This window comes from Oncorhynchus mykiss, chromosome 22, assembly GCF_057628025.1.
Source record: "Oncorhynchus mykiss isolate SJ-2025 chromosome 22, ASM5762802v1, whole genome shotgun sequence".
NCBI lineage: Eukaryota > Metazoa > Chordata > Actinopteri > Salmoniformes > Salmonidae > Oncorhynchus > Oncorhynchus mykiss.
In genome coordinates this window covers 28,432,083-28,502,446 of record NC_143043.1, presented here as the reverse complement: position 1 = coordinate 28,502,446, position 70,364 = coordinate 28,432,083, and the positions used below count along the sequence as shown (strand labels likewise).

At 43.6% G+C, this 70,364-nt stretch overlaps 2 protein-coding genes across 19 annotated transcripts in view; one reads left to right on the top strand and one right to left on the bottom strand.

The window, feature by feature from the left end:
- The first annotated feature begins 14,833 nt into the window (after positions 1 to 14,833).
- LOC110502006 (target of Nesh-SH3) lies at positions 14,834 to 53,319 on the top strand. Of its 11 annotated transcripts, XM_036959546.2 has the most exons (22): positions 15,208 to 15,749; positions 23,169 to 23,348; positions 24,018 to 24,086; positions 24,217 to 24,349; positions 25,133 to 25,314; positions 25,526 to 25,575; positions 30,989 to 31,031; positions 32,024 to 32,089; positions 32,276 to 32,353; positions 34,544 to 34,849; positions 36,186 to 36,380; positions 37,514 to 37,579; positions 44,788 to 44,862; positions 45,381 to 45,494; positions 45,757 to 45,834; positions 47,648 to 47,857; positions 48,530 to 48,635; positions 49,346 to 49,425; positions 51,653 to 51,682; positions 51,795 to 51,953; positions 52,114 to 52,236; positions 52,475 to 53,319. In XM_036959546.2, the coding sequence occupies exons 1-22, from the start codon at positions 15,656 to 15,658 to the stop codon at positions 52,588 to 52,590; spliced, it is 2,553 nt and encodes an 850-aa protein (XP_036815441.1). In that variant the 5' UTR covers positions 15,208 to 15,655; the 3' UTR covers positions 52,591 to 53,319. The 11 variants fall into 11 exon arrangements, with proteins under 11 accessions (XP_090071891.1, XP_036815445.1, XP_036815441.1 ...); XM_036959547.2 differs by lacking the exon at positions 37,514 to 37,579; XM_090215763.1 differs by lacking the exon at positions 34,544 to 34,849 and having other exon boundaries at positions 15,237 to 15,749.
- Positions 53,320 to 60,542: 7,223 nt separating this feature from the next.
- Positions 60,543 to 70,364, bottom strand: part of tfg (trafficking from ER to golgi regulator) — a 26,058-nt gene continuing 16,236 nt past the window's right edge. For 4 of the 8 annotated variants that reach the window (XM_021579913.3, XM_021579912.3, XM_021579914.3 and 1 more), the window contains 2 exons: positions 62,354 to 62,437; positions 60,543 to 62,181 (listed from right to left, as the gene is read on the bottom strand). In XM_021579913.3, the coding sequence (XP_021435588.1) occupies positions 61,769 to 62,181; positions 62,354 to 62,437 (497 nt within the window). In that variant the 3' untranslated portion in view covers positions 60,543 to 61,768. The remainder of the gene's footprint in view (positions 62,182 to 62,353; positions 62,438 to 70,364) is intronic. The other 4 variants (XM_021579915.3, XM_090215785.1, XM_090215786.1 and 1 more) reach the window with 1 other exon arrangement.

Genomic DNA, 70,364 nt, shown 5'->3' with positions numbered 1-70,364 from the left:
CCCCCAATAAAGGAGTGGTTCTGCAGGTGGTGACCACAGACCACTTCTCAGTTCCTATGCTTCCTGGCTGATGTTTTGGTCACTTTTGAATGCTGGCGGTGCTTTCACTCTAGTGGTAGCATGAGACGGAGTCTACAACCCACACAAGTGGCTCAGGTAGTGCAGCTCATCCAGGATGGCACATGAATACAAGCTGTGGCAAGAAGGTTTGCTGTGTCTGTCAGCGTAGTGTCCAGAGCATGGAGGCGCTACCAGGAGATAGGCCAGTACATCAGGAGACGTGGAGGAGGCCGTAGGAGGGCAACAACCCAGCAGCAGGACCGCTACCTCTGCCTTTGTGCAAGGAGGAGCAGGAGGAGCACTGCCAGAGCCCTGCAAAATTACCTCCAGCAGGCCACAAATGTGCATGTGTCTGCTCAAACGGTCAGAAACAGACTCCATGAGGGTGGTATGAGGGCCCGACATCCACAGGTGGGGGTTGTGCTTACAGCCCAACACCGTGCAGGACGTTTGGCATTTGCCAGAGAACACCAAGATTGGTAAATTCGCCACTGGCGCCCTGTGCTCTTCACAGATGAAAGCAGGTTCACACTGAGCACATGTGACAGACGTGACAGAGTCTGGAGACGCCATGGAGAACGTTCTGCTGCCTGCAACATCCTCCAGCATGACCGGTTTGGCGGTGGGTCACTCATGGTGTGGGGTGGCATTTCTTTGGGGGGGACGCACAGCCCTCCATGTGCTCGCCAGAGGTAGCCTGACTGCCATTAGGTACCGAGATGAGATCCTCAGACCCCTTGTGAGACCATATACTGGTGCGGTTGGCCCTGGGTTCCTCCTAATGCAAGACAATGCTAGACCTCATGTGGCTGGAGTGTGTCAGCAGTTCCTGCAAGAGGAAGGCATTGATGCTATGGACTGGCTCTCCCGTTCCCCAGACCTAAATCCAATTGAGCACATCTGGGACGTCATGTCTCGCTCCATCCACCAACGCCACGTTGTACCATAGACTGTCCAGGAGTTGGCGGATGCTTTAGTCCAGGTCTGGGAGGAGATACCTCAGGAGACCATCCACCACCTCATCAGGAGCATGCCCAGGCGTTGTAGGGAGGTCATACAGGCACGTGGAGGCCACACACACTACTGAGCCTCATTTTGACTTGTTTTAAGGACATTACATCAAAGTTGGATCAGCCTATAGTGTGGTTTTCCATTTGGAGTGTGACTCCAAATCCAGACCTCCATGGGTTGATACATTTGATTTCCATTGATAATTTTTGTGTGATTTTGTTGTCAGCACATTCAACTATGTAAAGAAAAAAGTATTTAATAAGAATATTTCATTCATTCAGATCTAGGAAGTGTTATTTTAGTGTTGCCTTTATTTTTTTGAGCAGTGTATATACACACACACACACACATATATATATATTAATAAACACTTAGTATACCAAATACCTTCCTAAAATTGACTTGCTTTTGGCCTCAGAAAAGCCTCAATTTGTCATGGCATGGACTCTACAAGCATTCCACAGGGATGCTGGCCCATGTTGACTCCAATCCTTCCCACAGTTGTGTCAAGACGGCTGGATGTCCTTGTGGGGGACCATTCTTGATACACACGGGAAACTGTTGAGCGTCAAAAACCCAGCAGCGTTGCAGTTCTTGACACACTCAAACTGGTGCACCTGGCACCTACTACCATACCCCGTTCAAAGGCACTTAAATCTTTTATCTTGTCCATTCACCCTCTGAATGGCACACTTAAACAATTCATGTCTCAATTGTCTCAAGGCTTAAAGATCCTTCTTTAATCTGTCTCCTCCTCTTCATCTTCACTGGTTAAAGTCCATCTAACAGGTGAAATCAATAAGGGATCATAACTTTCACCTGGATTCACCTAGTCAGTCTATGTCATGGAAAGAGCAGGTGTTTTATGCACTCAGTGTATATTTATGTTTGTGGGAGGGAAAGCCTTGCATCTCCACAAGGATGAAGTTAAAGACATGCCGTACGGTTGTACGTTTCAGTTGAGTGGCCCTCATCAGTGTGTGATTTGCTGACACTTCTCAGTCTAGTCTGTAGACATTGGAACCCAATTGGAACCCAGCCCTGTAATGCTCCATTGGTACTGTTGACAGACTCACCTCATCGTAGGAGCAGCTGGAATGGGTTGGAAGGAAAAGTGTCATATCACACATGTCAGTAAGTCATTGTGTATCAAAGGCTATAGGAAACAATCAGGAAAACAGGAGGCTCCGCGTTTCTAAGCCCAAACTCTCTGTGAGGTCTACTTTGTGACTTCAACGGAATACCACAACCAAGACCATCATTCAAATATGCCCCCTCAATGCTTCAGAACAGTCAATATGAGGCCCGTCTCAGCACAGAGGGGAGATCATGGTGGAGAAATCAGGATACATCTGGAGTTAGAAAATACTGTTCCATGTTACATTGTGTTGCATTTGTACACTTCAATGCGTTATGAAAACAGCAATCCTCTTGAGGACAATAATGTCTATGTGTCTTCTCTCTTTGACCATCCTTCTTATCTCTGGCTCTGTACACAAACACAAGTTTGGTTTTGCTCTCGGAAAATCCCTCTCAATCTCTTCCATCTGACAATAGAAGTGAGTAAAGAACCATGGAGATTGTGGCCAAAACGTGCCACGGATCACATGTGAAACACATCCATGATTCCCCAGTCTTGCAGGGGATGGACATCCACCTGGGATCCCTCCTGTGTAAGGAAAAAGAGAATGATGTGGAAACACACGCACGCACGCACGCACGCACACACACACACACACACACACACACTGCTGGGTATCCTACTGGGATCCCTCCTTTCAGTCTTATTCACTGCAGCTGTTGCTAAAGACAGACGGTGGGAACATTAATACATAGTTAGTTGACGGATTCCTAAATTAATAAATAAAGTATTGCGGTGTAGACTACAATAAGAAGGTCAGGGAGATAAGGTATTTAGGATATAGTCTGTGCCAGAAGTCATGGCCAGGTCTGTACTGAGCGTACGCACACGGCTGATTGCATTTCATTCATTGAAAATGATGACATATCCAGTAATTTACAGGGTGAAATGATTATTACATAACACCTGTTATTATAACTGAGATGGAGGAGGAAGAACACACCTGGCATTTCATATCATACACAACTGTCAATCTCTCATAATACTTCATATATTATTTCTTTCTCAGGAGTATAACCTCTTTCTCCTTTAATCACTCTCTTTTTTAACCTTCCACATCCCCCTCTATCTCTCTTCTCTTGTCTTTCCACCTCCCTAAGGACCACAGGCAGGGTGTATAAGGTTCCAGGGTTAGAGGACATAGTTATGTAATAAAGTATGGCTCCCTGAATGCCTGTTGAAAGGTTCCTGAAAAAAAAACCTTGTCTGCTAATAGAGCCTAGAGAATAATATATCTCTCTCTCCCTCTTTCTCTCTCTCTATATATACACTGAGTATACAACACATTAGGAACACCTGCTCTTTTCAGAGGGTTAATGGGCAGCAAGACAAAATATGTAAGTGCCGTTTGTGTCAAGCAGAACACCTGCTCTTTCCATAACATAGACTGACCAGGTGAATCCAGGTGAAAGCTAGCATCCCTTACTGATGTTACCTGTTAAGTCCACTTCAATTAGTGTAGATGAAGGGGAGGAGACGGGTTAAGGAAGGATTTTTAAGCCTTGAGACAGTTGAAACATGGATTGTGTACGTGTGCCTTTCAGAGGGTGAATGGGTGCCAGGCGAACCGGTTTGATTGTGCCAAGAACAGCAACGCTGCTTGGTTTTTCATGCTCAATAGTTTCCTGTGTGTGTCAAGACTGATTCAGGCCTTGGACACTAGATGAGAGGCCTCTCTGACCAATCACTGCCAATAATTAATCAACTAATAAGGAGAGAAAAAAAGTAGCAGCACTGCAGAGGACCTGGAGTCCTGGATCAGATCTGATTCCCCCTCCTATGGGGGTTTTATTCAATAAGGCCGGTTACTGTACATGGTGAATATCGTCCCCAGTGGCAACCACCCAAGGCTGTTCTGGGATGTGTTGTCTTTCCGTAAGGGTATCTATATGTAGCTGGAATACTGTTAGGAGAAATGTTTTGCTTAAATGGTTCTTCTTTATCTGTCATTAAGATTGACCTCAGATGCTGCAGAGACAGCATGGAGTACTTTGTGATGGTGTACTGTGTGTGAATAGCTGTTATGCTTTACTTTAGAAAACGTGCAGAAGTATTGTTAAGGTTGTATTTATGATATCTGGATTTGTGTGTGTGTATGTCTTTGTGTGTGAGAGAGAGAGATTAAAGCCCATGGAAGCTCATATCTTCCTGCTAGCAGGTTATTCTGGCACAGGCTGCACATACGGAGCCACCTGTCCCCTTCCACCCCTCTACCCCATCTCTCCTCAACCCATTCCCTCTATCCCATCTCTCCTCAACCCATTCCCTCTATCCCCTTCCACCCCTCTACCCCATCTCTCCTCAACCCATTCCCTCTACCCCATCTCTCCTCAACCCATTCCCTCTATCCCATCTCTCCTCAACCCATTCCCTCTACCCCATCTCTCCTCAACCCATTCCCTCTACCCCATCTCTCCTCAACCCATTCCCTCTACCCCATCTCTCCTCAACCCATTCCCTCTACCCCATCTCTCCTCAACCCATTCCCTCTACCCCATCTCTCCTCAACCCATTCCCTCTATCCCCTTTCACCCCTCTACCCCATCTCTCCTCAACCCATTCCCTCTACCCCATCTCTCCTCAACCCATTCCCTCTACCCCATCTCTCCTCAACCCATTCCCTCTACCCCATCTCTCCTCAACCCATTCCCTCTACCCCATCTCTCCTCAACCCATTCCCTCTATCCCCTTTCACCCCTCTACCCCATCTCTCCTCAACCCATTCCCTCTACCCCATCTCTCCTCAACCCATTCCCTTTATCCCATCTCTCCTCAACCCATTTCCTCTACCCCATCTCTCCTCAACGCATTCCCTCTACCCCATCTCTCCTCAATCCATTCCCTCTACCCCATCTCTCCTCAACCCATTCCCTCTACCCCATCTCTCCTCAACCCATTCCCTCTACCCCATCTCTCCTCAACCCATTCCCTCTATCCCCTTCCACCCCTCTACCCCATCTCTCCTCAACCCATTCCCTCTACCCCATCTCTCCTCAACCTATTCCCTCTACCCCATCTCTCCTCAACCCATTCCCTCTACCCCATCTCTCCTCAACCCATTCCCTCTATTCCCTTCCACCCCTCTACCCCATCTCTCCTCAACCCATTCCCTCTACCCCATCTCTCCTCAACCCATTCCCTCTATCCCATCTCTCCTCAACCCATTCCCTCTACCCCATCTCTCCTCAACCCATTCCCTCTACCCCATCTCTTCTCAACCCATTCCCTCTACCCCATCTCTCCTCAACCCATTCCCTCTACCCCATCTCTCCTCAACCCATTCCCTCTACCCCATCTCTCCTCAACCCATTCCCTCTACCCCATCTCTCCTCAACCCATTCCCTCTATCCCCTTCCACCCCTCTACCCCATCTCTCCTCAACCCATTCCCTCTATCCCATTGCACCCCTCGACCCTCTAACTGTTTCCCCAGAGCAGAGCTGCAGTGAGTTTCCCTCAGTGTTTTATTTGTGTTAGTCACCCATTGGAGCACAGAGGGAGCCCAGACTATAGAGAGTTTAACACCATAGCAGATCAGCCAGCTAGCAAAACAAACACATATCAATCACAATCCCTCTCCTTTTGCTCCCTCTGTCTCTCTCCGTATCTCTGTCTGTCTTTCTCTCTCTCTCTCTCTCGTTATTCAGTCTCAATCTCTGATTATTTTTATTTTTTAAAATATTTTTTTATATATATTGACTTTCAATGTTTTCATCATGTACTGTATATCTTCCTAATTTTGTCTTTATGTTGCTCTCTCTCTCACTCTCTCTCTCCTTACCTCCCTCCTCCCCTCCCTCCATCCCGCTCTCTCCTCCGCTCTCTCTTTGTCCCTCTTTTGTGGTGATGGCATTGAGGGTATTTCAAGAGGCCCTTCATCATTCTTCACATCTTTGTCTCTGTTGAGAAAATATGAGGACAATATTGTTCCGCCACATCTTACACGCAGCTTCTCCAAACGAGGAGGAGAAAAAGATGCCAGAGAGTATTTTTGTCATCATGCTTTGGGCTAAAACCACAGATTATACAGATAATTCCACACATGGAACCTCTGAGAATCAAGTGAAAATATGTATCGTTTTTTTTCGTTGCAGAGATGGCATACCCATCTCTTCTCCCTGTCAGTCAGAGTGTAGGCTTATACAGTGGCATTGTGCTTTTTAACGTTACGCTGCTGCTACTCTCTGTTTATCATATATGCATAGTCACTTTAACTATACATTCATGTACATACTACCTCAATTGGCCCGACCAACCAGTGCTCCCACACATTGGCTAACCGGGCTATCTGCATTGTGACCCACCACCCGCCAACCCCTCTTTTCACGCTACTGCTACTCTCTGTTCATCATATATGCATAGTCACTTTAACCATATCTACATGTACATACTACCTCAATAAGCCTGACTAACCGGTGTCTGTATATAGCCTTGCTACTCTCATTTTCAAATGTATTTTTACTGTTTTCTGTTTTATTTCTTTACTTACCTACACACACACACACACACACACACACACACACACACACACACACACACACACACACACACACACACACACACACACACCTTTTTTTCCCCCGCACCATTGGTTAGAGCCTGTAAGTCAACATTTCACTGTAAGTTCTACACCTGTGGTATTCGGCGCACGTGACAACTAAACTTTGATTTGATTTGATTCATAATCGTTTTTTTGGCAGATCTAGTGGATCTTTGAAGAGGCTTGCTATACATGTACTCATGTCTCCATGTAATCTCTCTTAGTCCCCTGAGCAGCACCTGTTAGTGAAAGCCAAACGATACGCAACACCTCACTGCAATTCTCAACGCAACATAAAAAACACATGAAGAGCCCAGTGATTACTTGGAATTCACGGTGACATTTTACTAGACATCCAGCATCATAACCATGTCATAATATGTCATAACAGGCGACACAACTTGTTAGAATATGGTCACTGCCAGGACACCTATTTACATCTGTTTTGACATATATTACATTATTTTATAGCTGGTTATGACACCTACATAAGAGTGTCAGAACCCACAAAAACCTACCACACAAGGCAAAACATTCCATTACACCATAGCCAAGCAGTATGTTTGTTATATGAAAAAATATATATTTACCATATTCAATTATCATTGTAATTGCGCACACATTGATGTCAAACATGCACATAGCCCAATGCTCTGTTGCTGATGACTGGGATGAATGCAGGAGAAGATTTCCGGAGCAGGACAAATCTCCCTATTTTTTTACTGATGACTGACATAATGGCATGTACGTGATAGGCCTATCTGGTTTATATGATTATGATGGTCATAATGCTTACTGACAGTGTCAAAGTGTATTTTCTTAGTGTGTTTTCATAAATTCTCTCTGGCTATCTACTCTGATTTCAGAGCACTCTCCTCTGAGTGTACCTGTGCCAAGTAAAGTGACACAGGGTGGTTATAATGCTTCATGACAGTGTCATAAAGTTTATTTTCTACAAGTTATTTAAAATATGAGGAAAAAAACATGACTATAAATTGTCACGTCTGCACCCGCTCTTCCCCGCTGACGCTCGAGGGCGCCAGGCTCCCCAGCATTGCTCACTCCTGCCACCATCATTACACACACCAGCCTTCCCCCCATCACGCGCATCATTTGATGATTGGACTCACCTGGACTCAATCACCTCTGTCAGTACCTTCCCTGCATCTGTCTGGTTCCCCGCTCTGTTCCCTGCTTCTGCATTCATTGTTGTTTTGTACCCGTGTGCTGACGCTGTCCTTGTCTTGGTCTTTGTCTGTTTCCTGATTAAATGTTGACTCACCGTACCTGCTCCTCATCTCCGGCGTCGGTCCTTACAGTAAATCATTCATTACAACAACAACAAAGTCTTTTTTGAGTTTTCGATTTGGACTTTTATGTGTCATAACCGGCCATAAAATAAAGCAATATATGTCACAACAGGTGTAAATATATAGGTCATGACAGTGTTATGACCATATTCTAACAGGTTATGTCCTCTGTTATGACATTATGACATGGGTATGACCGTGTCATAACGTGTTACGTCGTAAAGTGTTCACTGCACACCTCGCTACGTTGGGCTAGTTTTCATCTGAGTTGTGTGTTTCCTTCCTTCCAGCACAGCAACAACAACAATCCATCTGTGTCTTTGGAAAGGTTGTGTCCTTTTTGTTGGGTTTTGCCTTCATGTTGACCCATTGTGTTCGGTGATTCATGTACTGTACCACTGTCCATTCAGCGCCAGCTACACCGGGCCAACACTATGAGTGTTCCACCACACTCAGACACGGGGGAACTCAGAGAGTTAATCTCTAAACCAAATGCTGCACTGTCTTTGATATTTAGGTGAACGATTTTCCATGCCGCAGATACTGTGGATTCTGGAGATGACATGAGCATGGTGTGTGTCTGTTATTTGGTTTTACGTAAAGAATTATTGTATCTGCTTTAGCTACGGCCTTCTGTCTTTGTTTAACTAACCGGTGTCTTGTTGTCAGAAGACAAACGTAAATCTTTTGCTCTGATGTAATCATGCAGGATATTGTATTATTGTGTTTTGTGATGGTTGTCTGATTTCTGTTGCACCTTGATTAGCTTGTATTGTTCTGCCATTGTGTGGACTCACCATTCTCTCTGGCATTCATATGTGTGTGTGTGATTGTTTGTGTGCGTGTGTGCTTGTCCGTATGCTATGGCATGTCTAGTTTTTAGGGTGTGCCTAACGTGTAGGGTGTGCTGTGTGCGTGTGTTATAGCGTGTGCTGTGTGTGTGTGTTAAAGCGTGTGTAGGGTGTGCTGTGTGTGTGTGTTATAGTGTGTGTAGGGTGTGTGTTATAGGGTGTGTAGGGTGTGTAGGGTGTGCTGTGTGTGTGTTATAGCCTATGTAGGGTGTGCTGTGTTTGTGTGTGTGTGTGTGTCATAGTATGTGTGTGGGTGTGTGTGTGTTATAGTGTGTGTAGGGTGTGGGTGTGTGTGTGTGTGTCATAGTGTGTGCAGGATGTGCTGTGTGTGTGTTATAGCGTGTGTAGGGTATGCTGTGTGTGTGTGTGTGTGTGTGTTATAGCGTGTGTAGGGTGTGCTGTGTGTGTGTGTGTGTGTGTGTGTAGGGTGTGCTGTGTGTGTGTGTTATAGCGTGTGTAAGGTCTATGTGTGTGTGTGTGTGTGTAGGGTGTGCTGTGTGTGTGTGTGTGTGTGTGTGTAGGGTGTGCATGTGTGTGTTATATTCGTGTGCAGGCTGTGGTGTGTGTGTATTATAGTGTGTGTAGGGTATGCTATGTGTGTGTTATAGCGTGTGTAGGGTTTGTGTGTGTGTGTGTGTGTGTGTCATAGTGTGTGTAGGGTGTGCTGTGTGTGTGTTTGTGTGTGTGCTGTGTGTGTGTGTGTTATAGCGTTTGTAGAGTGTGCTGTGTGTGTGTGTGTGTGTGTATGTGTGTAGGGTATGCTGTGTGTGTGTGTGTTATAGCGTGTGTAGGGTGTGCTGTGTGTTTGTGTGTGTGTGTGTGTGTGTGTCATAGTGTGTGTAGGGTGTGCTGTATGTGTGTGTGTGTGTGTGTGTGTTATAGTGTGTGTAGGGTGTGCTGTGTGTTTGTGTGTGTGTGTGTGTGTCATAGTGTGTGTAGGGTGTGCTGTATGTGTGTGTGTGTGTGTGTGTGTGTGTGTGTGTGTGTGTGTGTGTTGTAGAGTGTGTAAGGTGTGCTGTGTGTGTCGGATGTGCTGTGTTTGTATGTGTGTTATAGCGTGTGTAGGGTGTGCTGTATGTGTGTGTGTGTGTGTGTGTGTGTGTGTGTGTGTGTGTGTGTGTTATAGAGTGTGTAGGGTGTGCTGTGTGTGTGTGTGTGTGTGTATGTGTTATAGCGTGTGTAGGGTGTGCTGTGTATGTGTGTGTTATAGCGTGTGTGTGTGTGTGTGTGTGTGTGTGTGTGTGTGTGTCATAGTGTGTGTAGGGTGTGCTGTATGTGTGTGTGTGTGTGTGTGTGTGTGTGTGTGTGTGTGTGTGTGTTATAGAGTGTGTAGGGTGTGCTGTGTGTGTGTGTGTGTGTGTATGTGTTATAGCGTGTGTAGGGTGTGCTGTGTATGTGTGTGTTATAGCGTGTGTGTGTGTGTGTGTGTGTGTGTGTGTGTCATAGTGTGGGTAGGGTGTGCTGTATGTGTGTGTGTGTGTGTGTGTTATAGCGTGTGTAGGGTGTGCTGTGTGTGTCGGGTGTGCTGTGTGTGTGTGTGTGTCATAGTGTGTGTAGGGTGTGCTGTATGTGTGTGTGTTATAGCGTGTGTAGGGTGTGCTATGTGTGTGTGTGTTATAGCGTGTGTAGGGTGTGTGTGTGTGTGTAGGGTGTGCTGTGTGTGTGTTATAGTGTGTGTAGGAAATGTGTGTGTTATAGCATTTGTAGGGTGTGTGTGTGCGTGATATAGTGTGTGTGTGTGTGTGTGTGTGTGTGTGTGTGTGTGTGTGTGTGTTTTACCCACACAACCCGTCAAGATGTTCTGATTGCCTCAATGGAGTCTTGACCTCCGACTTGTTTTAGTTCTTGGTCCCTATCAATGCCTTACATGCCCCTGATGACGTATGTTTTCAAAGGCTTAGGTTATAAGTATCATATGTCACTAAGGCGTCTGGACTCTGATCGCTGTGGTATGACATTCCTCCACTAAACGTAGCAACAGATGTTCCCTGAAACAACAATGTTGCTGTAAAAGGACCCACACACACGTTTACCGTAACAGAGATGCAAGATAATGACGCAAATTTGCCAAACGTCAAACATCTCAGCAGGTGTGGACACAGATGTGGATCATCTGTGTCGGGGATTGCATAGGTGTGTCTGGGAGGGGTTTTATGTGCATTAGTGAAGCTTAGGACTGAAGAATAACATGGAGGCAATGACTGACCCATTTACCTGCAACAGAAGGAGAGGAAAAAACTCTGACGAACTGCGCAAATATTTTAGGGAGCATTCCATACATCATATTTTCCACTGTGCCGTCTTGGGCCATTAGTGTTCCTCATGGACATTATTTCCCCCTTCACCCAGTTGGACATGAGATTCTACCTGCAAGTCACATGATACAGCTCAACCAATAGACTAGTGTTAAAGGTTTAGAGGTCATCTGATTTGCCCAAACATTGATGCTGAAAATGTGTATAATATATCGTTTAACTTTCACTCATGAAATTGTAACAAATTCCTTTACAGTGACAGCATGAATATGTTGTGTTTAAACGATGGTTTGACAGAGGACATAATTCATATTTTGGGGTTTAAGACCACACATTCATCAATAGTTTCTATCGATTCATCGATAATCATACTGCATATTCCCAAATTGCCATAATCCCCTTGCTGTTTGGATGTTGACCTGAAAGGGAACCGTAGGAGCTCATAATAAGCCAGTCCATTCCAGGCATCAGCAGATGAAAACGGCTTTGGAAAAGAAGACGGAAAAAAACAAAATCATTTTATTTTTCTATTCTTCAAAATCTCAACCTGGTCCAAGTGGGGAAACTTACAAAGCTGTGACTTGGGTGATCTGCAAAATACCATCCGCTTCTGGCTTCGGCAGCAATTGTTTCCACCTCATCATAGACCTACAGGCAAACAGACACCAAAATAAAACAAAGACAAAAATACATTACCCTATATTGCTAACATTTTGATTCAATATTGAGTCTTGTTTTGGCGTTGACGGTTAAGGTCGTTTGATTCGTTTGTGGAATGTTTTTCCACTCAACTCAAGGTGATTCTTCTCCACAGTCACAGAGGATGAGTTTATAAATCAGTTAATGGATGAGAGAGGCTGAACAGCCAGAAGGAGACATACACACGCACACAGGTCTAGACGCAGATCAGATCAGCACCCTGAGTGTGTGTGTGTGTGTGTGCATACGTGTGTGTTTGAGCACTTCATTTGACGTCCACCCTGCCCATGCCCTGTATGTGTGTTTTTGTGTGTGTGCGAGTGTGTGATGGTGTAAGTGTGTGTGCATGTGTGTGTGTGTTTGAGTGCTTCATTTGACCTCGCCCCTGCCCTGAATGTGTGTGTGTATGTATATGTGTGTGTGTGTGCTGTGCATGTGTGCGTGAGTGAAGTTTTCCGGCTGCGTGGCTCTGGTTGGCAGGTGGGCCTGATGAGGTGGTGAAAGGCTATAAAATGGAGGATGGGAACGACCAATCGGTGATTACTAAAGCAGAACGACTACAACGTGTCTGACCTACATGGTTCTGAACTCAGCCACTGAAATATCACATTTTCCCCTTTCAGGAAGGGAGAGGGAGAGCGGCAAATACCAGATCATCTGCAGTCACCATAGGGTTAGGGGTCAGGGTCAAGGATAGCTCCAGACAGTGTCTGACAGGTAGATGGCTATCTTGAACTAAACCAGGAAACATTCCACTACAGGATATCTGGACAGCATGGAGAAGGCCTGGAGATAGTGAACACAGGAAATGTATTAAGAATGGAAATGAGATATGTTATGGAAACAGTTATCTTGTCATACATCATTTATCTTTCCCGGAGTATGGGGATCATTGACTAGACTAAAACGGACAAAAAATGGACTAAAACTGGTTCTCAGAATCAAATCAAAGGCACCTGTCTCACTTCAGAGGTCTCGTAGCATTTTAGAGTACTTTTGCCATTTTTGTTGGTACATACAGTATTTAGTCCATCCCCTGCATTTTTGCCCTCCCTCTCTCCCTCCCTCCCTCCCTCCCCCTTTCCCCTCCCCCTTTTATCACTCTATCTTCTCTCCCTCCTCCCTCTTTCTCTGGCCACCTATTCTGTGCCCAGTACAGAGGGACAGAGGTGGTATTGTGCTGTACAGAGAGAGTTTCCTCTGACGTCCCCCTGAAGTTCTCCCGAGGCTTGGGCATAGCTTTTACAGCAAAGACATAGTTATGTAAGCCGAGCTCAGACAATGCCCCCCTGTACTCACTGTTCTGTCTCTTCCTGTGTCTTCAACACTGATTACACTCAGGCTATAGGGGCAGGGAGAATGGAGGGACGAGATGGGAGGGAGGTGGAAGAAGGTAGGCGGAGGTGGATGAGGTGGAAGGAGGTGGAAAAGGTGGAAGGAAGAGGAAAAAGGTTGAAGGTAGAAAAAGGTGGGAAAAGGTGGAAGGAGGTTGGGAAAGGAGGAAAAAGGTGAAAGGAGGAAAATGTGGAAAAATGTGAGAGAAGGTAGAAGGTGGAAAGAGGTGGAAGGAGGTGGAAGAATTTGGGAAAATGTAGAAAAAGAAGGAAAAGGTGAAAAATTATGAAAAAGGTGGAAAAGGAGGAAAAGGTGGAAGGAGGAAAAGGTAGAAAAAGTTAGGAGGTGGGAAAAGGTGTAAGGAGGCGACAGGTAGTCTAGCGATTAAGAACGGTGGGCCAGTAACCGAAAGGTTGCTGGTTTGAATCCCTGAGGTAACTATGTGAAAAATATATTGATGTGCAAGGCACTTAACCCAATTTTTTTCCTGTATGTCGCTCTGGATCTGCTAAATTACGTAAATGTAATGTAATGTAAATGGTAGGTGGAAAAGGTGGAAGTAAGAACAATAGTTAGAGAGAGAGGTTGAATAGAGAGGTTGAACAGAGGGATGATGCTCTACATTGACCTCTGGACATGGCGTATGTCCATTTCCTGGAACATTCAGCCCTCAGATGAACCCTGACACACCTGTCTATGGCTGGTATACTATACAAGACAAAGAAAGTAGGTCAGTATGATCCAAAAATATTATTACACTTGAATCTACATTTTAATAACTACAGCCATTTTGTGATCTGACTAAATGCATAGTCTTTGATGTCTAAAGGAAATGAACCAGACATTCTTTTTCTGATTTTGTTCTGAATCTAGGTGTTTTTCTTGTTTATAACCCCTGAATTATAATATTTAAAGGCAAGTAGACTGTCTAACCATAACACATATCTGTCCTAATGGATATTGGTGAATGAAGCCTGTGAATATGACGGTGTGTAGGGACTTCCTGTTTGAATAGCCCTGCCCCCTCTGGCCGAGGCCTCGTTCCTGTCTCGTGTGACGGCATGTGGGATGGAACCTCAGTGCCAGAGGGCCGGAGCTCCTAGAAACACACACATACACACATTCATGAACACACTTCGCATTCCAGCGGCCTGGTTCTGGCAGAACCGTGCAGGATGACTGACTGCTGTCTGGACCCAGACATAAACACCCAGGCACACGTTTAGTCACATGCGTACGCTCACACACACACATGTGCATGCACACACACACGCACGCACACACACTGTGCCCAATGGCTGTAAACATTGATGGATGAGTCTGCAGTTGAAAGGCGTTTTTATGATGCTGCCCTACTACTGTATACCAGCACGTGTTTGTGATGGGTTACTGTACATGTTGCCAAAATGCCATGTTTGGGTGTGTGATCATAGTAGGCGTGTTACCACACGTGTTGGATGTATTCGCCAAAGATGCACGTGTTCGTGACGGGTTTTGGGGATTGGTACAGTAGAAATTAATGGAGATTGTGTGAGAGAGGGATGAGAGCAGAAGACTCTTGAATATTGGACTTGTGGGACACCCCTCTTTTCTAATTTTCCTCATACCTCCATTTTTGCAAGAGACTCTTACATCACCTTTAAGCACCTTACAACTTTGGGCTAAATGAAGAGAGCAGTAACGAGTGGTAGAGTGAGAGAAATTAAAGGGAGGAAAAAGGAAGGAGAGAAAGAGAGAAAGAATGAAAGAAAGAATGAGAGAATAAGTACAATGAAAAATCAGCAAGGGCCTTAGGGATGGAAAAGACTGCCATTGCAGAAAAAAACGAATGGAAAAATAGGAAGAATGAAAGGGGGGGATGAGAGAGAGAGAGAGAGAGAAAACGAAAGAAAACGAAAGAGAGAAAAAGAAAGGGCCAGAGAGACCGAAGAGAGAGCGAGAGTGGGTGTGACGCCAAGTGAAAGAGAAAGGGGGTGTGTCCGCCTCCGTCTGTCCCCTCCCTCTGTAGGTATAGATGCTACAGGCTGGTCTCCCTGCATCCCAGAGCACAGCACAGAGCCCCAGAGCATCAAGCCCTTCAGCCTCAGACACAGCCTCAGCCAGAGCCTGTCCAGTGTGCTGCACTAGTCCTGAGACCCACCAGCTCAGTGAAGTAGTCCAGCCACCAGAGTCAGCATACCTCACACAGAACTAGGATAATTACTTTACTATCCTAGTTCTACTATCCTAGTTCTAATGTTCTAGTTCTACTGTTCTAGTCATGTACAAGGCTCAGTCTGTGAACTAGTCCAGAGCTGGTTGATATTTACTCTGTGAAAGTTCTCCAGTACTGTAGTCCAGTAGCTCACCTTAGTCCACCTCTTAGTCCTGGACTGAGATTATTAAGTCTTCAGTCAACTGCATCTAGTGAGAGCCACCAGCCAGTCCTGAGACCGCTGCAGATCACCTTCCACCATGCAGCTCTCACACACCTTCCTCGTCTTCCTCTTCCTCCTTTTCATCGTTGGGATTGCACTGGCCGGCTCATCCACGGCTCGGAGAAGCAGAGGTAAGTGACATCTGTATCACCATCATTGCCATGTAAAACCTTTACAGTCAACTCCAAAGAAATGCAATGTTAATGGAATTGCTTGGCTTGTATAAACTGAAAAAGACTTGAATTAGAACTGAAGAACTCCAATGCAGAGCTTGCAGTTATACAATATGCACGTATCAGGAGTCGACTTTACATCACATAGCATGAATATATGTTGTTATGGGAATTCTGCCATGCAAATTATAGGCTATTGAGTTTTGCAAAGAAAGTTAGCCTCAGATTGTATAAATGAAATGTGAATGAAATTTATGTGGACATGCAGTTGAATTAAATGTGGTCACCCATGCACATTATATTATTGCAATGCATTTGATGATGGTGACTGCTCAGGTTCATGAAGAATTGTTGGACCAAACTATACAGTATTGGTGGCTGGTATCTTATCACAATCAGACACAGTTAAATCGTAGTAGACAGCTTCGATGAATCCTGTAGTGATTATGCGTTCAGATAATATTGCTAGACATTATTGCAGTGTTGGATCTGAAACTGGCATGTGACTGATATTAAAATCCTTCCGCTGAAACTACGCCCAATGCTATGAAACTGCTTGCTCCATTACATGGTCCAAACCAAGGTGACGATTTCATTTTCATGCTATGTGGTTGTGGTATAGGACTCTGCATACTATGCAGCATGATGAATGGTACGCAATTGTTATTATATGTTGGGTGGTATGTCCTGCAGATGTTGCCGTGACGTCCACAGGTGGCCGTTGCCTTGCCACACATTGCCAGGAAGGCCAATGATTCTAATGTCTAGAAGCATGCACCCCAGTTCCTCGTAAAGTTTGTCCTATTGTGCCACAATGTAAAATACACTACACTACTGTAGGTCTACTGTACATCATGCTGAAAATGGATGAACTGTCTTTAGTTGACCTGGAGCAAGGTGTTCCAATTCACTACAGACCATGTCCATAATTGTGCTTGTGCTGTTTTTATGAGCCACGTGAGTTTGTCCCATTTCTATGAAACAAGGTGGGCAGGTGATGATGAGAGAGGTTAACTGCTGCCAGAGTAGTATATAATGTAGTATATAATGTCGAGATGCTCATGTCTCCGTCCTAACAATGGTAGTCGTTGTCCTAAAGGCAGAAAGGCAGCCGACAAGCTTAGGTCTGCATATAAAGCCCATAGAAATACATTGGGCTTATTTTGGACAGATTTTGACGTTAGTGAAACCTCTCGCTCTGCCTCTTCCTCTCTGCTGCCTCTAATAGTGTTCAGTTTGCACTAATGAAAGTGTTTCCAGGTTACAGGTCAGGGTTGTTGGTAGTTTGGCCCTTTGTCCTTGTCTCACCTTTGAGACAGAAAATGTGTTTTTATTGCAGTTGAATTATTTTAAATTCAAGTGAAATAGATAGAACAGTAGACATTACAAAGAAATAGAGGCATTTCAAATGTCATATTATGGCTGTACAGTGTTGTAATGATGTGCAAATAGTTAAAGTACAAAATGGAAAATAAATAAACATGAATATGGGTTGTATTTACAATGGTGTTTGTTCTTCACTGGTTGCAAGTCTGTCTGTCTGTCTGTCTGTCTGTCTGTCTGTCTGTCTGTCTGTCTGTCTGTCTGTCTGTCTGTCTCTCTCTCTCTCTCTCTCTCTCTCTCTCTCTCAGCAGTTAGTTATTTTTCAACATGTTTTAAATGGGGCCATAAAATGGAATCTGTTTAATATGGGAATCAGCCCTGTTTTGAGGGATCACTCTGGTTAGGATTTTCACAACAGTCACGGGAAACTCTGCCATGCTGTCCCATTAACCCACACCCGCTCTGACGCATACACAAGGGTCACACACACACGTGCACACACACACACACTATATATATACACGCAGTGTGTTTTAGTTTAATTCTGGCTCCCGTTTCCCATGTCTCCACAGTGCCGCCACACTGTTTTCTGTAAATTAAAGTTGGGCACTTTGAAAACTTTGATGCTAATAAAGCTGATTTTAAGTGAGTGAGACTACAGAGGAGAGTCGGTTAGAAGGGCAAGCACTGTGGAAAAACTGTGACATTGGCTTACAGACAGTTCCACAGTGTGTTGTTAGCTGAAGTTGGCTTACAGACAATAACATTGAGATTGGATGAACGAGTGTAACGTGAGTTTGCTTTGGAGGTCTGTCAGAGGTGGGTGTGGCTCTTCATTTTGACATGTGTTCCCTGTCCCTAGTTGGAATATGTTACGTCAAGTTATCTCTGGCTGAAGTGACCTCAAATACAGACTCTGGATCAGTTTGTTGATGTGCTTTATACTTCTTTGTGCATGTTGGGTGTGTGTGCTCTAACAGCCTGAGAGATGGACGGATGGATGAGAGAGGTTTAGAAAGATGGAGGGATGATTAGAGAACAATGGAGTGCCGGAGAGATGAAGGGAGGGAGAGTTGGTGAAAGGGAGAAATGGAGTTTTGTTGCCAGAGAAAAGAAAACAACTGCAGTTGAGCCATATGTGGGAGATATAGTATGAGATCAGGGGGACCAGTGCAGGGGATAGCGTGGGAGCCTTAGCCCAGGCACGGCTTGCTCCAGCTGGGCTGTGAGGTAAAGCTCCCCCTGAGAACCCGAAGCATGGCTGGGCTGGCCCATGGCCGAGGGTGTGGTGTAGTGGTGTGGAGCCCACTATAGCGTATCAAATCCCCTCTCCCCCATCCCCCATTGGAATTTTGTGACAGGTGAGGTCTGCTTGTCATTTCTTACCACCTTCAAGCTGTTTCTGTTTTTCTCAAAGTTGACTCTTTTTGTTTGGAGACAGAACCATTCCAAACACTTTTTCTTCTAGTTGGACAAGAGAGATTTTTTACACTTCATTGAATTAAATGAAGCCGACTCTGTTACCAAGAGTCGTAAAACTTGTCTTTGCTGGCCGTGGGAAGCCAAGTCCCTTTGCACCTCTCCACCTTCTCATTCCCAGGATGGAAACACAAGAACTAAACACCTGCAGAGCTGCGTAAAGTCAACTAGAGCCATAAAGCCCCACGCACACAAAACCTACCTAGCAGTGTGTGAATGTGTGTTTTATGTACTGTATGTGCATACAGCGGGATAATATTAATCAATGTCCTTTCAAAGAGAGGAATGAATAGAGGAATGATAGGACACGAGAGAAGAGAAATTGAAAGACGGAGGGCCGAAAACAAGCTGCCAAGAGGATCTAGTTTGGGTGTGCAAAAGAGCAAGACTTAAATCAACAATGTGACAATGCTGATTCCAAAGCTACACACACACACACACACACACGCGCACAAACACCCGCGGAGTGGGTGTTTGTAAATTTTCATAGCAGCGAGAGCACTGAGCTCACCCTCTGACAGGCCTAATGACCACCTCCCTCTCCAAGAGGACCATCCATCACCAGGGATGAGCCAAGATGGCCGTCGTGAAGTCCAGTCGCCTCCAGTCAATGTTTCCGCTCAGTGTCTCCTGTCCAAGGGAGCTTCTGCAATCCCAAGAGGAATAGTGGGATCAGAGAGGAAGTATTTATTGTATCTTTTAAGTGTGCTGGCTGTGTTTTCATAGTTTGGCTGATCCTTTGGTCCACTTTTTGTGGTGATTCACATGTATGAATTTGAGCTTGCATCTCTTGAGCAATGCAGGATTTCCGTTTAGGATTGTTGAAGTTTAAAGGGCCAATCTGCAGTTGCTACATCCATGTTTCGTGCTTAAATTAATGATAAATACCCATAGACCTTATAAATGCTTCATGAGCTTAGTTCGACTGTCGTACCCCATCAGAACCAAAAATGTAAACTTGATTTACTCCAATGTTTGTATACAAAATAAATGCAAACAAACGTTTGATATTATGGATGGTCAGTCCTTGCATCCATAGCTCTATGATTTTGAATGGTTGCATTTCTCCATTCCCATCCCTTAGCGAAACATTGCCCCTTTAGGTACAGCTAGGTGCTTTTCTCTGATATTTTCATGAAGTGTGATAATGGATAAAGCTGCTGTAGCAAACCTTATGACATGGTGACGGGCAGAGTTCTCCTCAATAAAAACACAACATCTCACTGATCCTCCCTCTTAGCAACCACTCAGACAAACCCTGCAGCTATTTGGAAAATGTGCATTGGCTATCACCTTCTAATAACATCCAGTTGACATTTATGAAAGGCCTTATGATTTATTTATCCATTGCATAATACAACAATCAGCATTGCTGCTGAGATCTGGAACACAGTGTGTCCTAGACAACATGAAGTACACCGTACACACTGTGTCCTTATCACAACATAATGCACAGCCTCTTCATTTACATTTAATTACTATGGTAGCACATGTGAGTAATATGTTGTTGCTATAGGTGCAAACTTCTCACCCGGTGCAAACGCTTAGTAATTTAATTATGGGCCTTGGTTGTCAGAGGTATCCCTTGTCTTTGTGGTTCATCAGTGCAAGGTCATAGAGTCAGTTGATACATGGCATTTAGCGGAAGTATTTATTCTTTACAAATAACAGGCTAACTAGAGGTGTGCTGGCTTCTGCCCTCAGTACAGCCCTAGGTGCGTGTGTGCGTGTGTGCGTGCGCGCACAATGCCGGAGGTGATGATCAGGTGGTTCTGGATTTTCATTTGGTCGTCAAGCTCTAGGTCAGTTGTGACCGTGACAAGGCTTTGGTCAGTTTGAACATTCTGTGTCATTCCTAATCATCTCTGCCTCGTATCCAAGACGATACCAAAATCCTCTTCTTCCCTTAGATATCTGTGTTATGGTTGGCTAATATTCCAATTTCTTGTTATCTATTCTGGTGGCTTGGTTGTGAACAGTTTCCCTTTGATGTAGATTGATGATTGGGGTTATGATACTGTCTATTTATAAACTTCCAGTCATGTTAGACTGGAAATACAGATAAGTCCCTGTTGTAGAACGGCCAAACTGTTGGGATTTGGACCAGGTTGTTAGGGGACTGAGCCAATGTTTGCTTGTTTTGGAGTTGGAGAAACGCAGCCAGAAATTTCCTGATGTTTCATACACTGGAAAGCCCTCTCATTGGAGCCAGAGCTAGAGCCAATCCCCCATTGTTTCATCAGAAATATAGAGGGAGAAACAAAACAAATGCAGTCTTGATAGGAAACACACAGTTGGCAAAGACTGAGGCTATTCATCAAAGCATGGTTTCCCCTCATTTCTCCCCAACCTCTTTGTCTCTGGCGTCCGCTGGCAGTACGTGCACATTTATTTTTCAAAAGCACGTTCCACAATTTGCATTTTACTCTTTAGTTTGCCCCTAGATATCTCACTGCAGTTCGCTGAATGCACATGCTGTACAGTGAGGTAAAATGTCTGAGAATTCTGCTCTCAGACTTACTGTGTAAGTCAGACTTACCACTTACTGTGTATTTGCCACTCTCTCATACACCTTTGCTTTACTTCTCTCTGTTTTTGTGTTTATCTTCACGTGTTAACGAGGCAGACACTTTAAATCCTTCCCTAAACTCTCATACCAAACACAGTCCTGGCCAAAGGTCTCTCACCCTGCTGTTTACACTACCAGTAAACACCAATGAAACCAGTTTTCTGCCTCTGCACTGCACTTTTCTCTGTTTGGGTCTTTGTCTCTCTATGGTTTCTGTCCTTGTGTAACCTGTTTCTCTGAGCTCCTTGGGTAGGGCATGTGGTCTTGGGGGTTCAAACGCTGTTGATTTTGGCAGGATATGTCAAGTGTCTTCACTGACATTTTCAACCTCTCCCTGTCCAAGTCTGTAATACTAACTTGTTTAAAGCAGACCACCATAGTCCCTGTGCCCAAGAACACTAAGGTAACCTGCATAAATGACTACTGACCCGTAGTACTCAAGTCTGTAGCCATGAAGTGCTTTGAAAGGCTGGTCATGGCTCACATCAACACTATTATCCCTGAAGCCCTAGACCCCCCACTCCAATTTGCATACCACCCTAACAGATCCACAGATGATGCTATCTCTATTGCACTCCACACTGCCCTTTCCGACCTGGACAAAAGGAACACCTATGTGAGAATGCAATTAATTTACTACAGCTCAGCTTTCAACACCATAGTGCCCTCAAAGCTCATCACTACGCTAAGGACCATGGGACTAAACACCTCCCTCTGTAACTGGATTCTGGACTTCCTGAAGGGCCGCCCCAGGTGGTAAGGGTAGGTAACAACCCATCCGCCATGCTGATCCTCAACAAAGAGGCCCCTCAGGAGTGCGTGCTCAGTCCCCTCCTGTACTCCCTGTTCACTCATGACTGCACAGCCAGACACGACTCCATCATTACCATCAACACCGTCATTAAGTTTGCCGATGACACAACAGTGGTGGGCCTGATCACCAACAATGACGAGACAGCCTATAGGGAAGAGGTCAGAGACCTGCCCATGTGGTGCCAGGACAACAACTTCTCCCTCAACGTGATCAAGCCAAAGATGATGATCGTGGACTACAGGATAAGGCGGACCGAGCACGCCCCCACCAACGGGACTGTAGTGGAGCAGGTTGAGAGCTCCAAGCTCCTTGTTGTCCACATCACCAACAAACTAAGATGGTCCAAGCACACCAAGACAGTGGTCCTAAGATCCTCAAAAGGTTCTACAGCTGCACCATCGAGAGCATCTTGACTGGTTGCATCACTGCCTGGCATGGCAATTGCTCGGCCTCCGATTGCAAGGCACTACAGTGGGTAGTACATCACTGGGGCCAAGCTTCCTGCTATCCAGGACCTCTATACCAGGCGGTGTCAGAAGAAGGCCCTAAAAATTGTCAAAGACCACCCACCCTAGTCATAGACTGTTCTCTCTGCTACCGCACGGCAAGCGGTACCGGAGTTCCAAGTCTAGGTCCAAGAGGCTTCTAAACAGCTTCTACCCCCAAGCCATAAGACTCCTGAACATCTAATCAAATGGCTACCCATACTAATAGCATTGCCCCCCCCCCCCACCCCCTATTTTACACCGCTGCTACTCTCTGTTATTATCTCTGCCTAGTCACTTTAATAACTCTACCTACATATATTACCTCAACTAACTGGTGCCCCCTCTCATTGACTCTGTACCGGTACCCCCTGTATATAGTCTCGCTATTGTTATTTTACTGCTGCTCTTTAATTACTTGTTACTTTTATTTCTTATTCTTATTCATATTTTTTTTAACTGCATTGTTGCTTTGGGGCTTTAAGTAAGCATTTCACTGTAAGGTGTATTCGGCGCATGTGACTAATACAATTTGATTGATTTGTTTCCGTTGTCTATGTAAACGAAACCAGTCTTGAGACTATTATTATTCCAATTCAAAGCAGCCTCTGTCTGTGTGTGTAGAGAAAGAGGAAAGGCATTCATTGTGCCCAATGTGTGTGTGTGCCCTCCATTCCGACCTTACTGAACACTCTCCTCTCCCACAGTGCGACGTCAGAACATGAAGGTGAGGATCAACGCTACAGGCGACACCATCGTGATGAAGTTTGTACGTCCGAACGCTGACACCAAGCTGGAGGGCTACATCCTGGGCTACGGCAGCAGCATGTTCTCTAAACAGTTTATCCAACTCCCAGAGAACGGACTGCCATACGAGACAGAGATTGGTGAGGCGTGTGTGTTTTGTGTGTTATGTATGATTGCATGATCATTCCCCATAGCATTGACAGTATAATCAAAATGTGAATGATGCCATGTAGGTTTTCCAAAGGAATACAAAGATTTGAGCCTTTGAGGCTTACAGACCAGCAACTATAGAGTGGTTTCGCACACAGACAGTATGTGTGTTATGTTGACGGTTTAGTCATGTTTTGATTAATGTCATCACCGACAGAGAACACATCTGTGCAGACTCCAACACCCCTCCAACACATACACACCTACACACCAGTGGAGGCTGCTGAGGGGAGGACGGCTCGGAATAATGGCTGGAACAGAGCAAATGGAATGCCATGTGTTTGATGTATTTGATACCATTCCACCTATTCCACTCCAGCCATTACCACGAGCCCATCCTCTCAAATGAAGGTGCCTGCAACGTCCTGTGTTACACACATGAAGATGCACACACACACACACACACACACACACACACACCTCACTCGCAGTGTAATGTCAAAGACAGCCTGCCCTATTCATTTCTGGAATGTTCGGTCAGGTCACATTTGGGAACGTCCAAACTCAACCCCATTGAGGGCCTCCTGAAACACGATCAAATTCAGAGTCAATAATTAACAATCTTCTGTGATCAAGGCTATTCCCTGACTCTATTCCAGATGCCGAGCCCAAGTACCTGATCGCTGTCCAGCCCATCCCAGTCAATGATGTGAAGAAACAGTGCACAGGTACCACACATGCACCAACTCCAAGTGTTACCAGTAATAATGTGATAAATGATTGACTCTTTTCTCATTTATGCCCATTCCTTTCAATCTGACGAGATTTACCTTTGAACTGACCCCTGTGACTCCATAGGCAACGTGAACCTGGAGAAGCCCCTCCACCTGGTGATTGGGTCCGTGACCCCCACCTCCGTGCTGCTGTCCTGGGGAACCCTCCTCAAGACGCCCTACGAGGGGAACATCATGAACGACTGCCTGGAGGACGGGTGAGTTAGCGCATGCACGCACATGCACGCTCAGCAGAGTGAGCCAGTACAGGTACACAGCCCACATCCCAACCTACCTACAGGGGTTCCGGTGCTAGTTCGTCATGCTCTGACACCATAGTAAGAAGATTATTTTCCCAGCTTGAGAAAAACAAAGCTGTATTTCACTCAAACTCACCCTCATATTATATACAACAGACAGCTTTAAACATGTGGTCGAACTGCAACACATCGTCTGCCAGTCTTTCTGGTTACTGAGTGGAGGTGGAAGGCAGTGGGCGAGGGCACAGGTGTTTAGTAGTGGTTGGAGTGATCCTCATCCTACACATCAACTCATTGACACATTCTTCTCTACTTCTCTAAACTTCCCCTGGAAAAGACATTGGAAAGCTTGACCTCACCCTACTCTGCTCCCAGTCCCTGCTGGCTTTTTAAACTCTCTAATGTCAGTTATGGCTGTCACTGCCCTGTGCCCCTGGCCTGCACAACACGTCTCAACCAGGATACCAGAACTTACAGCTTTACTTTCATGGCAGTCACTGACACAAAATGGTGGACAGACTCTCACAGTTTTATAACAAGCCATTGTTTTAACTTACAAATCAATCCTAGGAAACTGTGCCATCATAACGCTTTACCATCCATGTTACCACACCATTTCTGACATTTCTATTCCATTCTATGTTTGTTGACACTTGTCACTACAGCATACACAATGTTCTAATACTGCTGATGAAAATGTGTGATAATGAACAATGTTGTGTTCTATCTGGGTTGACGCAGGAACTACACGGTGCGCTACCGTGAGAGGAACCGGAAGTGGACCTACCAGACGTGCCCCGCAAGCGACACGGTCATCGACAGCCTTAAGCCCAACACGGCCTATGAGTTTGGTGTCCGACCCAACAACAAGGAACGCAGCGGAGTATGGAGCAAGCCAGTCATCCACAACACCAACATGAGCGGTACGTACCTAAACCCTTCCCCTCTTTCCTTCCATAGTTCAAATCATTCCCCCTTTAAATGCCCAAAATTGATGCAGCATTGACTCTGTCAGCATCTCACACAGATCACATGTTTTATATTTACTGTACAGTATATTCCTTGTGGTCCAATACTAGTAACATATATTCTATTAGTTCCAGTTATTCATTAGTATTGTGTTGTGTTTTCCAGGGAAGGCCATGCAGAAACCCTACAAACCAAGGACACCTCTGAAGCCTGTGGTAAGTGCTGCACACATTGCTCTTTTACTGCCCTCTAGTGATTATGTAGTGTGCTCTAGTCATTATGTAGTGTGCTCTAGTCATTATGTAGTGTGCTCTAGTCATTATGTAGTGTGCTCTAGTATGTAGTGTTTTAGTATGTAGTGTGATCTAGTGTGTAGTGTTCTCCAGTATGTAATGTAATGTAATTTGTGTAGTGTGCTCAAATGTGTAATGTGCTCTAGTGTGTAGTGCGCTCTAGTGTGTAGTGTGCTCTAGTATGTAATTTGTGTAGTGTGCTCAAATATGTAATGTGCTCTAGTGTGTAGGGTTTCAGTATGTAGTGTGCTCTAGTGTGTAGTGTGCTCAAATATGTAATGTGTGCTAGTATGTAGTGTGCTCTGGTGTGTAGTGTGCTCTAGTGTGTAGTGTTGTAGTATGTAGTGTGCTCTAGTATGTAGTGTGCTTTAGTGTGTAATGTGCTCTAGTATGTAGTGTTCTCTAGTATGCAATGTGCTCAAGTATGTAAGGTGCTCTCGCTTGTAATGTCTTCTAGTATGCAGTGTGCTCTAGTATGTAGTGTGCTCTAATACGTAAAGTGTTATAGTGTATAGTGTGCTCTAGTATGTAATGTTCTCTCGTGTGTAATGTGCTCTAGTGTGTAATGTGCTCTAGTGTGTAGTGTTTTAGTATGTACTGTGCTCTAGTGCGTAATGTGCTTTAGTGTGTAGTGTGCTCTAGTGTGTAGTGTGCTCCAGTGTGTAGTGTGCTCAGGTATGTAATGTGCTCTAGTGTGTACTGAGCTCTAGTGTGTAATGCGCTTTAGTGTGTAGTGTGCTCTAGTGTGTAGTGTGCTCTAATGTGCTCTAGTATGTAATATGCTCTAGTGTGTAGTATGCTCTAGTATGTAATGAGCTCTAGTATGTAATGAGCTCTAGTATGTCGTTTTTTAGTATGTACTGTGCTCTAGTGTGTAATGTGCTCTAGTGTGTACTGAGCTCTAGTGTGTAATGCGCTTTAGTGTGTAGTGTGCTCTAGTGTGTAGTGTGCTCTAATGTGCTCTAGTATGTAATATGCTCTAGTGTGTAGTATGCTCTAGTATGTAATGAGCTCTAGTATGTAATGAGCTCTAGTATGTCGTTTTTTAGTATGTACTGTGCTCTAGTGTGTAGTGCGCTCTAGTGTGTAGTGTGCTCTAGTATGTAATTTGTGTAGTGTGCTCAAATATGTAATGTGCTCTAGTGTGTAGGGTTTCAGCATGTAGTGTGCTCTAGTGTGTAGTGTGCTCAAATATGTAATGTGTGCTAGTATGTAGTGTGCTCTGGTGTGTAGTGTGCTCTAGTGTGTAGTGTCTTAGTGTGCTCTAGTATGTAGTGTGCTTTAGTGTGTAATGTGCTCTAGTATGTAGTGTTCTCTAGTATGCAATGTGCTCAAGTATGTAATGAGCTCTAGTATGTAATGAGCTCTAGTATGTTGTTTTTTAGTATGTACTGTGCTCTAGTGTGTAATGTGCTCTAGTGTGTGATGTGCTCAAGTGTGAAATGTCCTCTAGTGTGCACTGTGCTCTAGTGTGTAATGTGCTATAGTGTGTAATGTGCTCTAGTGTGTAATGTGCTCTAATGTGTAGTGTTTTAGTATGTACTGTGCTCTAGTATGCAATGTGCTCTAGTATGTAATGTGCTCTAGTGTGTACTGTGCTCTAGTATGCAATGAGCTCTAGTATGTGGTGTGCTAGTGTATGTGTTGTGGTCTAGTGATTATGTAGTGTGCCCTAGTATGCAGTGTGCTCAAATATGTAATGTGTGCTAGTATGTAGTGTGCTATGGTGTGTAGTGTGCTCTAGTGTGTAGTGTTGTAGTATGTAGTGTGCTCTAATACGTAAAGTGTTATAGTGTATAGTGTGCTCTAGTATGTAATGTTCTATCGTGTGTAATGTGCTCTAGTGTGTAATGTGCTCTAGTGTGTAGTGTTTTAGTATGCACTGTGCTCTAGTATGTAATGTGCTCTAGTGCGTAATGTGCTTTAGTGTGTAGTGTGCTCTATTGTGTAGTGTGCTCTAGTGTGTAGTGTGCTCAGGTATGTAATGTGCTCTAGTGTGTACTGAGCTCTAGTGTGTAATGCGCTTTAGTGTGTAGTGTGCTCTAGTGTGTAGTGTGCTCTAATGTGCTCTAGTATGTAATATGCTCTATTGTGTAGTGTGCTCTAGTATGTAATGAGCTCTAGTATGTAATGAGCTCTAGTATGTCGTTTTTTAGTATGTACTGTGCTCTAGTGTGTAATGTGCTCTAGTGTGTGATGTGCTCAAGTGTGAAATGTGCTCTTGTGTGCACTGTGCTCTAGTGTGTAATGTGCTATAGTGTGTAATGTGCTCTAATGTGTAGTGTTTTAGTATGTACTGTGCTCTAGTATGCAATGTGCTCTAGTATGTAATGTGCTCTAGTATGTAATGTGCTCTAGTATGTAAAGTGCTCTAGTGTGTACTGTGCTCTAGTATGCAATGAGCTCTAGTATGTGGTGTGCTAGTGTATGTGTTGTGGTCTAGTGATTATGTAGTGTGCTCTAGTATGTAATGTGCTCTAGTGTGTAGTGTGTTCTAGTATGTACTGTGCTCTAGTATGTAATGTTCTCTAGTGTGTAACGTGCTCTAGTATGCAATGAGCTCTAGTATGCAATGAGCTCTAGTATGTGTTGTGGTCTAGTGATTATGTTGTGTGCCCTAGTATTTAGTGTGCCCTAATATGTAGTGTGCTCTAGTATGTAGGGTGCGCTAGTATGTAGGGTGCTCCAGTATGTAGTGTGATCTAGTATGCGCTAGTATGTACTGTAGTGTGCTCTAGTATGTAATGTGCCCTGTTATGTAGTGTTCTCTAGTGTGTAATGTTCTCTAGTGTGTGATGTGCTCTTGTGTGTAGTTTTTTAGTATGTACTGTGCTCTAGTATGTAATGTTCTCTATTGTGTAATGTGCTCTAGTGTGTAGTGTTTTAGTATGTACTCTACTCTAGTACGTAATGTGCTCTAGTGTGCAGTCTGCTCTAGTATGTAATGTGCTCTAGTGTGTGATGTGCTCTAGTGTGTGATGTGCTCTAGTGTGTGATGTGCTCTAGTGTGTGATGTGCTCTAGTGTGTGATGCGCTCTTGTGTGTAGTGTTTTAGTATGTAATGTGCTTTAGTGTATAATGTGCTCTAGTGTGTAGTGTTTTAGTTTGTACTGTGCTCTAGTATGTAATGTGCTCTAGTGTGCAGTTTGCTCTAGTATGTAATGTGCTCTAGTGTGTGATGTGCTCTAGTGTGTGATGTGCTCTAGTGTGTGATGTGCTCTAGTGTGTGATGTGCTCTAGTGTGTGATGTGCTCTAGTATGTAGGGTGCGCTAGTGTGTGATGTGCTCTAGTATGTAGGGTGCGCTAGTATGTAGGGTTCTCCAGTATGTAGTGTGATCTAGTATGCGCTAGTATGTACTGTAGTGTGCTCTAGTATGTAATGTGCCCTGTTATGTAGTGTTCTCTAGTGTGTAATGTTCTCTAGTGTGTGATGTGCTCTCGTGTGTAGTTTTTTAGTATGTACTGTGCTCTAGTATGTAATGTTCTCTATTGTGTAATGTGCTCTAGTGTGTAGTGTTTTAGTATGTACTCTACTCTAGTACGTAATGTGCTCTAGTGTGCAGTTTGCTCTAGTATGTAATGTGCTCTAGTGTGTGATGTGCTCTAGTGTGTGATGTGCTCTAGTGTGTGATGTGCTCTAGTGTGTGATGTGCTCTAGTGTGTGATGCGCTCTTGTGTGTAGTGTTTTAGTATGTAATGTGCTCTAGTGTGTAGTGTGCTCTAGTATGCAATGAGCACTAGTATGCAAAAAGCTCTATTATGTGTTGTGGTCTAGTGATTATGTTGTGTACCCTAGTATGCACTGTGCCCTAATATGTAGTGTGCTCTAGTATATACTGTGCTCCAGTATGTAGTGTGATCTAGTGTGCGCTAGTATGTACTATGGTGCTCTGTTTTGTAGTGTGCTCTAGTGTGTAGTGTGCTCTAGTATGTAGTGTGCTCTAGTATGTAGTGTTTAGTATGTACTGTGCTAAAGTATGTACTGTGCTAAAGTATGTAATGTGCTCTAGTGTGTAACATGCTCTAGTATGCAATGAGCTCTAGTATGTGGTGTGCTAGCGTATGTGTTGTGGTCTAGTGATTATGTAATGTGCTCTTGTGTGTAATGTTCTCTAGTATGTAATGTTCTCTAGTATGTAATGTGATCTGGTATGTAATGTTCTCTAGTATGTAATGTGCTTGTGTGTAATGTGCTATAGTGTGTAGTGTGCTCTAGTATGTAGTGTTCTCTAGTATGTAATGTGATCTGGTATGTAATGTTCTCTAGTATGTAATGTGCTCTAGTAAGTCTACAGAGTGTAATATAAGAGCTGCAAGCAGCACATTCTTTCCATCCTACTCCTTATTGGAAAATAGCTAAACAACCAGCTAGCCATATTTGGCCAATAGCAGTAAAGAGGACCTTAGCCAGCTAATATCTGCATTACTAAAGAGGAGAGGAGAGGATAGGATAGGATAGGAGAGGAGAGGAGAGGATAGGAGAGGAGAGGAGAGGAGAGGAGAGGAGAGGAGAGGAGAGGAGAGGAGAGGAGAACTGGAGGAGGAGAAGAGGGCAAAGTAAATATTGGATTTTGGAAAGAGGTGAAGCAGAAAAGAGAGGAGAGAAGAGAGTGGAGGGAAATATGGAGAGAAGCGTTAGCCTTAACTTTCTGGCCGTGCTAAGTGACTGGACTGTGTGTCTCTGTCGTCTCACGTGCCGCCGGCCCCGCTCTCGTAAAGCTGCACAGCTGGCCAGCATCAGCCGCAACACTGGCACTTCCTGAGGGAAAGTTGGAATAACGATCTTCCCGCTGGAGAGTTTACAGATCAGACATGGAGAAGAGGGCATGGGGTTATGTAAGAGGGAGTGAGAGAGAGTGAGCGAGAGTGAGAGTGAGCGAGAGCAAATTGATTCTTTGACTCACTAAATTAGTGAAGTAGATAGCTCTTCATACTATCATTGTATAATTTTTTCATTTTATTTAACCTGTATTTTTCCAGACAATTCAATTAAGAACTAATTAAGAACTTATTTACATTGACGGACAGGCCAGTGACGACTCATACAGTATCATCTCTCTTTCTAAACCCCCTCCCTGTCACTCCCCCACATCTCTCTTTCTAAACCCCCTCCCTGTCACTCCCCCACATCTCTCTTTCTAAACCCCCTCCCTGTCACTCCCCCACATCTCTCTTTCTAAACCCCCTCCCTGTCACTCCCCCACATCTCTCTTTCTAAACCCCCTCCCTGTCACTCCCCCACATCTCTCTTTCTAAACCCCCTCCCTGTCACTCCCCCACATCTCTCTTTCTCTCCCCCCATCTCTCGCTCACTCTCTTTCTCTCTCCTAATAGAAAACGGTCAACATGCCACGGGCCTTCTTCCCTCCTCGTCACGGTAAGCCAATAGACACAGACAGACAGACAGACAGACACATTGATTTGACACACACACACACACACACACACACACACACACACATTTTCACTCTTCACATACGCTGCTGCTACTCGGTTTATAATCTATCCTGATTGCTTAGTCACTTTTGCCCCTACCTAGAGTACGTGTACATATTACCACAATTACCTAAACTACCTCGTACCCCAGGACATTACCTCGGTACTGGTACTCCTTACATAGCCTTGTTTTTGTTATTTTGTGTTACTATTTCATTTATTTATTGTATTATTATTTTATTTTTTTACTCTGCATTGTTGGGAAAGGGCTCATGAGTAGGCATTTCACGACAAAATCTACGTCTGTTGTATTCAGTGCATGTGACAAATACATTTTATTTTGACACACACACACACAGACACACACTCCTGCTTTGGTCATACCCACTGAACCCTGGTTTAATACAGCGGCAAAGACTTTACAGGACTTGATGATTTATCACTCTCCCTCCGAAACGTCTGTTTCACCCCTCCTCACTGAACCCTGCTCTGAGGAACCAGCACTGAAAGAATTTTTAATAGGACGTCTGATTTACGACTCTGCAGACACGACCTCATCATCATTCAGTCCCATGTTATACAGTAATCTCTTATTCGTCCTTCTGATTACCACAGTGTTTATTCCAGGTGACCAGAGAAGATGGCATTCCTGTTGTACACACAATACATGTTGCCTTGGATGACGATGTGATCAGCAAGATGCATGCTTGCTAGGGCTGTCAATGTTTTGAAATCATCCTTTTGACAGGCATGCTGTACTTAGGCCATACTGTACAATCTGCTCTTAACTGTAATGCACTGAGCCCATACATACAGTACATACTGCACTGCAGTGAACTGAACAGAGCTGCATGCATGTTATTTTCATTTGGAAGCTCCAGGATGGCAAAGTGATGATAGCTGTTTTGATGTGTGTCCCTTCCTTCTGTTCAGCTGTCCATAACAGGAGCCAGGGCAGAACCCTCTTCAGGACACCTGTAGCTCCAAGGACCACCTTCGGTAATGAGCCATGCAGCTATGTCCTATGATCTCTCCTTCTTGACCTTGCCGTTTTTTTCAATCTTATACTTTTCATGTCTCTTTCTTTTACTCAGAAAACCATTTCACAGTTTATATCCTGTAGCAGGACATCAAATCTCTCTCCACAGATTGTGTGTGATTCTTAAAGTTTGCTATATTCCTCAGCGCCAACCTCGGCCAATAGACAGCACTTCGTGTCCACTCCCCGACCCACAATGCCTCAGGTGCAGCACGAGCCAACTGGTAAACAGACAGACACTTTACTCCCTAATGAGACAGGACGGCTTAACCGTCAGCCAGCTTGGCTGCAGCCAATGAAAGGGTGGGCAGGCGTGGTTTCAGAGGGATCTTTTTTATGATTGGCTGCATGAGTAAGATTGGTATGCACTGAGTACAGTAAGTAGAGAGCCCCGGATCTCAGGAGAAGATGGCTGTCAGTTCCAATACTGCCTCAGACAATTCTCAAGAAGGTGGAGGTAGGTTGCCATGGCAGCATGACTTAGCCACGTGGTTGTATGGGCCTACTGAGAACATCCCAGGACCTTTTGAGCATATTGCATAAGCGCTGCTTGTTCCCGCAATGCGTTTCTCATCAGTTTCATTCCACAAACAAGTCAATCGTCTCTTTCTGTCTTCCTCTACACTCTTAGAAATAAGGGTTCCAAAACTATTCTTTGGCTGTCCCCATAAGATAACCCTTTTTGGTTCCAGGTAGAGCCCTCTGTGGAAAGGGTTCTACATGGAACCCAAAAGGGTTCTACCTAGAATCAGATAGGGTTCTTCAAAGGGTTCTCTTGTGGGGACAGCCGAAGAACCCTTTTAGGTTCTAGATACACTCTTAGAAAAAAAGGTGCTACCTTTGTCTCACTTCTTTACAGTCTCTGTGCATCCATTTGTCCATACTGTGTATCAATCAGCATCTTATACCATGATACCTGTCCACATTCATTAAGACATTTAAAACATTCCACTCAACATTCCCCAACACAACTGTTCATTTAGAATCATTGTTTTAACTCACAGTGCTTTGCTTTCAGCCAGTTGCAGTCTAGAAGGTGTTCAGTCTGCATGATGAAGTAGCATGCTACAAAATTATCACGCTTTCTCCCCAACAGGAACAGAGCCTCAGCTCTACCATAAAATGTCCTAATTTTTCATCTTCTATACTCTGTACCTCCTTTCTATCCTATCCCTTCCCTTCCCTTCCCTTCCCTTCCTATCCTATCCTATCCCTTCCTATCCTATTCTGATCATTCCCTTCCTATCGTATCCTATCCCTTCCTATACATTCCCTTCCTATCCTATCCCTTCCCTTCCTATCCTATCCATTCCCTTCCTATCTTATCCCTTCTCTTCCTATCCTATCCATTCCCTTCCTATCCTATCCCTTCTCTTCCTATCCTATCCATTCCCTTCCTATCCTATCCCTTCCCATCCCTTCCCTTCCTATCCTATCGATTCCCTTCCTATCCTATCCCTTCCCTTCCTATCCATTCCTATCCAATCTTTCATTGTATTCCTATTTGTCTATCGTTCCTGTTGTCCCTCTGGAACAAAAGTTCGCAAAACGTCAGGAAAAGGATAAAGTACCTGAAATAGATTAATAACAACAATACATTTATTGGTGATTTGCTTTTAACTCATTACATTTAAAGCCCTACCTGTCTGTTTATAACACAACTACACCACAAGCACCCCACAACCCTAACTGTGCTAGCATCACCATTATATGGCCATTAACATGAGAAGTGACACTGGGATGCCATGTTATATACTCATCTACAACCTTCTCCTTCCTCTCTCTCTCTCTCTCTCTCTCTCTCTCTCTCTCTCTCTCTCTCTCTCTCTCTCTCTCTCTCCTCTCTTCTCATCCTTCTGTGAGTTGAGGTAAAGTACCTGATCGGATTGAACAATCAATCAAAGATGGTCATTCAAATCCCTCATTAGGTGATCAATACTCCCTCTGTTAAAACTTCATGGATCACAGTCATCCAGTGGCACACAGCCAAATGTATTTTGGATGGCCGTCACTCACAGGTGTCCTAGGCCTGGTAGCAGCGTATGTGTGTAGTTACACGGTCGTTACACTGTAAACTGCTCCATATGGGCTCAGATCCTTTGAAATCCAACCCTCTGTATCAACATCTTGCCAGGTATATGTTATGTGCTGATTGAGGTTCAGGATAAGTTTCCCTAGCCCAAGTCGTAAACACATATCAGCCCGGTTATCGGAGAGTCTTTCTATCTATTTTCTATGGTTCTTCTATTTCATCTGTTAATGGATTCTATGGTTTCTCTAAAACATTCTATTTCCATGCCAATTTCTCCTCTTCGTTTTCCATTGTCAAAGACCTGTCCTTGGAGTACTGTCTGTTCTATTAGATTATATTTCTATGGCCTCATTGTACCACTCTCCTCTCTCACCCACCCCAGGACGAGCAGATCAGATCATATCTGCCTCCTCTCCTTCTGTGGATCTCCCCCGTGCCTCACCTGCCATCCCCCTGCCCTCCCCCAACCTCTCCTTACTCTCCCCTCAGCTCCTACCCTCCCCCACCCTCCCCCATGCCTCCCCCCAGCTCCTGCCCTCCCCCAACCTTCCCCTGACTTCCCCAGCTGACCCTGTACTTAACCCCAATCGTAACGGACAGAGACACAGGGGACCGGCCCAGGCTAGGCCCCAACAGGCCCAGCCCCAACAGCCTGCTAAGGTCACCCAGAACCGACAGACCCCCACGGGTAAAGATCTTGCTCTCTCCCCTCACCTAGGCTCTATCAGAGCCATAAAAACATGTATAATGGATCATTGAGTCCAAGTTTCTTAACCTCTGATAACAAACAAAGTTCTCTCTCACACAGCTCCCAGCCAATATCAGGTGGGACAACCTCTACCAAGTTAAGCCCTCATCACTGAGAGGGCCAATAGTAACAGCCGGAGTAACGATGACAACATTTAGTCCTATCACCATCTCTGTTGTCATCCAACCTCATGAAACCCAAAGCTCTCATTTGTCATGTCTGTTCACCATCAATCAATCATTCATTGGATGTCATCGTAGCTTACACATAACACTGTTGTCATCATAGATCATACACCGTTGCTATGGGTTGTTGTTTGTGTTGCACCACATACCTGTGTTCAAATACATGTGTATTTGAGTATCTGGTATTTAAAATACTTTTTGAGTACTTTCAAATACACAACTCAAAACAAGTAATTTTATTTGAGAATTTGTATGGTTATTTGTAAAAACCAAATAGTCTACCAAATGTATTTGAGAGTATTTTTTTCAAATACTTATTTCAAATACTATTTTCAAATACTTGCAGGTTAAATGCATTGGATTATATTTGATTATTTTCAAATACTTTCCAAGTGTATTTCTAAATACATTAAAATATTCAACTACTTGTCTTTTCAAATAAAATGTATCTGAACACTTACTTTGAATGCATGCAAAAGTAATTGAGATATTTGAACCCAGGCCTGTTGTACCCTCAACCCCTTCTCCATCCTTATAGGTGCAGTGAAATGTGTTGTTTTATAGGGTTAGCCATAGTAGTACAGTGCCCCTTGAGCAAATTGTTCAAGGGAACATTGACAGATTTTTCACCTAGTCAGCTCGAGTATTCAAACCAGAGTATTCAAACCTGGCTACCTGCCGCCTACCATTACAATGAACTATACACCTCCACCCCTCCATCACTCGTGCCTATCCACCTCCACCCTCATTCCACCACACTCACCGCATTCCTGATCATTTCAGATACTGGAGAGTTTGCTCACTTGCATTATTCAATCATCCAACTTTTATGGAATATAATAGAAGGTCTGTTGAAGTTTTGTTTCGTATCCTCATGGATTCTTTTCACTTCACTCTTCCTTTCCACATCTGCATCTTTCTTTCATTCATTCATTTACCCACTCACTCATTAATTTACCCACTCACTCATTCATTTGTTTATCATCCAGGGCTGCTACCATCTCAACTGAATGACCCCTGAACCTCGTCTCCATGGAATCGGACCCCGTCTCTCTCTAACCCCTCTACTACACCTCTCCTTGTTCATCTAGGTACCAGCTTCCTGAGACCTTTGACCCCTACCGAGCCTCGCTCTCCTTCACGCTCTGTCGTTGTCACGGTGGCCAGAAACACAACGTTGCCTCGCAGTCGCGTCTCTCTCTACTCCACCCCTAACGGCATCAGACCTCTCTCTCTACCCAGGGACACCAACACCAACTCCTCCCTCACCTCCGACACACCAGGGGGTAATGGAGCAATCTTTTCCTCTTCTTCCTCCTGCTCACCCTCCTCTTCCTTATCTTTATCTTCCTCCCCAGCACTACCTCGGGTCTCACTCTCTCTACCTCCTCTCACTCTCTCTCACACACACAGATGAACCGATCTGGGTGGCATGGGCTCTTGGTCCAGAGTGAACCATAGAATGTGTAATATGCCTAATAATGTCTGCCAATGTTTTTGGACGCATATTTGCATTCGTGTGTGTGTCCAGTACATGTGGTCCAGACAGTAAGTCTCTCCAAAACCTCCTTCCCTGCACCCATACTCAGAGGCCCTCCCCTTTGGCATACGTTTCATGCCTGTACCTCTAGGAACAGCGGCGTCTCAGAGGTCAGGGTCGTTAACGTGATTTACGCTCCCTATGGTCGCCCGGTCGACCGATTTATCCGGGAAGGTTGGCCGGCTCTTTGACTAGGACATAGATCACATTTACACCAGTCATGCCAAACCAAGCCAAGCACTGGGCAGCCAGCACTGGGCAGCTAGCACCACCACAGCATGGCACACACAGATCTAGAACTTCCAGACCCCTCTGAGAGAGAGAGAGCGAGAGGGAGAGGGGGAGAGCAGGGGAGAGAGAGGGAGAGGAGAATGCTCTACAGCAGGGGTGTCAAACACCTTTTGCCCCTGGGCCTGGATTTGGTCTTCAACCAGGTCCTACCAGGGCCACACTGAAAATTGGTTATATTTCCAAAATGTACAAAGAATTGTCCTCTATCCAATGTTTTGGGAACTTTTATTCTCCCTGACTGTCTAGCTTTCATTTTGGTGATTGTTAGCGAGCTGGACACAGTCAAGAAACTGCATGACTGTAGGTCCATTATCATTTCTACATATTTTCCATTTGGTTTTAGTCATTTTGACGTTTATTTGAAGTATATTTGATTATGTTGGTGCTTCTGAAGGAGACAGAGTATTATGTTGGATCACACTGAAATCTGAAACTTTCCTTATTTTCCTTTCTGTCCCTTGGTTTAGAATATTCCCTCGACAGGTCTGGTACTGAGCGGTCCTCTCGTGTGTTCTTAGCATGTCTTTGCTGTGTTTTCGAGGTGTGCGGACGTGTTTAATTCAATGAGCCCTCTTCTCCCTCCAACAGCCGACTGGGAGCACAATAAGGGCCTTGCTCTTCCCAAACCTGCCATCTGGTCCAGAAAGCGACTGGGTAAAAAACAGAGACGATCATTACTTCTCAGTGTGTCTCTCACCCACTAACCCATCTCCCACGAGAGATGCCATTTTGTTTTACTTCCTTGCAGTGAGCCCTCCATGAGCTTAAGTCACAACAACCTGTTCCTGTCCTATGATTGGCCAGCTTGTCTGTATGTCCGTGTGACTGTCCATTCTTATTGGACAGCCTGTCTGTCCATCAGCATCACCGTCCACATACGTCCTGTGCCTGTTATTGTTGGTGTGGGTCTGCAGGCGTGTTTGTCCATGTTTTCACTGTCAATATGACTGAGACTGAAGAATAATTCTCTCCCTCCCATCATAATGCTACAGTCTGACCCTAGACCTATTGTTCAGGTCAAAAAGGACCAAATCCTATAGTAACATGAGATCTGGAAGCATGGCTTGAATTTTCGCACAAATCTCTCCGTGACATCAATGCATGATTTTCTCGAAAATGTGTTATATCTCAAGCCCAAAATGACCACACTCACCAATGTTGACACCTCACTTCACTCTAATGAGTTAGTGGCGGCAGTTTCTGCTTCAGTCTCAGCCAGTGTGTGTGTCTGTGAAACTGGGACGGTTTCAGAGGTCTTCTAGGAGCCGCAGGGCTCGCTGGAAGCAGCTCTACTCAATGAAAACACACTTTGTCTTTGCCCGCCGTCATCACACACACCACACCGCAAAAGTCAATCATGGATGTATTCATGATGTCGAAACAATCCGTCAGTGGTGTCTGTCTGTCAGTCTTGGGTTTATTTGTATCCTATTTATGTGGTTCCAACCGCCTCCTGAAGCATGTGTTGCTCAGGGTGAATTCTGTACTAAATGGATTGTAAGTCTCATGTTTGATTTGATGTTGTTCAACTGTAAATGTCCTCTAAATAGGTTTAAAATCATACAGTGTTATGAGCCTGTGTTGCAACAGTCAAAACAGAGAAGCTGTAAAACAGTGGAGTATTTTCTCTGGTAATATTGTTCTAGGCAAACCATAAAGCTTTGAACAGTGTTGTTTCACTGTCTCACCAGAGAGGAGTCTGACAGAAACCAGCACTCACAAAACTTTACTGCTGTTAACGCTCACACTTCAAAACAGTGTTGTTTCACTGTCTCACCAGAGAGGAGTGTGACAGAAACCAGCACTCACAACACTTTACTGCTGTTAACGCTCACACTTCAAAACAGTGTTGTTTCACTGTCTCACCAGAGAGGAGTCTGACAGAAACCAGCACTCACAACACTTTACTGCTGTTAACGCTCACACTTCAAAACAGTGTGTGAGCACGTGCGTAAGAGCATGTGTGTCACTGCTGTTGTAAAACAGTGCAGCAGTGAGGTGTTTGTCACCCAAAGTGCCCAGTGTGTGTTTTGCGGGGTGTTGTTGTGAGCAATCTGATTATCCCATTACCAGCTATAGGGTTCAGGATGATGAACAGAGCTTCCTGATGACATCACTTCCACATTCCCATAACTCTGATCCCCATCACACAAAGTTTGACCTTTCATTATTTTTTTTATACTGCATTTAAGGTTGAAAGCGGCACGCGCACTGTGTCTCTCCAGGATTTGCCCACCCTTGGCCTCAAATTCTACTTAACCTTGTCTGATCTCTGATAAATCCCTGATTTATCACTGACAGAATGTCAGGCATGCTGTGGTCAAATCTAGCTGTGCCAAGGGGGGTCAACACAAGCCAAGTTAATATTTATGAATTGGTTGGGGGGGTTGACATAGGTCAAGGGTAATATTTATGAATGATCTAGTCCTGACAAGGAGGGCTTAGGAACATCAGAACCCCTAGAGGTGAACATGACCACTAATCATGACATGTCATGGGACCTCCCACCAGTTTCTGTCTGGAAAGAGCCTGAACGGCAGAGAAGGAGACATGCAAGCCAGGTTGTCGCAGCCATTGATATTTAGTGAATAGAATGAGCCAGGCTAGCAAGTACACAAACAACTGCCCCTATCAGTCTCAGATAGTGTCTACCACACCAAGTCTACGGTATGTCCAGTCAGTGCATTTATTCAATGAGACCTGTGCTATGGTTGCCAAACCTCAATTTGGTCCAGAGTAAAGCTATTCAGGGAGAATTTTCTATTTCCTGAATGAGATTGCAAATAGTAGATCCCAGTTCAGTTTGAGTTGTTTGAGTGGCTTGTTCTGAGTTTGATATTCCAGTGTCTTTATCACAGAGCTGTGTTCTGTGAAGACTGGATGTCTGGAAACATGGCCCCAGTGATGTACTGGGCTGTACGCACTACCCTCTGTAGCCACATATAGTCAGATGCTGAGCAGTTGCCATTCCAGGTAGTGATACAACCGGTCAGGATGCTCTCGATGGTGCAGCTGCATAACTATTTGAGGATCTGGGGACCCATGCCAAATCTTTTCAGTCTCCTGAGGGGGAAAAATGTGTCTTGGTGTGTTTGGACCATGATAGTTTGTTGGTGATCTGGACACCAAGGAACTTGAAACTCTCAACCCACTCCATTTCAGCACCGTCAACGTTAACGGGAGCCTGTTCGGACCTCCTTTTCCTGTAGTCCACTATCAGCTCCTCTCTCTTGCTCAAATTGAGGGAGAGGTTGTTGTCCCCTATAGGCTGATGGTGTTGAAGTCATGCTTGGCCACGCAGCAGTGGGTGAACAGGAGTACAGGAGGGGCCCCAGTGTTTTTATATGAAAGCTGGTTCTACACAGCAAATTGGCCAGTGTTACCTAGAGCAGACTTTTCAGTGTAGCATTTCTAGTGTTGATTCAGGAATTTAATTAACTCTCTAATACTGAAATTAACACTCAGTAGTGTAAAATAACCCCAGTGTTGGTGTTAATAACCAGTATTGAATGTGAGAGTGTGATTGTGTCAGTTTTACTGTGTGGAAACGTTCCCATCAAAACCAAGGCCATCATTATCATAATTCCAAGAATGCTCTACTGCATTAAAACATTTTAAGAATTCTTTTTAATATATGTGTTTTTGCATGTATATTGATTGCTTGATACATTTTTCTAAACTGATCCAATCAGTTAGTTAGACGTATTGCACCCGTTACTAAAATGGTTGTTCCAGCTTAAATGGATTAGGCAGTCTCCTTTATAGTAGTCTCATTTACTAACCCTGACAGTCATTCTGAATGCAGGTTACAGGTGAATAAAAATTCCAACTTTTGGATGTCTTATCCCTGGCTGGATTCCAGCACAATATGCTTGCAGGCTTGACGTGGCACGTAAACCAGGAGGTTCCTAACACCACTGTGTTAGGGTAAAACTTGACCATCAAAGTAAGGCTTTATGATATACAGTATCAGTCAAAGGTTTGGACACATCTACTCATTCAAGGGTTTTTCTTTCTTTTTACTATTTTCTACATTGTAAAATAATATTAAAGACATCAAAACTATGAAATAACACATATGGAATCATGTAGTAATGAAAAAAGTGTGTTTTATATATGTTTCATATATTTGTTATATATGTTTAAGTGTGTTTCAAAATATGTTTTATATTTGAGACTCTTCATTGTAGCCACCCTTTGACTTGATGACAATTTTGCACATTTTGGCATTCTCTCAACCAGCTTCATGAGGTAGTCACCTGGAATGCATTTCAATTAACAAGTGTGCCTTGTTAAAAGTTAATTTGTGGAATGTCTTTCCTTAATGCATTTGAGCCAATAAGTTGTGTTGTGACATGGTAAGGGTGGTATACAGAAGATAACCCTATTTGGTGAAAGACCAAGTCCATATTTTGGCAAGAACAGATCAAATAAGCAGAGAGAAACGACAGTCCATCATTACTTTAAGACATGAAGGTCAGTCAATCCAGAACATTTCAAGAACTTTGAAAGTTTCTTCAAGTGCAGTCACAAAAACCATCAAGCGCTATGATGAAACTGGCTCTCATGAGGACTGCCACAGGCAAGGAAGACCCAGAGTTACTTCTGCTGTTGAGGATAAGTTCATTAGAGTTAACTGCCCAAATAAATGCTTCACAGAGTTCAAGTAACAGACATGTCAACATCAACTGTTCAGAGGAGACTGTGGGAAACAGATCTTCGTGGTCAAATTGCTGCAAAGAAACCACTACTAAAGGACACTAATAATAAGAAGAGACTTGCTTGGGCCAAGAAACATGAGCAATGGAAATTAGACTGGTGGAAATCTGTCCTTTGGTCTGATGAGTCCAAATTTTGGTTCCCAACCGCCGTGTCTTTGTAAGGTGCAGAGTAGGTGAACGGATGATCTCGGCATGTGTGGTTCCCACCATGGAGCATGGAGCATGGAGGAAGAGGTGTGGGGTTGTTTTGCTGGTGACACTGTCAGTGATTTATTTAGAATTCAAGGTACACTTAACCAGCATGGCTATCACAGCATTCTGCAGCGTTACACCATCCCATCTGGTTTGCGCTTAAGGGGACCATCATTTGTTTTTTAACAGGACAATGACCCAACACACCTCCAGGCTGTGTAAGGTCTATTTGACCAAGAAGGAGAGTGTTTGAGTGCTGCATCAGATGACCTGGCCTCCACAATCACCTGACCTCAACCCAATTGAGATGGTTTGGGATGAGTTGGACCGCAGAGTGAAGGGAAAGCAGCCAACACATGCTCAGCATATGTGGGAACTCCTTCAAGACTGTTGGAAAAGCATTCCAGGTGAAGCTGGTTGAGAGAATGCCAAGCGTGTGCAAAGCTGTCATCAAGGTAAAAGATGGCTACTTTGAAGAATCTCAAATATAAATTTGTTTAACACTTTTTTGGTTACTAACTAATTGTGTTATTTCATAGTTGTGACTCCTCCACTATTATTCTACAATGTCCAAATATTAAAAATAAAGAAAAATCCTTGCATGAGTAGGTGTGTCCAAAACTTTGACTTGTACTGTATATAATGTGTTGTCATAAACAGTTTACTTTTAATGGTATCATTTGCCTTCCATACTTCTTCACAGGACTGAAAATGAATGAATGATGTGTGACTAACAAATACATTCATGGGTGGGAACCAATTCACTTGAAAAGTCAAGGCAGTGTCACGCTCTGACCTTCGATATCTCTGTTTTCATTATATTTTGGTTAGGTCAGGGTGTGACTAGGGTGGGTACACTAGTTTTTTTGCATTGTCTAGGGTTTTTGTATGTCTAGGGTTGTTGTTGGTCTAGGGTTTTTTGTATTTCTATGTTGGCCTGATATGGTTCTCAATCAGAGACAGCTGTTTATCGTTGTCTCTGATTGGGGATCATATTTAGGCAGCCATTTCCCCTTTGTGTCTCGTGGGATTTTATCTATGTGTAGTTAGTTGCCTGTCAGCACTTGTTTGTATAGCTTCACGGTTCATTTTGTTCAGGGTTCATTCTTTAAATAAATAAGCTTGTACGCTTACCACGCTGCGCCTTGGTCTCCTTCGTACGACGAACGTGACAGGCAGACTGGGAAATTATATTGGAGGTGTGGCTTAGTGTGGGCTTTAAAGTTGTTATTTTTTGCCACCCGTGAGTGGAAATGTTGTCCCAGTTTAAGTAGTCTATGGTAATGTTAATTCAAGTTTGAGCATATCATCTGTCAGTTTGGAAGTCTTTATAAATAGTTACAGAAAAGCATATGGCAATAAATATTAGTGTATAGTCCTTAACTTCTTAGTGATCCCTTCACCCGCCAATCCCGTTAACGGGATTGATTTGACAACACCCAGTGAAATAGCAGCACGCAAAATTCAAAAACAGAAATATTCATAATAATTCATAAATCATACAAGTGTTATACATGGGTTTAAATATGAACTTCTTGTTAATCCAGCCACAGTGGCAGATTTCAAAAAGGCTTTACGGTGAAAGCAAACCATGCTATTATCTGAAGACAGCACCCCATCAAACATACACATGAAAATCATAATTCAACCCGCCAGGCACAACACAAAAGTCAGAAACAACATATAATTCATGGTTTACCTTTGAAGATCTTCTTCTGTTGGCACTCCAATATGTCCTTTTGTTCGATAAATTCTGTTGTTATATATCCAAAATGTTCATTTATTTGGTGCGTATGATTCAGAAAATACACCAGTTCCAACTCGTGCAACATGACTACACATTGTCTAATTAGTTACCTGTAAACTTGATCCAAAATTTCAAACAACTTTCCTAATCCAACTTTAGGTATTTTTAAACATAGATAATCTATAAAATTTAAGACGGAATAAACTGTGTTCAATACCGGAGGAAAACAATGTGGAGTGAGCTTTCAGGTTACGCGCCCCAACCATAACAATACACTTCACCCGACCCTCGTTCTGAACAGGGCTACTTCATTTCTCAAAGGAAAAACATCAACCAATTTCTAAAGACTGTTGACATCTAGTGGAAGCGATAGGAACTGCATGCCACTGCCTTAGAATTCTAGATTCCCATAGAAATCCCATTGAAAAGAGAATGACCTCAAAAGATTTTCCTGGATGGTTTGTCCTCAGGGTTTCGCCTGCCAAATAAATGATGTTATACTCACAGACATAATTTTAACAGTTTTTTAGTTTCTATACAAATCTACCAATTATATGCATATCCTAGCTTCTGGGCCTGAGTAGCAGGCCCAGTTTTCATCCGGACGTGAAAATAGTGCCCCCTAGCCTTCACCGAACACTGAGTGACCTTGTCAAGAGATACCGACCTCTTGGTGTAACGGTTAAACATACTATATTAGGTGTTATTGCATAACACCATTGGTGCAAACTATAGGCACTTCCTAGTAAATTTAACACTCAAAAGTGTGGACCTGTATATAGACACTGGCGCAGTGTTAAATGTGACTGTTAGTGTATAACACTGGATCATTTGCTGTGTAGTAGGGTTATGGTGGAAGGTTATTAATTAAGAGTTGACATGTTTGGGGTTAGTCACATAGACTATGGCGGTGCAATGTAGTAGAAATTCTCAAGATACTTTTTTTTTTTACATTTCAAGTCCAATCTATTGAACCTGTTTGAATGGCATTGCTCCTCGGGTGTGGTCACAGTTAGCACTCTCCTCCACCCCCATCTTTTCTCCATGGTTTCAGTTGACACTGCAACTTCTCTCTTCTATATCCCCCTTTTTCAAAAGCACAACATCCATCCTCACTTATGAGTTAGGGCTCTCTTCAGTGCACTCCAGCAGCCTCCATTGCTGTTTCAGTTCCTAACCCTAACATGGCCTCTATTTCCCAGGCTCCCCTGCAGTTCTGCAACCCTTTCTTCCTGTCAACAAGAGGCCCAACCTGGTGGGGAAATCAGGGAACAAGGGTGAGGGCAACACTGACCAATGTTTTGACTACTGAATACTTTGACTTCTGTTTAAGCAACACTTTACCAAAATGTTCCACATTTTGCACTTCTTAATTTTGCTGTCATCTTGATGATTCTATTTTAACAACCTTCCCTCAGTTAAGTTTTATTTAGATTCTAAAGCACCTTGCACTTCTCTGAAGAATACTCACACAGCTTGAGACGCAACACCTGTGTGTGTGTGTGTGTGTGTCTGTGTGTGTGTGTGTTTGTGCGTGCGTGCGTTTGTCTGAGTGTGTGTAAGTGCGTGTGCCTGTGTGTATGCAAGTGCGTGTGCCTGTGTGTATGCAGTATGTTTGTGTTGTTCTGACTCACTTCTCTTACGAAACACCAACACGATGCAACACACATATTTCATATCTTCTCCCTCAGCAGGAAATCAACTCAGATTCACCTGGGTGATGTCTGCAGCAGATGACCATAACTGTATTAGTAGTTAACATGACTGAGCAGTGTTCGGTCCCCTCTGTTCTCAGATAAGCTGATGGACCTGAAGCAGGGAGACAAAGCGTCCATCTTGAGGTCTTTCCCTCTAGTCACGGCTAAGCCCACCAAACAAAAGACCACAACCCTCACCCCGGCCTTGAATGGTAAGATTCAGTGATGAGTGCACTTTCGTTTATAATAATGTCTTGTGCATTCATGTTTGTACATGTGTGTGACCATGTAGGTGCGTGTGTTTGAATCATGCTACATCTGAGTTTAATAGTTAGTGTGAAAGGTTATCTGAGTTCAGAGAGAGAGACCAAAGCTGGCTGAGAGAGCTGCCAGGGAATGCTAACACATCACAGTACTATTCATAACAAACTTCTCACTCTGCGGTTCTCAATCTCATTTTCTGTCTTTCTGTAGCCACAGGTGACAACTCCTCTGTGTTCAGCTCTCTCCCTACTTCGGAAGTGGACGCCATGGGCAAGAAGCGCTTCGTAGGTAAGGACACATGCATTATAACAGTCTTCAACAAACCCACATGATTAAACTCACAGTGGACAGGGCCAGAGAATCCCGGGTGTGGAGCTGGTAAAAAAGGGGGGAAATTGATCTTGCAACTGGAGGGCTGCTGGGTTAATAATCCTAACAGCAATCCCCTATTGTTGGGCCCTTGAGCAAGGCCCTTAACCCCACCCCACAACCTCATCCAGGCGCGCTGCACTGCAGTTTGACCCTGTGCTCCTCTCACCTGTGTGTCTGTATGATGTGTGCAGGAGGGAGCTGTGACAATGGACAATGGAAGTTGTATTGTATCACTGTGGACATTAGCCCGGAGAACAAAAACCTTTTGTGCTTCCTCTTACCGCCAGTTGTTTTGGATTGTCTTGCCTGTACTCCCTATCCAGATTCTTGGATGAGCTCCAGTTGACTTAGAGCTCTTGTCTACGGAGTACAAAGCAGATCAATGAGTTAGCCTAATTTTGATAAACAACACAGTTTCTGGTTCATTAAGAAAGCCAAACTTCGATAAGTGTTTTTGGGTGTTGAGTCAATTAGACTATGCTCGTTTCAATCTTATCTTTCAAAAAAAATAAAACGTTATTTCATTATATAGTGTTTAGGCAAGTTAGCTGGCTTACCAACCTGGTCTCAGAGCATTTCGTATCATTCGTATCAATCCAAAGCACTCCATTTGGTATTTTATTAGGATCCCCATTAGCTGTTGCAAAAGAGGCAGCTACTCTTGCTGGGGTCCACGCAAAACATGCAACATAATACAGAATGACATAATACAGAACATCATTAGACAAGAACAGCTCAAGGACAGAACTACATACATTTTTAGAAATGCATACACACAAACTATCATATCATTTAGTATGATATGTTGCGAATTACAATTCATATGATATGTTATGAATTTGCAAAATGTACAATATTTTACTTTTTTTTGTGGCTAACATTAGCTAGGCTAGGGGTTAGCGTTGAGGTTAGGAGTTAGGTTAAAGGGTTAGCATTAGGGGAAAGGTTAGCTAGAAGGGTTAGGGGAAGGTTTAGCTAACATGCTAAGTAGTTGCAAAGTAGCTAAAAAGTAGTAAGTAGTTGCAAATTAGCTAAAGTTGTCTGTGATGAGATTCAACCACACAACCTTTGGGTCGATAGACGTTTGCGTTATACACCCACCCATCCACCCTCCTTTCCTTTTTGGTTTGCCTTAAGTAACCGTTTGTCTTATGTAACCATACCAAATCTAACGTATACTAATTTCAGTGTCCCAGATTTACATTTACTATGTTACGTCTAGTCTATGAGACCAGGCTGGGCTTCTTACTCCTTTCTACTGCTTTGTAGTATACCACTCTGATGTGAGAGATGTAAACAACAATACAACTATACTGCTGATCATAAGCTGTTTTGAGATTTGTTTCAATGGCTGCAAAGTATGGGAATTTGACAAATATTAAATTACTTTCCTGTTTGTAATTAATGTGTCTTGAACGCAGAAGGAATACAATATGTGGCACTACAATATAGTGCATTGAAATACATTTAAGTAAATCTGTAGTTATTTTTTCATTATTTTTCCTTTTCCAATTGTGTTCCTCTGTAGCTCAGTTGGTAGAACATGGGCCTCGCCACAGCAGGATAACTAGTTCGATTCCCGCAATCACCCTTACGTAAAATGTATGCACGCATGGTCATCGCTTTGGATAAAAGCGTCTGCTAAATGGCATATATTTTTCTAATCCTACAGACTTCTGTCTTTTAAGTTATTATTGTTTGAACACCAATTCTTTAATTTCTCCTGCAGCCCCTCATGTGATCTATAAGACTGACAAGAAGCCAGACGAACCGTGTTCCATAACAAAGTCCCTCAGCTTCTTCCCTGAGGAGGAGGGGGTGGAGCAGAACGTCACCGCACCCCCCCGCTTGCCCCCCTCCAACCTCACCGTGGTTACTGTAGAGGGATGCCCCTCCTTTGTCATCCTGGACTGGGAGAAGACCGACAACGACACCACAGGTTAAGGGGGAAGTGTGCTTGTGTTTGTGTACGTGCGTGCGTGTGTGTGCGTGCGTGCATGTACGTGCGTGTGTGTGTGTGCGTGCATGTACGTGCGTGCGTGTGTGTGCGTGCGTGCATGTACGTGCGTGCGTGCGTGCGTGTGTGTGCATGTACGTGCGTGTGTGCGTGCGTGCGTGTGTGTGCGTGCATGTACGTGCTTGTGTGCGTGCGTGTGTGCGTGCATGTACGTGCGTGCGTGCTTGTGTGTGCGTGCGTGCAGCAGCACATACCCAAAGAGGTTCATAAAACACTCCTGGTTATGGAAGAGTGAAGTCCTAACGCATAAGACTCTGTTACAATGGGTATTTTAATAACGTTATGAAACTCCATCTGTGCTCAATCAGGATATTTCTCTCTACAATGAAAACAAGTTGTGGAGATTTGAGACTACATCTTTTCAGAGCACTTTCTTTGGGGCCAATCCTTGCCAACCCCACCCAAATCCTCTGAATCCTGTGTCAAATGTTTATACTTGCCTCGTTAAGATGCTGCTGTGCACATTTAAAATGAACATTTTTATGTTAATATCCCATCTGTATGATATGAAGTTGTAAAGATGTAAGTAAACATGTTGTGTGTGGATGTGTGGATGTGATTCCATGTGTGGATTTCCTGCTTCCCCTTTGACAGAGTATGAGGTCATTTCAAGGACCCATGGACCCAATGGAGAAGAGGTGTCCATCCTGACCACCAACCAGACTCACACTGCAGTGGAGAACCTAAAACCAGAGAACAGGTGTGTGTCTATGTTTGTGTTTATGTGGTGTGTGAAGGCTTGCTGGAGCAGGGTTGGGTTGGTAAGGCTCAATGTGTTTATTAATGATGCTGGATCCTGGTCTTGGTTTTGGCTGGGATCTACAGATTCAGAGTATAAACCAGATTTACCAGAACCTACCACTGGGCTGGATTTGCTCGCCCACAGACCACCATCTAAACATCACACATGGAACAGCCATTAGAAGTGTGTGTGTGTGTGTGTGTGTGTGTGTGTGTGTGTGTGTGTGTGTGTGTGTGTGTGTGTGTGTGTGTGTGTGTGTGTGTGTGTGTGTGTGTGTGTGTGTGTGTGTGTGTGTGTGGAATTGAGTGTTAGTGTGTGTGTCTGTGGAAGAGAGAAGGGGAGAGAAAGACAGAAAGAAAGAGAGAGGGAGGAAAATGGAGAGAGAAATGTGGTCACAAGCAATCACTGGCCTCGATGCACTCAAGGCTGTCTGGAGAATAAAGATATCAAGTGTCACAGTGTTAGAGATGGGTGGAATATAAACTCAAGCTCCACAAAAGTTATGATTATGGTGAACAAGAGTGACTAAGGTTTCCTTTACTGGGAAAGCTATCAGCATGGCATTCGGGATTGAAAGTGTATCAAAAATGAGATTTCGGTATTTACTGACCTAGGCACACCAGTGCCTTGACACCGTGTTGACTATTTATCTTTCCCTTCTTTTTCAGTTACGAGTTCAAAGTGAAACCCAAGAATGAGCTTGGGGAAGGGCCTGCCAGCAAGCCAGTGTTGTTCAACACAGAGTCAGGTAGGTGGAGAGTGGAAATGGACTCCCAGCCAATGTATCGGATTACACTTATGTAATGGATCCGGAATGGAGGCCAGCTCCAGATAGCCGTTCCACCAGCATGGATGGATCTAGAATTAGCTTATCTTTCCCATATCCTAACATTAGGTACCGATCCAATCAGTTTCGAGCGTTGACAACCGCATAGTGGATGTTTTGGCGGTGTTGGAGGTGTAACTGTTGTATGACCTGACAAATCAGTGAGCGGCTGCTCTTGTATGTCACAAACCACTCCTTTTCTTATTATTCCTGCCCTGTTAGAACTTCCAAATGGCAATAGTAAACTACGGGCTAATGCATGTTTTCATGTTCATTTAGATGGGGGAATTTATAACCTATCACCATCTAATCGAGGTGTAGACAATAGAATCACACATTGGAGTGTTTGAAAGTAACGTGCCTGCATGAACTTCTAACGCGGATTTGTCGGATATGATGTCGGGTGTGTTTTTTTATTTATTTTTTTTACATCCAATGGCAGTGTCCGCAATAAGGTAATGCAAGGAGCAACTCTAACACAGTTCCACATCCAACACCGGCAAAACAACTGCTATGTGGATGTCTGCTAACGCAGATCTGATATCATCTAGCACTGAAGCGTTGATGGAAAGAATGCAAAACTGACCTTAGATCAGTGTCTAGACCACAATTCCCACCGTTAACATCGTAGAGCCCCATTAGCTGTGCTGGTGAATTAGTAAAAGTCAATCATCAATCAGCAACCACACCGACTGTTTCAATTGTAATACTTTGCATTAGCCTGGCTTAGCCTCTAAGTGACGTATCTAACAGGATCCCTGATAGCTTTCCAGATGTGTTGCAAATTAGTTACTTGTTAATAGGACATATTAGCCTTTAGCTAATAGATGTGTGTAAATAGTTAGCTGCTTGCTACCTATTTTTAGTAATTTAGCAGACGCTTTTATCCAGAATGACTTCCACTGGTGAGTGCATACATTTTTCATACTTTAAAAAAACCCAAATCTCTCTCTCTCGCTTCTTCATTTTGGAAGAAATTCATTTTTAAAAACTGTTCAACTATTGTCTTTCTCTCTTTTTGAGTCAACTAATCGCCACATTTTATGCACTGCAGTGCAGATTCATTCTCTGATCCTTTGATTGGGTGGACAACATGTCAGTTCATGCTGCAAGAGCTCTGATAGGTTGGAGGACATCCTCCGGAAGTTGTCATAATTACTGTGTAAGTTTATGGAAGGGGGTGAGAACCATGAGCCTCCTAGGTTTTGTATTGAAGTCAATGTACCCAGAGTAGGACAGAAGCTAGCTGTCCTCCAGCTACACCATGGTGCTACCCAACAGAGTGCTGTGGAGTTTACTGTATAGACTTCATAGACTTGTTACTTCATTGCAAAACAGTGTGATTTCGTCAATTATTTGGTGGCATGAATATATTTAGTATAGTTTTTAGTAATGTTTCACTATTTTTTATTTTGATGAAATTCACTGAGGAGGATGAATTGCCTTCTTCCTCTGAGGAGCCTCCCCTGCCCTACTCCTGTACACAACACACACTCACCTCCAGAAAGAGATGGAGAGCTAACGCCAGGGTGCAACTTTCCAAAGGGAGGGTATCATGATCATATTGGACATTGATAGGCTTAGAGTTTAAGCCCTCATGGTCAGGGAAAACTCTTGGCCCAAGTCATAGTCACATAATAGTTACAGATGGACCAGATTAAGAGTAATATCATATCCGTTATGCACTCTAAAATACTCGATCATGTCAATGAGCTAATTTGATCCAAAGCAACATTGTGTCTAAACAGTAATAAGACTCCACTGGGACTGTGCTGGGCTAATGTCCAATGCTGTGGTGAAAGTACTAATAGAGAAGAGTGATTGGTCAAATGGTTCTTTACCCTGTAGTGAAATCCCTGGGAGACACAACGTTTTATGTGCTAACTAGAACAATGTGCTAACTAGGACAATGTGCTAACTAGGACAATGTGTTAGCTACAACAATGTGCTAACTAGGACAATGTGCTAACTAGAACAATGTGCTAACTAGAACAATGTAATGTGTTTTTGTTGTAATCTGAACCATGGTTTTAATATGATCCGTTATTTCCCAAGGGTGAGTATGGTTCTATTACTGTATTAATGTGGTAATAATGGACTGATGTGTGACTAATGATGCCTTCTCTCTTTTACTCTCTCTCCTCTATAGCGGACCCTCGGGTGAGTGAGAATGTCTCAGGTGAGTGGACTCTCAGTATGTCATGTTCACACATCTTTCCTCCCTAGTTTGTATCCCATTCTCTGTGCCTTACATATCAATCCTTAGATCTTGTTTTCTCTGCTCCCTCCAGGTAAAGATGCTATCTGGACACAGTTCCCGTTCAAAGCAGATTCCTACTCGGAGTGTAATGGGAAGCAGTATGTGAAGAGGACCTGGTACCGCAAGTTTGTGGGCATTCAGCTGTGCAACTCCCTTAGATACAAGATCTACATGAGCGACTCGCTCACCGGTCAGTATAGTATAGTAAGAGTGTTTGTCTATGTTTTACTGTCTATACTATTCCTTGTATTTGTGCATGTACGTATATGAAGAGTTTATAGGTTACATTGGAATTTTCAACAAGGTTTATCTAACCAGAGCCATAACCTTTGACCTCTGACCTTGTGCAGGCAAGTTCTACAACATCGGGGACCAAACAGGTCATGGGGAGGACCACTGCCAGTTTGTAGATTCTTTCCTGGACGGACAAACAGGCAGCCAGCTATTGGCCGACCAACTACCCAGCCGATCAGGTAGAGTACTGGGCCAAATACTGGAACCCGTTAGAGACATTTGTGGGAAAGAACCGTAGACACATGTACAGGTGCCCATGACCACGGTTCTTGGTCACTTTTCAATGACTACAGAAGTTTGATGTTTCAAGGTTAACTGTGGGAAACACTGATCTCTAGACTATGTTAAAAGACCATTCACATTCCAAACCATTTGTAAAAGAAGTGTTCTCATATTCCCTCTGCTTTATTGTCTCAGGCTTCTACCGGGCTATGCGTCAGGAACCGGTCAACTTCGGCGAGATCGGAGGGAACTCACACGCCACCTACGTTGGCTGGTACGAGTGCGGAACACCCATACCTGGGAAATGGTAAGACCCCTCCACCAGAGGGGTGGCCAGGAAGATGCCTGACTGGAAGAATGATGATCTCACCAGGGTGAGAGGAGGAGGACTGAGGAGGTTTCAGTGGCCCTTGAGGTGGGCTTCTCCCTCTTGTTACCATGGAGACTGCGTCAGTATGTTACCATGGAGATGCATCTGTCTGTCTGTCAGATGGTGATGGCCCACATTCCATTGTATAAAAGTGTACAGGACCATACCTTGTCATGGAACTCTGAGTTCTTTTGTCATATCTCCTTAGGGGATCTATTCAATCCGCATACCGGAAGTTCAGCTTTACAGTGTGATTGAATATTTAAAGGCAACGTTCCTGCTTTAGCAGAGACTGCTTTTACGATAAACACTGCTTATGTCGGCTAATATCCGAAATGACCTTTACATTTCCATCACGGAATCTGCTACTCTTCAGCTTTACAGACTGAACCGAGCCCTAAGTCTCATCTCAGTATTTATCAAACACGACATGAGGCAGTCCTCAAAGCCTGTAAAAACGGGAGAGAAGTTAATAAAGGTGTGTCAGAGTGCTTCAAGAGGTTACATATGAACGCCGGAAACTGTTGGGAAGCTGGCTCCCTGAAAATGTAATGACGTGTATGATGTTATTTATCAAGCAGTTGCTATTCAATGCTTCTTGTGGTTTATATTAGCCAGTCTGCTAAAAGGGTTGCTATAACACAAAAGCCTCTGCAAAAAAAGAAAGAAAGCATTACACAGGCACACACGCACACTAAATTCGTCACTCATACACACATACAGTGCCTTGCGAAAGTATTCGGCCCCCTTGAACTTTGCGACCTTTTGCCAGATTTCAGGCTTCAAACATAAAGATATAAAACTGTATTTTTTTGTGAAGAATCAACAACAAGTGGGACACAATCATGAAGTGGAACGACATTTATTGGATATTTCAAACTTTTTTAACAAATCAAAAACTGACAAATTGGGCGTGCAAAATTATTCAGCCCCCTTAAGTTAATACTTTGTAGCGCCACCTTTTGCTGCGATTACAGCTGTAAGTCGCTTGGGGTATGTCTCTATCAGTTTTGCACATCGAGAGACTGACATTTTTTCCCATTCCTCCTTGCAAAACAGCTCGAGCTCAGTGAGGTTGGATGGAGAGCATTTGTGAACAGCAGTTTTCAGTTCTTTCCACAGATTCTCGATTGGATTCAGGTCTGGACTTTGACTTGGCCATTCTAACACCTGGATATGTTTATTTTTGAACCATTCCATTGTAGATTTTGCTTTATGTTTTGGATCATTGTCTTGTTGGAAGACAAATCTCCGTCCCAGTCTCAGGTCTTTTGCAGACTCCATCAGGTTTTCTTCCAGAATGGTCCTGTATTTGGCTCCATCCATCTTCCCATCAATTTTAACCATCTTCCCTGTCCCTGCTGAAGAAAAGCAGGCCCAAACCATGATGCTGCCACCACCATGTTTGACAGTGGGGATGGTGTGTTCAGGGTGATGAGCTGTGTTGCTTTTACGCCAAACATAACGTTTTGCATTGTTGCCAAAAAGTTCAATTTTGGTTTCATCTGACCAGAGCACCTTCTTCCACATGTTTGGTGTGTCTCCCAGGTGGCTTGTGGCAAACTTTAAACAACACTTTTTATGGATATCTTTAAGAAATGGCTTTCTTCTTGCCACTCTTCCATAAAGGCCAGATTTGTGCAATATACGACTGATTGTTGGACAGAGTCTCCCACCTCAGCTGTAGATCTCTGCAGTTCATCCAGAGTGATCATGGGCCTCTTGGTTGCATCTCTGATCAGTCTTCTCCTTGTATGAGCTGAAAGTTTAGAGGGACGGCCAGGTCTTGGTAGATTTGCAGTGGTCTGATACTCCTTCCATTTCAATATTATCGCTTGCACAGTGCTCCTTGGGATGTTTAAAGCTTGGGAAATCTTTTTGTATCCAAATCCGGCTTTAAACTTCTTCACAACAGTATCTCGGACCTGCCTGGTGTGTTCCTTGTTCTTCATGATGCTCTCTGCGCGTTTAACGGACCTCTGAGACTATCACAGTGCAGGTGCATTTATACGGAGACTTGATTACACACAGGTGGATTGTATTTATCATCATTAGTCATTTAGGTCAACATTGGATCATTCAGAGATCCTCACTGAACTTCTGGAGAGAGTTTGCTGCACTGAAAGTAAAGGGGCTGAATAATTTTGCACGCCCAATTTTTCAGTTTTTGATTTGTTAAAAAAGTTTGAAATATCCAATAAATGTCGTTCCACTTCATGACTGTGTCCCACTTGTTGTTGATTCTTCACAAAAAAATACAGTTTTATATCTTTATGTTTGAAGCCTGAAATGTGGCAAAAGGTAGCAAAGTTCAAGGGGGCCGAATACTTTCGCAAGGCACTGTACTCAATAACCTTTCTTGATTGGTCCTGTAGGATTGACAGTTGCGGGTTGCACAATATGAAATTATTATTTATATTTTACCACAGCATTGTTGAATACTTGTTTCTGATATGCTAGAAGGGCATTCTAGAATGGACATAAAACACATAACTGGACGGCTAGAAAAGATATCAGGACGCAACATTCGCCTACACATGCAGACCATACTCGCTACAAAGTTACAGAAAGCTAAACCATCCACCACACTAACGGAAATTGGATACATTGTAAATGCAGGTCCAACGAGGAAAAACATAGCTAGCTAGCATTGATTTGTTTATGCAGAGACATATATTTTGGAGCATCTGATGGTCTAACGTGGTGAGTAGGGCTGCTGAGGTGACTATTATCGCCACACCGGCAGTCATGAGATCCTAGGTGACCTTTGAGTCACAGTATTCTCCTCTTATGCACTCTGGACATGTGTTAGTAGTGCCCCACTTAATTTCTAATGATCAACAGCTCACTAATGGCCTGGTGATCAGGACTCTATTGTCCCTCTAACCACTCTGACATGAATGCAAATTAAATAAAAAATCACAACACATCAGAATAGCATGATGCTTTTAAATCTCACCTCACTATGATGATCAATTTGAAGAAAGAAGTTCAACAACAGGTTGAAACTGAGTAGAAAACATGGTCGTTGTGTACAGTGGGGCAAATAAGTATTTAGTCAGCCACCAATTGTGCAAGTTCTCTCAATTAAAAAGATGAGAGAGGCCTGTAATTTTCATCATAGGTACACTTCAACTATGACAGACAAAATGAGAAAAAAAATCCAGAAAATCACATTGTAGGATTTTTAATGAATTTATTTGCAAATTATGGTGGAAAATAAGTATTTGGTTACCTACAAACAAGCAAGATTTCTGGCTCTCACACACCTGTAACTTCTTCTTTAAGAGGCTCCTCTGTCCTCCACTCGTTACCTGTATTAATGGCACCCGTTTGAACTTGTTATCAGTATAAAAGACACCTGTTCACAACCTCAAACAGTCACACTCCAAACTCCACTATGGCCAAGACCAAAGAGCTGTCAAAGGACACCAGAAACAAAATTGTAGACCTGCACCAGGCTGGGAAGACTGAATCTGCAATAGGTAAGCAGCTTGGTTTGAAGAAATCAACTGTGGGAGCAATTATTAGGAAATGGAAGACATACAAGACCATTGATAATCTCCCTCGATCTGGGGCTCCACGCAAGATCTCACCCCGTGGGGTCAAAATGATCACAAGAACGGTGAGCAAAAATCCCAGAGCCACACGGTGGGACCTAGTGAATGACCTGCAGAGAACTGGGACCAAAGTAACAAAGCCTACCATCAGTAACACACTACGCCGCCAGGGACTCAAATCCTGCAGTGCCAGACGTGTCCCCCTGCTTAAGCCAGTACATGTCCAGGCCCGTCTGAAGTTTGCTAGAGAGCATTTGGATGATCCAGAAGAAGATTGGGAGAATGTAATATGGTCAGATGAAACCAAAATATAACTTTTTGGTAAAAACTCAACTCGTCGTGTTTGGAGGACAACGAATGCTGAGTTGCATCCAAAGAACACCATACCTACTGTGAAGCATGGGGGTGGAAACATCATGCTTTGGGGCTGTTTTTCTGCAAAGGGACCAGGACGACTGATCCGTGTAAAGGAAAGAATGAATGGGGCCATGTATCGTGAGATTTTGAAAGCAAAGGCATTGAAGATGAAACGTGGCTGGGTCTTTCAGCATGACAATGATGCCAAACACACCGCCCGGGCAATGAAGGAGTGGCTTCGTTAAGAAGCATTTCAAGGTCCTGGAGTGGCCTAGCCAGTTTCCAGATCTCAACAACATAGAAAATCTTTGGAGGGAGTTGAAAGTCCGTGTTGCCCAGCAACAGCCCCAAAACATCACTGCTCTAGAGGAGATCTGCATGAAGGAATGGGCCAAAATACCAGCAACAGTGTGTGAAAACCTTGTGAAGACTTACAGAAAACGTTTGACCTCTGTCATTGCCAACAAAGGGTATAAGTATTGAGACAAACTTTTGTTATTGACCATATACTTATTTTCCACCATAATTTGCAAATAAATTCATTAAAAATCCTACAATGTGATTTTCTGATTTTTTTTTCTGATTTTGTCTGTCATAGTTGAAGTGTACCTATGATGAAAAAATTACAGGCCTCTCTCATCTTTTTAAGTGGGAGAACTTGCACAATTGGTGACTGACTAAATACTTTTTTGCCCCACTGTATGTTATTTCAAAGCTTAACACAAGGAAATTGACAGCGCTTTCTAAGGTGACGACTAATTCAAAACACCCATATGCATATTAGAGCTTACGCATGAAGGCCTACATAAACTCAGCAAAAAAAGAAATGTCCTCTCACTGTCAACTGCATTTATTTTTAGCAAACTTAACATGTGTAAATATGTGTATGAACATAAGATTCAACAACTGACACATAAACTTAACAAGTTCCATGTGACTAACAGAATGGAATAATGTGTCCCTGAACAAAGGGCCGGTCCAAATCAAAAGTAACAGTCAATATCTGTTGTGGCCACCAGCTGCATTAAGTACTGCAGTGCATCGCCTCCTCATGGACTGCACTAGATTTGCCAGTTCTTACTGTGAAATGTTACCCCACTCTTCCACCAAGGCACCTGCAAGTTCCCTGACATTTCTGGGGGGAATGGCCCTAGCCCTCACCATCCGATCCAACAGGTCCCAGACGTGCTCAATGGGTTTGAGATCCGGGCTCTTCGCTGGCCATGGCAGAACACTGGCATTCCTGTCTTGCAGAAAGTCACGCACAGAACGAGTAGTATGGCTGCGCGTGATTTCCTGCAAGACAGGAATGTCAGTGTTCATGCTTGAGGGGCATGTCAGGATGAGGGATTGTGCGTTCCTGGTGTAACCCGGGCAGTTGTTGTTGCCATCCTGTACCTGTCCCGCAGGTGTGATGTTCGGATGTACCGATCCTGTGCAGGTGTTGTTACACGTGGTCTGCCACTGCGAAGATGATCAGCTGTCCGTCCTGTCTCCCTTTAGCGCTGTCTTAGGCGTCTCACAGTACGGACATTGCAATTTATTGCCCTGGCCACATCTGCAGTCCTCAAGCCTCCTTGCAGCACGCCTAAGGCACGTTCACGCAGATGAGCAGGGACCATGGGCATCTTTCTTTTGGTGTTTTTCAGAGTCAGTAGAAAGGCCTCTTTAGTGTCCTAAGTTTTCATAACTGTGACCTTAATTGCCTATCGTCTATAAGCTGTTAGTGTCTTAACGACCATTCCACAGGTACATGTTCATTAATTGTTTATGGTTCATTGAACAAGCATGGGAAACAGTGTTTAAACCCTTTACAATGAAGATCTATGAAGTTATTTGGATTTTTACGAATTATCTTTGAAAGACAGGGTCCTGAAAAAGGGATGTTTCTTTTTTTGCTGAGTTTATAAGCCAACGCCCCAATGTTTGGGGGGGGGGGACATAAAAGACTAAAAAGAGCAAATCAGCTCCATGTGATTTTAATTTTGGCAATCGGTTCCAAAGTATTCTCGCACATAATAGAGATATGTGATCGCATACAAATGTAAGCAAGGGTTGAAATTATTATTATCTGTTTGCCCTTCTTGCGGGCAATTTGCTGTCTACAAATGTGTAATTAAGTTCCAGCCCCCTGACCAAAAAGATCAAATAAATACATTTGGTACATAATTGGTCAAGCCTAAAATTAACAAATTTAGAGTTGGCCTACAATTATACTTAATTTGTATTTTATTTTGAATCGCCTAGTAATAACCACTGGTGAGTGATGTGAACATGAATTTCTGTGGTCCCTACTGTTGCAGTCATGACGCAAGTGGAGCTATGCTGTCAAATCCTCCCACGTTTCTCGTTTGACCCGTTGTTTTCAGCAATTGATATTTTTGAATTTGGTTATCATATTGAAGATTTACTAGCAACAAACTACAGTGTGACAGATCGAGGCACAGATCTGGGGAAGGGTACCAAAAAATGTCTGCAGTATTGAAGGTCCCCAAGAACACAGTGACCTCCATCAGTCTTAAAGTGAGGAAGTTTGGAACCACCAAGACTCTTCCTAGTGCTGGCTGCCCATGTGAGTGTCATGACGAGAAGGCAAACTTTTCTAGCTATGCCAGGCAAAATCTGGTATCAGCTCATTGTTATGGATGCATCAAAATTAATTTAAATAGAAAACAGCTTAAACAAACAAATGCATCTACTCCGCTGTTATTCTGGCTGCAGAGGTCGTGACGGCGTTGACCGTAGCTAGTTGGCTAGCTAGTTGGGACAAGAACATTGCCAGCGAGCATGGCAACCGAACATATCGAATGAACAACTGGGTCGCGCCTCTAGCAACTGAAAAATTAGAAAGTTTGTCTTACTTGGTCCATTATTTACAAGTTAATATACACAACAATATTTCTTTACTCCCATTAAGTCTGAAGATAAAGTTTGTATTGCAAGGTGGTTCTACTGACTTCAGGTGTGTCAAGCACTTAGAAAAACACCTGAATGGGTTCTGTAGCCAATGAAAGACCAAATAAAGAGAAACGAGCAGACACTGAGGCCTTGTAAGATTCAAGGGCTCAGTTGGAAAGAACGGCATAAGGGATGCTTTGTTCTTTCATCTTTAACACATTTCTAACTCATCTGGAGTCATTTCAATTTAGAGAATGTGCCAGGAATGTAATGTTATGTGGACTGATGCACATTGGAAGTTACCCAAATTGTCCACCTCTGGAGCCTGTTCAGGAGGGTGCAACATCACAGAATGTTCAAATAGGAATGCATTGTGTATGTACAATGAGGAAATGTGTCAGTTTTACACAGTACATCCATCTACAACATTCTGAACATTTCAACTCAGTGTCTTTAGCCTTGCAATCTTTTGCTGTTTGAGTTTAAATATGAGACAGCCATGTCAATAAAAGGCTTATTTATGTGGAAACCAACAACCAAATGAAGATTGTTTTACATTGTGTATAGCTGCTCACAAAATGGCTGCAGCTGTTATTTTCAATCCCAATCGTTATGTTAGTGTTGAACAGAAAATTGTATTTTTGTTTCAGATATGTACAACCATTCCTGTATCTATTTTCTACAATAAATCCTTACGTATGGTTCTTTTTTTACTACTGCGCTGACTGTTGTAAATGCATTGTGCATATCTGTATGTGTGGTGTTCACATGGTCATAGCATTAGCAAGTGGACACACACACACACTAAATAAAACACATTTCACTCTTTTGGCCATTAGTTGACTAAAGGCAGGCAGAGCTGAGGGACCAAGCACATTTTTCCTCACCACACATCCCAGCCAACCACAATGCCTGATTAGAAAAACAAATAGCAACACCAGCATTACCACACTTTTCCAAATCCACCTAGATGGGAGAGGAAAGGCTCTCGAAAGCTAAGATCAACACAGAGCCGTGAACTCAAACCACAGTGTGAGGGGAGAAGAATGAAAAACAAAAGACAGACAAAACTTCGAGCTGGGTTTCAAAGCCTTTATTAGGTTCCAGAGAAAATGCTAGTCCATACATAAACTAAATGTCACTTCAAGGTGGAATTTCTGATTGATATTAGTACAAACCAGTGAGGAAAATAAAGAGCAATAGCAATAAACAATGAGGTGATTTAAGAGGCTAAACATGGTAGGATTCTTCTGGAGGATCAAAACTACTCCTCCCATAATTAAATACACAGTGTTCTCAACCAAAGGGCAGATTCCATGACACGTCACAATACCAGTCATAATATTAACATGGCGGTGAGGAAAACAAATGATATATAGAAAAAAAAGAAAAAAAAAGAAAAGTTGAACACTTTCACTAGTCTCTCATACACACATCTGTAGACGCGCTTCCGCAAACTACTGTCTATCCAAAACCAGTTAAATGCAATACCAATCAACGTCCTCTCTTGACCAGCGTATACAGATGCATGTATGCATTACAGATGTCAGACTAGCAAAATAAAATGTATAAAAGAATTTAAACAGCTTTCATACACAGGCCTGTTTTGGTCTTTCCAGGTGAGTGTACTTACAGACTGACTACATGTTCACGATGACAGACACACAGGGCTGGAGAGTGAGGGTGGGGCCTAGAGCTGGGCGATATGGACACAAATCCATATTACGATAAATGACTGAATTATCACCATAACGATTAATAGAATGATAAGTTTAGAACATTAATGTGCACCAGTAAGCCTACTTCTGTATTTTACCATACCCTTAGAACTACTACTATAACTTTCAAATGTTGGAACTATCAAAAGTAATGTTGGCAATAGCCCATATTAGCAAACTTATTTCATTTCAAACTTCACATTTCTCTAGTATAGGCTACTTGTGGTTATTGATATCAGTAAAATGTCCTCGATAAATGGTCAGTGTGATCGGTGTTGACAATTTTTGGTTTATCGTCCCAGCTCTATTAGAGTACACTGTGTGTCATACAGCAGGGCCATAACACATCGGTATCTGTGTGTGTGTGTGTGTGTGAGAGAGAGAGAGAGTGGGGTGAAGGGGCGAGACAGAATACAAACAGACGATCAGACTGAGGGTTTGTAGCTTGTTTGGGATATACACTCCTCAATATCTGAGGACTGAGAGGGATGGACAGATTAGCAGACCATGTTTACCGAACCCCAGCCTAACAGCCAGGACACGCAGGGGAGGGGTGGGTGGATAACATTCCCCGTTCCCTCCCCTCTTACCGGTACCCGGGACCAGGCTGGGCGTAACCCGAGCCGAAGGGGGGCCGGTTGCGGGCGTAGGGGTTTGACACCCCGGGAGGGGGGGTGACGTTGCTACCGGGGGGAGGGGTGTAGCCGGGACGGGGCTGGTAACCCTGGCCAGGCTGGGGCTGGGAGCCTGGGGGCAGGCTGTAGTTGGCAGGCTGGTTGGCCTGGGAGGTGTAGTTTTGGGGAGGGAAGACCCCTGGGGGGTACTGCTGTGCACCCTGAGGTGGAGGAGCCTGCTGTTGGCCTCCCTGGAAGCCGGGGGCTGGGGTCTGGCCAGGCGCGGGGGCCTGGGAGGTGGGGGCAGGGTAGTTCTGGAAAGTTTGCTGCTGTTGGGGCTGAGGGCCGCCAGGTTGCGGGGCCCCGGGCTGGGGGGTGTATCCTGCTGAGAGAGCGAGACAGAGTTGGGGACAGAAGTAGAGTATAACTTTTAGTTGTGATCCATTTCTCATTCATAGCATCATTTGTGTGAAGCTCTGGGCCATTGTTACAAGATTAGCCTGTCCTTCTTGGACCTTTTCTAAAGGAAAGTGTGATGAGGAATGAGTGTGTCTTACCAGGGTACTGCATGCCATACTGCTGCTGTGGTGCTGGCTGCTGGGGTGGGTATCCACCTGGGGCCTGGTACTGGTACATCTGACCTGGAGAAGGAAGAAAGAAAGACATCGGTATGATTGCTGGGGGAAAAAAAAACAAAAAAAAAACAACACTGCTAGAATCGGACAGGATGGGCTTAGTGCAAACAGCTCCAACAACTAGAATTAAAAAAGGATTGGTTCCTCAAAGCCCTGCACCGAGACAACGCTCTATGGCACATCACAGTCAGCTGTACAGATCTAAGCTAAACACAAAACTTCGCTCCCTTGCTCGCTCTTATATACACACACATTTGGATAGACTAGTGTGTATTGGGTCAAAGCGAGTGTCGTCTGTCTAAACAGGTCTGTGTCAGTGGACAGCCACTTTCCTCCCAGCTTTTATTAGCCATGACCTCACGTCTAACTGTGTGTGTGTAGTCCGTGTTTTAAAAAAATGCATGTCCCCTTAATAACGTGGACTGAGGAGTGGGTTTAAAAGAGTCTGAAAATAAAAAGCAAACTACACTCGCAAAACACTGAAACCGTTGGCCAACTAAAGTTTTCCAGTGAGTCTCACCATGTTCAGCAAACATGTAGTTGGCCACCAGAGTATTCCCTTTACAAGGCCTGTACCGCACTCCCAGAGCCCCTGGCGTGTAAAGTAGGGCGACGAAGTATTAAAAACACAGAGTAAAAGGATAATGAGAGAAGGCTGGTTTACGGTTCACTGGTTTTTCATGTGCCAGTTAAAGTGGAGCGTTGATTTTCCACTCTTAGAGAGGGCTCGTAACAGAGCCCTATGGAACTCCTTTGTGGGGGAATAGGGCCTGGAGATTGGTGCTAGGCTATCAGTAGGCTAATGAAGCAGTAATTTGTGATTGTGCAAATTTTTGTTGTATCTTTCTGGCACTGAAACACACTTGTTCATTACGATAAATAACCAATAATGTCCTACGAGAAAATGCTGAAGTTTGAAAGGAAATAACTGTACTAATATGGGTGATTGTTGATGGGACAATTGATGGCTACAACTTTTAAAGTAGTAGTTTTAACGGGGTAATATGAATATTTTTCATTCAATATATTGTTATAATTCTGTCAATTGATGGGTTTTTTTTCTTTCTTCCGTATTGCCCAGCTCTCTCAACCACCACACCAGGGTTTCCATTAAAAAAGAAAAAAGTGGTGCCTGACAACGTGTTCTGGAATATTTCAATTTACTGTCCATTTGAGAAATGTACCAGACCCATATGCACTGGGTGAGTAACCCATTAGAGTGTCCACTAACGGTGTTCAGAATGACAGAAACCACATTTACATTATGGTAATGCCTCTTAACAGAACATGACACTCCTGTAATGAAGCAGACAATAAAACATTTTCAAACATTTGCCAAAATGCAATTTGCAGGAAAACACCATTCTAAAACACTGCACCTGATGCCAGCATTATATGACAGATGAACATCTGTTAGAACCTTAGAAGGGGAACCTACAGATGCAACAACTAGGATGGGTTGATATGACTAGGATTGTGTCTTCGGCTCCTGGACAACGAAAGAAAGTTGATATGAAAACCAATAGAACAGGAGAGAAGTGAAGTCTTTCAAAAGGCGGCGCGCGTGGCAAAAAGCCTAGCTGATTATTAAATCGCGGCTGTCAGTGAAGAGCATCGAAACTGTGTGTGAAGATGTGTCTTGAGTATAACTTTTAAAATGTTGAGACAAGGTGTGGCGATGATGGTCTCTCTCCAGAATGCACTCAGCTGTCTCCTGCCAAATCTTTTTGCATTCATTGTGGGAATTGTTTGCCCTTTAATTGTTTTTTTTTTTTAAATCAATTTTACCTGTAGTAAATGTACCGTTAATCCCTGTCATCTGGTTACAAATCATTTCTGTTAATGCATTGTATTACTACACTGAACAAAAAGAAACGTAATATGCAACAATTTCAAAGGTTTTACTGAGTTGCAGTTCACATAATGAAAGCAGTCATTTGAAATAAAGTTATGAGGCCTTAATCTCTCATGATTTCTCATGGCTGGGAATACAGATTTGTATCTGTTGGTCACAGATACCTATAACAAAAAAAATTTAAAGTAAGGGGGTGGATCAGAAAACCAGTCAGTATCTCGTGACCACCATTTGCCTCATGCAACGCGACACATCTCCTGTGCATTATGCTGAAACATAAGGCGATGGCGGCAGATGAATGGCAATAGGCCTCAGGATGCCGTTACGGTATCTTTGTACATTCAAATTGCCATCAATAAAATGCAATTGTGTTTGTTGTCCGTAGGTGATACCTGCCCACACCATAACCCCACCACCACAGGGGACACCGTTGCTGACATCAGCAAACCGCTCACCATACACAACACCATATCTGCCATCTGCCCAGTACAGTTGAAACTGGTATTCATTTGTGAAGAGCACACTTCTCCAGAGTGCCAGTGGCGAGCACTTGCCCTGTCGGGTTACGACGCCGAACTGCAGTCAGGTCAAGACCCTGGTGAGGACGATGAGCACGCAGATGAGCTTCCCTGAGACGGTTTCTGACAATTTGTGCAGAAATTCTTCAGTTGTCCAAACGCACAGTTTTCAGCTGTTTGGGTGGCTGGTCTCAGACAATCCCGCAGGTGAAGAAGCCAGAAGTGGAGGTCCTGGGCTGGCGCGTTTGCACGTGGTCTGCGGTTGTGAGGCCGGTTGGACGTACTGTCAAATTCTCTAAAACAAAGTTGGAGGCGGCATTTGGTAGAGAAATTAACATGACATTATCTGGCAACAGCTCTGGCGGACATTCCTGAAGTCAGCATTTTTTTATTTTTTTAAATGTCACCTTTATTTAACCAGGTAGGCCAGTTGAGAACAATTCTCATTTACAACTGTGACCGTGCCAAGATAGAGCAAAACAGTGTGACAGAGTTACATATGGGATAAACAAACATACAGTCAATAACACAATAGAAAAGTCTATGTACAGTGTGTGCAAATGTAGTAAGATTAGGGAGGTAAAGCAATAAATAGGCCATAGTTCTGAAATAACTACAATTTAGTAATTAAACACTGGGGTGATAGATGTGCAGAAGATAAAGTGGAGATGCTGGGATGTAGAGTAAAACAACAGTATGGGGATGAGGTAGTTGGGTGGGCTATTTACAGATGGGCTATTTACAGGTGCAATGATCTGTGAGCTGCTCTGACAGCTGATGCTTAAAGTTAGTGAGGAAGATATAAGTCTCCAGCTTCAGTGATTTTTGCAATTAGTTCCAGTCATTGGCAGCAGAGAACTGGAAGGAAAGGTGGCCAAAGAGGAGTTGGCTTTGGGGGTGACCAGTGAAATATACCTGCTGGAGAGCATGCTACGGTTGGGTGCTGCTATGGTGACCATTGAGCTAAGAGAAGGCGGGGCTTTACCTAGCAAAGACTTATAGATGACCTGGAGCCAGTGGGTTTGGCGACGAGTATGAAGCGAGGACCAGCCAATGACAGCATACAGGTTGCAGTAGTGGGTAGTATATGGGGCTTTGGTGACAAAACAAATGGCACTGTGATAACCAATTTGGATGTAGTCTAAGTAGAGTAGAGGCTATTTTGTAAATGACGTCGCCGAAGTCAAGGAACGGTAGGATGGTCAGTTTTACGAGGGTATGTTTGGCAGCATGAGTGAAGGATGCTTTGTGAAATAGGAAGCAGATTCTAGATTTAATTTTGGATTGGAGACGCTCAGTGTGAGTCTGGAAGGAAAGTTTACAGTCTAACCAGACACCTAGGTATTTGTAGTTTTCCACATATTCTAAGTCAGAACCATCCAGAGTAGTGAAGCTAGACGGGCTGGCGGGTACGGGCAGCGATCAGTTGAAGAGCATGCATTTAGTTTTAATCCCTCTAACTTTAAGCATCAGCTGTCAGACAATGACAATTGCACGCTCCCTTGAGACATCTGTGGAATTGTGTTGTGTGACAAAACTGCACATTTTATTGTGGCCTTTGTCCCCAGCACAAGGAGCCCCTGTGTAATGAATGATTAGAGATGTACGATATCTCGGAATCAGACGATATTAGCAAAAAAATGCCGACATCGGCTCGATATCAAGTTTAACGCCGATGTGCAAAACCGATGTCAAAGCTGACGTCCATACCTATATAACGTAGGTAGATGAGGTGCATACCTATATAACGTAGGTAGATGAGGTGCATACCTATATAACGTAGGTAGATGAGGTGCATACCTATATAACGTAGGTAGATGAGGTGCATACCTATATAACGTAGGTAGATGAGGTGCATACCTATATAACGTAGGTAGATGAGGTGCATACCTATATAACGTAGGTAGATGAGGTACATACCTATATAACGTAGGTAGATGAGGTACATACCTATATAACGTAGGTAGATGACGTGCATACCTATATAACGTAGGTCGATGTTGTAATGACACCATGAAAAATGCAGCGCTACACAGAACAAAAGCAGAAAAACACTAAGCGCTACACTTCCAACAACTAAACAAGTTCAAGTCGAGCAGTCATTTGAAATAATAAGAACATTTCAGCAAGACAAAGGCAAAATCCATTAACGCCAAGATAATGGAAATCATTTCCCTAGACTATCCTCCGTTCTCTGTTGTGGATGATGTTGGCTTTTGCCGACTGGTCGAGCACCGGTACACGCTACCAAGTAGCCGCTATTTTTCAGATGTGGTTCTACCAGAGTTACACAGTATTGTTGAAACACATCCACGAGCGTCACTGTTATTAGCTTCATGACTGACATTTGGAACAGCGATGTCAGCCCCATGAGCATGCAGAGTCTGACAGCACTGTGGGTCGACGAGGATTTCGAACTGAGGAAAGCCGTATTGCAGGTTCAAGAATGTGCTGGTTGTCATACCGCTGCTGCCATTTCAATGGCATTTGAGAACATGTTTGAAACATGAACACACTACTAGCGCCAGTCTAACAACTGACTGGAGAAATAAGCTAATCAACTGCATCTGCAGCAGACGTGATACCCTCTGTCATGGCACTGAAACGCCCGCTCAACAAAACTGCTGACAGACCGTGGGGTTAATAGGGCTAGGCCCCTATTTTTCTCCACTTCCTGTCTGAATGACGTGCCCGAAGTAAACTACCTGATGCTCAGGCCCTGAAGCCAGGAGATGCATATAATTGGTAGCATTAGAAGAAAAAAGAAAAAAAACTTTGAAATTTGTAGAAAGGTTAAAATAATGTAGGAGAATATAACATAATAGATATGGTAGGAGAAAATCCAAAGAAAAACCAACTGGATTTTTTTTGAGAGACCATGCTCTTCCAATGGAAAGTATAAAGGCATACTGGAAATTAGCTCCCTGGATGCAATTCCTATGGCTTCCACAGCATGTCAGTAGTCTGTTCAAGGTTTCTGGCTTGTAACTTCAAAAACAAAGAAGAAATATCAGTTTTAGTACAGGGACCCAGTCTTGGAAATTTGTGTTTGCGCGCGCCATGAAGAAAGGACGCACCTGCTAAAATCGGTTTCCTATTGAACATACTTTCCATAAGAAATATTATAGTTCGATTACATTTTAGGGTATCTGAGGAGTAAATAGAAATGTATTTTGACTTGCTGAACAAGTGGATTACTCAAAATCGATGGCGCCAACTAAACTGACTTTTTGGGATATAAAACAGGATTTTATCTAACAAAACGACACTACATGTTATAGCTGGAACACTTTGGATGACAAATCAGAGGAAGATTTTCAAAAGTAAGTGAATATTTAATCTCGATTTGTGAATTTATGAAACCTGTGCCGGTTGAAAAATATTTTGATGTGGGGCACCGTCCTCAAACAATCGCATGGCATGCTTTTGCTGTAATAGCTACTGTAAATCAGACAGTGCAGTTAGATTAACAAGAATTTACACTTTCAACCGATATAAGACACTTCTATTTACCTAAATGGTTAATATCCATAATATTTATGATTATTTATTTGAATTGTGCATTGTCCAGTTTCACTGGAAGTTGTCCCGCTAGCGGGACGCCTAGCCCTAAGATTAAAACGTACAAAAAGTACTCGAGGCTGTGAACAAGCGATTCGGTGGCATTCTCTCTCTGTGTCGCCACCATGCTCGATGCTAGGTACAAGGACCGCTACTTCGATGCAGACAAGAAACAGGGTTTACATGACGTTACATGCATAGCTGGAACGTTGACAGTGCGCACCAAGGAAGAGAGGCCGCGGACAGAGCTGAAACTTCACTGCTTGACATGTATGATGAAATCCTGGTTGAGAATGAAACTAATAAAAACAAAACAGCCAGTAAGTGAAAGAAATAGATTTTGATTATGTTTTACTGGTAATGGTGACAAATGCCAACAAAATAACTGTCAGTGGGGTGTGTGTGCAACCTTTAACTAGGCAAGTCAGTTAAGAACAAATTATTATTTACAATGACGACCTACCCCGGACGACGCTGGGCCAATTGTGCGCCGCCTTATGGGACTCCCAATCACAGTCGGATGCGATACAGCCTGGATTCAAACCGGGGACTGTAGTGACCTCATGCTCTGAGCTGCAGTGCCTTAGACCACTGCGTCAGTGTGTGTGTGTAACTATTTAACTGTACTAGAATGCTTAAAACGAGAAAAAAAAATGTAATATCGGTATTGTTTTTTTTTGGCAAGGAAAATATCAGTATGGCCAAAAATGTTATATCGGTGCATCCCTAGTAATTATCATGCTGTTTAAATCAGCTTTTTGATATGCCACACGTGTCTGGTGGATGGATTATCTTGACAAAGTAGAAATGCTCACTAACAGGGTTGTAAAAAAAAAATTGTACCTACAATTTGAGAGAAAAGGTTTTTGTGGTTATGACAAATTTGGGGATCTATTATTTCAGCTCATGAAACCAATACGTTCAAATTTTGCGTTTATATTTTTGTTCAGGATACTTTAGGTGTTTATTTTTCCCAGGTCTGGACCAGATGAATGAACCATGTTTTATTCCTCCACCATTGCTTTTCCCTCAATTATAACATGATGTGAAAAGCCGCCTATATGATGAAACCAGATATATTGCTCTGAGACAACATCTATGGAGAATGTCAACAGTTCAAATCAGTTACTTCAACAATAAGTTACAACAGGACAGTCAGTCTAAGGTTCACAGGTTAATGAGCCTATAATGAAGGGGGACAACAGCTGTAACCCCAATGTCAACCCCTGTAATGTGAGCACAATGGTGCTCTAGTGAGAATGACAATGTGTGGGTTGGCTGTTTTGGTCTCCTGCCTGCTATCCATCATGCATATTACATAATGTGATGGAGAGACGGATGGGGCTGCCGTCAGGCCTCATTGGCCAGAGGACTTCATCTCTGATCTCTGCTCAGTACATTTAAATCCCAAAGGAAAGAGAAATCACTGGGTCTCTATGGAGAGAGACCGACTGCCTGCACATGTATTCCTTCAACTGAACAGAACACAGCTGGAAAAATCATTCTCTGGAATGCCATTGCTTGACTGTAGTTTTAGACTTTTGGGGATGTTCTCAAAAAGGAAAAGATTATATTGGTAGTCTGATAAGGGTCACCGTCTTTACTGAGGTGGGTGAACAGGTGTGCTATAACTCTTTTGGTTGCCCTCTCACCCAGAGAACCCTCTATGGTTGATCATCGTCTGATATGAAAGAGAGCCACTATACATATTCTGCTTAGGGATCTTGTTAGTGCCATGTTTGCTTGTATACACAAACCAACCATGTGTTGTCAGAGAAAGAGGGGGAGCTATCTGGCCATCTACCCTCAAAGCACATGTGTCCACGATGACTTTCTGAAGAAGTCTTCTCTGTGCATATTCCCAATGCACCACACCCTTAAATCAAAGTGTTCATTCCCAACATGTTGGTAGAAGTGCACTGTTCCTATTCCTGGTCAACAATACAAATCGGTCTCCATTGTGTTGTGTTGACTTTGTTCATCTATAACCCAGGCACTC

Excerpts from the sequence above, each read along its gene's own strand:
- LOC110502006 (XM_036959546.2), top strand. The coding sequence starts at position 15,656 with ATGCAGCTCTCACACACCTTCCTCGTCTTCCTCTTCCTCCTTTTCATC. Across the intron at positions 25,315-25,525 it reads CCACAACACCAACATGAGCG|GGAAGGCCATGCAGAAACCC; the intron begins GTACGTACCTAA and ends TGTGTTTTCCAG. Across the intron at positions 51,683-51,794 it reads GGTGAGTGAGAATGTCTCAG|GTAAAGATGCTATCTGGACA; the intron begins GTGAGTGGACTC and ends TGCTCCCTCCAG.